Consider the following 72,089-nt stretch of genomic DNA (forward strand, 5'->3'; position numbering starts at 1 on the left):
CCCTTGCCAGACACACACACTGAAGTCCTAGAAAGAGAATCCACCCTCAGGCACGTTGTTCACGGCAGAGTAGTCGTACGCCTGGCCACTGGTGGGGCTGCTCACCTCGGGGCCCTCCTCCTCGCCGGAACACTTCTCGATGATATCCATCCAGGGCCTTCTCGTACACGGCCTCGTTGTCGTGGTGCTGCAGTCCTCAGTCTTGTCCAGTCCGCCGCACTCCTCACTCATCTGGCCCAGGCGGTCCACCTCGTTGATCTCGGCAGTCTGAGAAGATGAACACATTTATAACCCTTTGCTGGGTGAATATTAATGAGCCATGTTAACCTACAATACTTTTGGTGACTGTTTTACACTCCCACTGGTATGAAACACAAATAACTGATGCATGCAGGAAGCGGTCCGGGTGGGGCATCACCTCACTGGGTTTTGTTGTGTCTTCTAAGACAATAATGAATGAATGACTAACGAATTTATGTTAAGATACTTGTCCTCAGACCTGAGAATTGATCTCTAGTCTTTACATTACTTTATTAGTTCCTCGTAATTCAAAGTATCCATCCTTCAAACACCTTCCAGCATCCAACAAGTTATAACCCTGTTCACTATCATTGCCTCCATCACCGTATTGTGTACCAGCACTGGCCTGCCGTCTGTGGCTGTGGCCTTCCACCTGGTGCCGCCTTTTCATGCCTGCTCAATAAAGACCTGTGTATCTACACTCAGCAATACATTCATTATGATGCAGTGATGCTACAGGAATGAAGATGCTGAAGACAGTTTATGTTTTTTTTTTTTCTCTTATAAACATTAGTTTACTGTTGCACTTTGTGCTTGAATTTTGAAGTGAAGAAAGAATACATCACTGAATGGTAAAGCATCCCATTATAAAATGTAAGAAATCATCCTCATGAACTTAACTCTGTGTCTGGTCTAATGAGTTCCAGAAGAGGTTGTACAATGCCAGCCTTAATGACGAAGTCCCTGAGTTTGGGGCCATCGCCAGCAGTGTTTCCCGGCGCCCACACGGCTTGCTCTGCATGTTACGTTGGTGTGTGGCGAGCGGAGCAGCTTGACGAACGACACGACAGCACCCGAGGCTGGTGAGGAGGCAAACACCGTGGATTACATGGAGGAACAAACTTCAAACTAATCATTTGTTCATGCAACATAAAACAAAGCAGGAAGATTCTATCAAGAAGCGACACCCTTTTCTACCTCTTTGTCTTCATCTTAAGACTTCATTTTCCCTTCACGTTTTTCAACGCGAGACCCTCACAGCAGGAACGATACAACTCAGGCTTGGATGCCACAGAATGCTTAACCTTGCTATTATTTATGAATGGGTCAGAAAGAACAGTATAGAACGTGTAGGGCGGGGCTGCGGCAGGGCACTTGGCAGCCATCAGATAACGCGCATCTCCACACGTTCGTCGTGAAGTAATCCTACACGTAACAGTAATGGTCGCCAATTTGTACAAACCATTTTGTAATTCAGTTTAATTATAAACTAAAGGAGGCAGCTAAAGAGCGAAACAAATTAAAAAGTGAACACAACTGCTGCTCCTATGGACATAATACATGTCAAAAGAGTGATGAGTGTCAGTTTGAGAAGCCTTGGAATTCCTCTCTTGAAAGTTTAATTTATAAAGAGGATAAATAGACATCCTGAACCCTGGCCTCTGGTTACAGCACTCAGCCCACACTCACTTGTCTGCCCTCTCCAGGAGGCGTACAAGGGGGTGCACCAGGCCGGCATCCGGGGTGGCATCTAGGGGCGGGCTGAGAGCTTCTTGCGTGCAGCTTGTGTGGCCACCGGCTGGGTGCTGCTGTCGTTACTCGGGATGCCGTTGATAATTTCCTCCACACACAGTGTGGGGCCCTAAAACAGTACACATATACTATAACCTATTCAGGCTTATATATATATATATATATATATATATATATATATATATATATATATATATATATATATATATATATATATATATCTATATATATATATATATATATACGCCTATATATTGAAAGTTATCCAAAAAAATCCATTAATCTTATGTACTTTAATTTTGTTAATCATCCCATCTTCCTGCTTAAACACGCAAAGCAGCTGTTCCTGGAAAGCAAACCATTACGCAGTGAACACCAGATAAGGGGCCAAAGGCAGCACTTTGAAATAAAGTGAAAATGGTCATGACTTCAGAGCAGCACCGGGAAATAGTTTCCTAAAAATCACCTCTGTATTCCTCTTGCATTTGACCAACAGAATTGATGCTGAGAGCGAGCAACAACTTCTCTTCCTTGCATAGTAAGGAAAAAGGGAACAAAGCCTCAACACACACCAGCCAAACACTGTGTGGTATAATCTGTTATGAGGAACACATGCACCAAAGACAACCAAGGCCAGTGTCACACATTCACGATCTTGACTCCCGACGCCTCCCGACGTCAGGTCACACGCCGACACTTTTGGAAATTTCTAAACACTCGGCGCCCTCCCCGACACCTGCCACCGTCGGCAGTAAACCAACACCGTTGGATGTCCATCTCAGTAACGTCTCGACAACGTCGTTTCGACGTCGGCAATGATCGGCATTTTAGGGGATCTATTTACAATGATCTTAACGTACGTCTGGCAGCGTGACATTTTCTAACGTCGAGTCAAGATCGTGAATGTGTGACATTAGCCTAACAAATATGGAGAACACATAATTATAACAAAACGAGTATGTAATGACGCTGGACCTGAAAATATTCCCTCGTTTTCACATCTCCCTAACATTTTTTTTGTGTGTTCATCTTTTATATATTTATTTATATTTCATTATTCCATTTCTTTGTTTAATTATTCATACACTTATTGACTCTTTTCTGATTTCATTCTTATCATTTTTTCCTCTTTTTCCTCTTAGTGTTTCTGACTTTCACTCTTCTAATTAAGTTTCATGTTGAGTTGTTCACATGTCTGTTCTTTTGTTCGACTGACACGTTCCCATTTTTCGTTCCGGCCATTACTTTCTTTTTTCCTAACCTTTCTGACTTTTTAAATCTATTATTCATTTTGAGTTGCTTTCATATTTGTTTTTTTTTTCATTTATTTGACACCTTTCAATATTTCCTTCTTATTGGTCTTTCTCCTTCCTCTTATTTCCTTAATCATTTTCCCTTCACTCCTTCACCTTTTCCTTCAAGTTGCGTGAATATTCTTTATTTGCCTCGCTTCAGTGTTCGTCACCACTCTTCCTTTTCTCCTTGGCATGTTCCTTCTCTCCTTTACTCTTCCGCTTTCTTTTCTTCCCCTTGAGTGCTTTTAAGAGAGAGAGAGAGAGAGAGAGAGAGAGAGAAATAGTTTAACAAATCGTGTGCGAAAAAAGAACGAAATCGTTCGAAAAATCATGTTCACGAGCGTAACATTTCCATTTGTTTCAATTCACTTAGTTTTGCAGATTCGATTCTTTTTAATATTTCAAACCCGTCTCTCTCTCTCTCTCTCTCTCTCTCTCTCACACACACACAATAAGCACTGTTCACCAATCAGGGAAGTGAGACGCGACACACACACACACACACACACACACACACACACACACACACACACACACACACACACACACATATTTACATACTGACACATTCCTCTCCTCATGTGATATTAAATTTTTTCTCTTTAATCTTCTTCATCCTCCTCCTCCACCTCCTCCTCTCCCTTCTCCTCTTTATCTTCCTCTTCTTCTTTGCCTCTTCTTTTTCCAGTATCTCCATATCGTTTTTTTTTTACGCGTCTCTTTCACTCTTCTTCCACCTCCTTTCCGATTCCTCTCCTTGAATTCCTCTCCTTTCTCTTCTTTCCCCTCCTCCGCTTCCACACCATTGATCTTTTCCTCAGGGATTCGCAGGTATTTCAGGATTTCTTTTACACGCTCTTTTCTCTTTCTCTGTATCCGTTCTTTTTTCCTTTATTTTCTGAATTCCTTTGTGCGTGTTACTCCTTTACCATATATCTTTTTCTTTTCATAACTTTCTTTATATTCTATTGGTTAGCTTTTTCTTAATATCTCGCTCCTTTTGTGTTCCTCTACCTTCCTTAATCCATCTCCTTACTGCCTTTTATATCCTCATCTTCCTCCTCTTCTTCTTCCTCATTTTTTCTTCACATTCTGCCTTGTCTGTCTTTTTATCGCCGTTGCTCTTCTTTTCTCTGTGTATATCTGTTAACGGTTTTGGCTTTTATTTCTATCATCGTTATTCCATTCTCTTCTTCTCACTCTTCTGTGTTTTGTATTTGTTCAGTTTTTCTTTTTTCCTAATACCTTCTCACTAACTTAATTGTTTTGTTTTCACACTCCAGTTCTTTTCCTAATTAGTTTGTTTTTCTTTCGAGTTTAATCTAAATTTTTTTCAGTCTGTATTCTTGTCCTCTTGTTCATTTCTTCCTGTTTTTTCCTTCTTTTCACTTTGGTTATTCCTTCTTTTTCACTCCTCCATCTTACCTTCAATTTTATTTTCATGTTCTTCTCTTCCCTCTCATTTTTTTTTTTGTTTCGCCTTTTTCATGTTAGCTGCTTCGTCCTTCCTTCATTTTCTCTTCATTCTTCATCTCCCGTTACTACTTTTCCTCCCATCCGCTCCTCCCTGCCAGCTTCATTATATCTCATTTCTTTCTCGTACTTTTCCTCCACTTATTTATCATTCTCTCTTCCCTTTCTTTCCTTCTTTCCTCCTTACATAGTTTTCTTTAATTTAATATTTCAAAAAGAAAATAAAGGCATCTCTCTCTCTCTCTCTCTCTCTCTCTCTCTCTCTCTCTCTCTCTCTCTCTCTCTCTCTCTCTCTCTCTCTCTCTCTCTCTCTCTCTCTCTCTCTCTCTCTCTCTCTCTCTCTCTCTCTCTCTCTCGCGCTCTCTCTCTCTCTCTCTCTCCCTTGCGCGCTGTCTCTCTCTCTCTCTCTCTCTCTCTCTCTCTCTCTCTCTCTCTCTCTCTCTCTCTCTCTCTCTCTCTCTCTCTCTCTCTTCATTCCTCCTTATCTTTCTCTTTTTACTCTCTCTCCTCAGTTTTGTTTCTTCACCCTCTCCTCACTTCCTCCAACTTTTCTCCAGTTTCTCCTCCCTTCTACTCCTCTACATCTACCTCTCTTCTCTCTCTCCATTTCTCCAGCTTTCTCTTCACTGCCTTTTTCCTTCGCCCCATTCCCTTTACCACCCTCTCTCCTCCTCCTCCTCTTCTGTCTGCCTCTTTGGTTTTCTTCTTTCTTCCAACGGTTCCTCTTTCCATGGCAGTGAGAGTCCTTGAACACCACAGTTTCAAAGAGGAACAAGAAGGGGAAGAAGAGGAGGAGGAAAGACAAAAAGATAATAAGTAGGGACAGAGTAACGGAGAAAAGGAGAGTAAGACAGAGACGTAGAGAAAAGGAAGAAGGAGAAAGAAGAGTCAGTATGTAGAAAAGTAGAAAGAGGAGAGGGAAGAAAAGAATGGTAGTTTCGGGGAGCGGGTGGAGGAGGAGGAGGAGGAAGAGGTAGAGGAGGAGGAGGAGGAGCACGAGGAGAAGGAGGAGCACGAGGAGGAGGAGGAGATAAGGAGGAAGGATGCATATTTTAAAACGATATTGTGTGTAGCCTATGTGTGGTCACGAGAAAGAGAGAGAGAGAGAGAGAGAGAGCAACCAGCTAATTTTTTTTTCACATTTTCCTTTCGACAGGAATCACTTAATTAATAGAAAATTAATAATTGCTAACGGTAACTCATCCATTTGGTAGTTTTCTTTTATTATTATCTCGCCGTTTTGGTTTTACTCTCTAATGGATCACAGCGTCGACGATTAATGTACAAAACACTTGATTAAACTTTTTCCTCCTGTTTTATTTCATTGTTTATCATAAATCACGAAGCATCCGAGAACAAGGAATTCGTCAGCATACTCCGACTAACAACTTCATTCTTTTTTTTATCTTTATCGCATCTCCACCAACAGAGAGTGAGTCACTGATCGTCGTAACAGTTTAACTTTATCTTCTTTTTTTCTGTGTGTGTTAGTCCTCTTGTTTTCATCTCTCGCACTTCCACAAAGCCGAGAAACTTTTTACACATTATTAAGCCCAATTCAATTTCTGCACATTTTTCCCCCGGAGAATTTTATCTATTTCTTCTTTTAATTTCTTTAAAATGTCTTCATATGCTTTTCACTTTCCTTTTGCGTAAGTTTCCCGTTTTTTTATATATATTTTCATCTGTTGAAGTTTAGAAGTCGAGTCAGTCCTAACATTACCAATTTCTTTAGAGATTCTCATTTCATAACTTTCAATCGTTCATTACATTGTTCATCTTTATCTCATTACCACAAAGTTAAGAATCATTGGTCACAATAACAGTTGAATTACATATGAGCACATTTTTCTTCAAGGATTTTTTTTTCTCATTGAATTTTACACGTTGTCCTGACAGTTATTGCTCACACCTTTTCTGAAGCTCCCTTTTTGAAAATTTTCAGTCATTCAATACAATTTCAATATTTTTTCTCAGTCTTTTCAGCTTTTTCCATCTTGTTCCTTTCTTCAGTTTTATTTCAACCTTACGGGAGTCATTTTCGGTAATTTCTTCCTTTTTTCTCATTCGATGTTTACGATCTTCTGATACTCACATCCTCCATTTTTATGAGTTTCAGTATTCTTTTTTTTTCATCCTTTCCATCTTTATCGCATTTCCACAAAACCAAGAATAATTGATCACATTCGCACTTAAATTTCATCCCCGCACATTCTTCCCTTTTAGAGTTTACACTTTTACTCCCTTTTTTCTTTTTAACTTTATTGGTATTCTCGTTTATATTTGTGAATCTTTCTATTCCCTTCCAATTTTTCTCTGCCGTTTTTCAGATTTTTTTTTCTCGTTCACCTTTTCCCTCATATGCCTCTTTCTCTATCAGTCTTTTCTATCACTGTCACCTGTTTCACTGTCCATCTTTTTCTCATCAACCTTTTCATCAATCGCTAAGTTTTCTTCTTTATTCCTTGTTTTGTATGTTTTACCTTTCACAGTATTTTTTCCCTAAAGCATCTTTTCCGTCATCTACCTGTTTCCACACATTTCTTTTCTCTTATTCTTAACTTATCATTAACCTTTTATTTGTCAAACACTTTTTTTCTTGTGCTCACTTTTTCTCGTTCTCACTTTTTTTCTCTTTCATAACCTTTTCCTCGTCCACTCTTTTAATTTTGACATTCACCGTTTTATCATTTAAATTTAAAATCTCTTGTTTACGTCCACTTTTTACCCCCCTTTAAAAAAAAACAAGTGAAAAAACACGTGTGATATGCGTCTCATTATCAAGTGTATATTAAAAAAAAAAAACATACTAACCGATTACGTGATTTTCTGTTCATTCTTTCCATTTATTTCGCTCTGCCTGGCTAGGGACTTTATGTATGTATGTACCTATGTAATGTATGTATGTATGTATGTATGTATGCACCTATGTAATGTATGTATGTATGTATGTACGTATGAACATTTATGTATTCACGTGACTGGGTGATGAAGTGGAAAGTTGCACACTGATGAATTTACTGAACACACGACCTTAAAATTTGTACATAATTAGTTAGTTAGTGTGTGTGTGTGTGTGTGTGTGTGTGTGTGTGTGTAGCGTGATCAAGAGAGCAGGAGAGAGCAAAACATTTTTACTCATGCATGAGGGAGGAGGGACAACACACACGATAGATGCAAAGTTTTCCTCTTCACGCCCCTCAACACCCTCACCAACACACCGCCGCAACACACCCGCCCCAACACACCGCCGCAACACACCCGCACCAACACACCGCCGCAACACACCCGCCCCAACACACCGCCGCAACACACCCGCCCCAACACACCGCCGCAACACACACCCGCACCAACACACCGCCGCAACACACCCGCACCAACACACCGCCGCAACACACCCGCACCAACACACCGTCGCAACACACCCGCACCAACACACCGCCGCAACACACCACAACAACACACCGCCGCAACACACACCCGCACCAGCACACCGCCGCAACACACACCCGCAACAACAAACCGCCGCTACACACCCGCACCAGCATATCGCCGCAACACACCGCCGAAACACACCACACCAGCACACCGCCGCAACACACACCCGCAACAGCACACCACCGCAACACACACCCGCACCAACACACCGCCGCAACACACCCGCACCAACACACCGCCGCAACACACCCGCACCAACACACCGCCGCAACACACCCGCACCAACACACCGCCGCAACACACCCGCACCAACACACCGCCGCAACACACCCGCACCAACACACCTGCACCAATACACCGCCTCAACACACACCCACACCAATACACTGCCGCAACACACCGCCCCAACACACCGCCGCAACACACACCCGCACCAGCACACCGCCGCAACACACCTGTACCAACACACCGCCGCAACACACACTCGCACCAACACACCGCCGCAACACACCCACACCAACACACCGACGAAACACACCCGCACCAACAAGCCGCCGCAACACACCGCACCAATACACCGCCGCAACACACCCACACCAATACACTGCCGCAACACACCCGCATCAACACACCGCCGCAACACACCCGCACCAACACACCGCCGCAACACACCCGCACCAGCACACCGCCGCAACACACCCGCACCAACACACCGCCGCAACACACCCGCACCAACACACCGCCGCAACACACCCGCACCAACACACCGCCGCAACACAGACCCGCACCAACACACCGCCGCAACACACCCGCACCAACACACCGCCGTAACACACCCACCACAACACAACACCACAGACAACGCAGACAACCACACAACCAACGCCCCGTTACGTCCCCCGCGCCTCGCTTCCCACATGCCCCGCCCTGGACTAGAGCTGAGGGCGGAAGGCGTGAGAGGGGGAAGTGCAGGAAGCGTGGGTGAGGAAAGGGAAGGAGGAGGAGGAGGAGGTGGTGGAGGGGGTTAGATCAAAGCACGTGGGCGTCGGAACTGAGTGGTTTGTCATGGTGCCTTCGAGAGGAGGAGGAGGAGGAGGAGGAGGAGGAAGAGGAAGAAAAGGAAGAGGTTGTGTAGGATTCCAACGATGAGGAGAAGGGTGGAGTATATCAGACGAAGGATGAGGAAGGCGAGAATGAAGTGTAGGATACAAAGAGAGAAAAGGAGGAAGTGTAGAAGCAAAGGATATCCGCAAACCACCTTCCTCCCTCGCGGCGACTTTCAACAATGCCTTGGCTTCCTTACTAGTCTGAGAGATGTCCTGAAGGCCACTCGTACCCCTGACGGTGCTGGAGAACCCTAGACAGGCTGCCAGGAGAACCCAGAGGCACCACGTTCTCGTCCTGTCGCGTCCCAGCAGACGGTGAAGCCCCAGCAGGAGCAGCGGGAGGCCTGGCGTTCCTTGGGTGGACGTCTGGGCCCGGCTCGGCTGGGGGTCGTTTTGGAGCTCGGCTGGAGCCTCTTCTGGGGGAAAGGAACGGGGATCAAGGGCACGCAGCGGTGGGGAAAGGAAGGATTGTTTTAAACACCACAAGGAGATTCCATTACAACATAAGGAGTCTGCAAGTGGCCGGTAAGGAGTCTGACTGATGAGAAAGGAAGAATTAGTGTTTTAAAGACCAAAAAGGAGATAACATAAAAACAAGAAAGTAAGGAGTCTGCAAGTGGCCAGTAGTACACACGAATAGTGAGAGAAAGAGAACAAATAGTGATCATGAGAGAGAACGAATATTGAAAAGAAAACGAAAACTAATAGTGAACGAAATAAATAGAACTAAGATAATTGAAACAGAACAACGAAGAATGATATGGAATACATAACGTTCGGGAAGGAAGGATTTTATGATATTTTCTTCCCATAGCAAGACCTCGTACAGCCACACGAAGAACAGAAACAAGATAGAAGAGTGGGGAAAAATAGTAATAGTAGGTGAGAGTAAGGCAGCAGTAGTAGGTCACACAGGGAACAAATAGTAATAGTAGGTGAGAGTAAGGCAGCAGTAGTAGGTCACACAGGGAACAAATAGTAATAGTAGGTGAGAGTAAGGCAGCAGTAGTAGGTCACACAGGGAACAATAGTAATAGTGGGTGAGAGTAAGGCAGCAGTAGTAGGTCACACAGGGAACAAATAGTAATAGTAGGTGAGAGTAAGGCAGCAGTAGTAGGTCACACAGGGAACAAATAGTAATAGTAGGTGAGAGTAAGGCAGCAGTAGTAGGTCACACAGGGAACAATAGTAATAGTAGGTGAGAGTAAGGCAGCAGTAGTAGGTCACACAGGGCAGACGAAACCTGGCCTTGGAAAAAAGATAGCGGGAAGAAATGCTGAGGGGAGAAATATACAACGTTAAACAAAGGTAGAAAAGTAACACTAAATCAGATAGAAAGCAAAAATATGACCCCCCCCCCCCCTCATACACACCTTCCTCACCTTCCAACTTACTACACCCCCTCTCCTTAGGCCCCGTTCACACTGTGCCGACTCTGGGCCACGACAACCCAGCGACTTTTCCACTTGACAAGTTGGTTCCCACGCTCCAAGAAGGGGGGGAGGTTTCATTGGGGTTTTGGTATCTTGCCGACTGTCTGGGACATTCGGCCAACTAGTTGCCAGCATGTCATGCTGACCCTCACGACTCCAGACTCCCGTTACGACGTCGGCGCAGCATTCGGCAACAGTCTCAAGACCTCTTTCAAGACATGCCCGACCTTTTCACATCAACACCCAAGACCTCGTGTACCCTAGAGTCGTGGGTAGTCGTGGCCCAGAGTCGGCACAGTGTGAACGGGGCTTTACACACACATGCACCTTCTCCCCCTCTTCCCTCCACGCCCACGCCCACCCACCGTCAAGCACGTGGACGGACACCGAGGCGGGCGTGGCGTGCACGGGCGCGCACGTGTAGTTTCCGGCGTCCCTCCAGGTGGCGTGGGTGACCAGGAGCCAGCTGGTGCCTGAGTTCTTGTCCGTCACCAGCTGCACGCCGCCCCGACCCCCGGCGTTGATCTCCACCAGCTCCTCCTTGGCTGCGGGGAGGAGAGAGGACATGGAGTTGTGGTAGACATTATACTTGTCTTCTTGTTTGTAGGGCGAGGGAGAAAAGACAGGCGTGATTGCCAGGGAGGACGCTGAGAGGCTACTAAGAGGAGCAGTAAATGGGATTGGTCTCCAGTCTCCACTGTCTTGTTTGTAGGGCGAGGGAGGAGGGAAAGGCGTGATGGCTATATATATAAAAAAAAAAGATTAGTGATAGGAAGTGATTGGTGAGGCTCCGATCCGTTGAGAAGAAGGAAGAGGACGAGCAGAAGGAGGAGGAGAACTTTGAGAAAGATGAGGAATAAAAGGAACGAGTTGAGATGGATGGGTTTTGATGTTTTAAAAAAGGAGATGAAAAGAGGAGTTAATGAGGGTAATAACAGTGGGTGAAAAGAGGCTGAGAAAATGAGAAAAGCAGAAAACAATAATTTAGAATTGAAATTAGAAGTACTGATTAATGTGAAGCCAGGATGATAAGGGAATAAAGGGCGGATAAAAAATGTACATCAATATTTTTTATTACGTTCTATATAGGAAAGAAATGTATAACTCATTGTTTTAGAAGCAGAAGAAAAAGAAGACGAAGAAAAGGAGAAAGAGGATGAGGAATACACAGTTGACCTCTCTCTCTCTCTCTCTCTCTCTCTCTCTCTCTCTCTCTCTCTCTCTCTCTCTCTCTCTCTCTCTCTCTCTCTCTCTCTCTCTCTCTCTCTCTCTCTCTCTCTCTCTCTCTCTCTCTCTCTCTCTCTCTCTCTCTCTCTCTCTCTCTCTCTCTCTCTCTCTCTCTCTCTCTCTCTCTCTCTCTCTCTCTCTCTCTCTCTTATCTGCCGAACTGGGAGAATTGAAGAAACATTAGGATCAGCAGAACAGGATTCAACGCTACATGAAGAAGGATCAGGAGGAGAAGAAGGAAGAAGAGTGAGACAGGAAGACGAAGAGGAAGAGTGGAATGAATAACAGTTTCGATCCTGGCTATTGACTTCCACTACCTCCTCTTTGTCCGTCGTTTAAGGGATTGGAGGAATATGTTGAAATATTTGAAAAAATTGCAAAAGTTCTGATGTAGTGAGGAGGAAAAGGAGGAGGAGGAGGAGGAAGACTAGGAAAAAGGATCGTAAGGGATTGATCTATTTTTCTGTCTTCCTTATCTGGTAGTCAATGAGATTACGAAGGAAGTAAAGGAATTTGGAACGCGGAAAAGAGATGTGGAGATAACGAAGAGGATGCTTATGGAGTAAGCGGGAAAAAAGGAAGAGGAAGACGAAAAAAATAACTGAAAAATAATTGTGATAAAAGTGTAGAAAGTAAAGGAGCCAGGTACAAGGAACAAGGATGCGAAGATAATGAAGAAAGAGAAGATTAAGTAGGTAGCAAAAAAGGAAGAGGACAAAGAAGAAAAAAAAAGAAAGGTGCAAGCAAAAAAAGGATAACACTAAGATTAAATTAGCTGAAGGTAAAATAAATGAACTAAAACATGAGAATAATGAACAGGAAAATAAAAAAAAGGTTAAAAAAGAAATATAAGATGATCGAAAGAAAAACGTAGCTGAAGGTAAAATCAATAAAAAAAACGGAAGGATAATGAAAAACAGGAAAATATAAATTGTTAGAGTAGAGAAAATAAAGATGGAAAGAATAAAGTAGCCAATAAGGACAGTTTAAAAGAAGGACCTGGAGGAAGAGGCGAAAATTATTCAAGTCTGGTGAAGAGAATGTAATGAGAATGTGAGGGAAACACATCAACATTTACAAAGGTGAACGCTGTTGCCATGATACGAGAAGTGTGGCGATTATTACTAGTGAACGCAACGTGCCCGGCTGCCCGCGGCCCCGCGGCTGCGCGGCGGCGTCAGTGTCTTTAGAGCAAGTGAACGGTGAGGGTGCGCACGGCCATAGCTGAAGGACGTGACCATCTGGGTATTGTTGCCTCTCAAACCCACAGTTAATACCAAAACATATTATTACTTCTCCCGTTAATATATATATATATATATATATATATATATATATATATATATATATATATATATATATATATATATATATATATATATATATATATATATATATATATATATATATATATATATATATATATATATATATATATATATATATATATATATATATACTGTTAGTCAACTTTCTTCTTAACCCCTTTCCCCTTCAGCAGTCATCTAAAGTTCTGAACCACCGTCACGGTACCCATGATCGTTATGTATTCATTATCACTGCGAACCGTGTAGAATTAATGGAAAGAGCAAAACAGACGTTATATTGGCCCTTCCTCTCCTACCACTGCAGACGGGGGAGTAAGGCTAAATGCAACAAAATAAAGAGTATCTCTGCTTGAATTTTCCTCCTTACACCTCTTTCTCTTTCCACACCCGCCAACACTAAGGCAACCCAAGTCATCCTTGAACACACTATTGAAAGTCACATCGCGCAGCAAAAGAGAAAGAGGATGAATACATTAAACAATACATTACAATATATAAACAAGTACCAAGGTTCAAATTTTCTCGTAATACTTTTTTCTTTAATGTTCCCCTCAGGCAACTCTTGACCAGCACCAAAGCATCCTCTTGTCGGTATTCTCAGAAGCTTCCTCGACTATTCCTGAAGGCCTCAAAGGAGGTTAATTGGGTTCTCATAATTTTTTTTTTTCACGTTCATGGTGCAGAAGGCTTGCTAGTTTATCACCAGGGTCATAAAGCTACCCAGTACCCTTCAGGGAAGTGACCCACTACTCGTACAAAATCTTGTCAAATGTATGTGCTAGGGCGCCAAAAATGTGTAAAAGCATAACATTATTTAGACGTTAAACTTTGATCAGTATTCGAGGGAGCAACACTGGATCGCCTAACATAATAGCAACTAAAACACACACACACACACACACACACACACGTACTCACCCACCCACCCACCCACTCTGCTACCCACACTTCCTCCTTCCTCACACCCTCACAAGTCGTTACATAAGAGAAAAGAAGACCCATAACGAGGAGTTCTCGGCAGTTAGGCGCGCTTTTTATGCCTCGGCGCCGCCCCTGTGAGCCACGCGCCCGCAGAGGCCGTTCCGGGGCGCGGGTTGGCCCTCCCCCTGTGCCCTCGAGGCACATCCCAACAATGTACCGCCGACACACTTTCCGCGACGCCCCGATAATGGAAATGAAGTGTTCACGGCTGACTTGCTGCTGGTTTGGGGGCGACTGTTGCGAAAGGAGGGTGTTGAGAGGGAGACTAGAACCTGTTTATGGTATTTTGAGATATTTGGGTATTTGGGTATTTCGACGACTGAGCGTAGTAATAAAGGAATAAATATGTTCACGGCCGACTTAGTGTTGGTTTGGGGGTCCTCGGTGTGAAAAGAGGGTGTCGGGAGGGAAATTGGAACCTGTTTGTTGTATTTTGTGGTATTTCGGTTATTTTTTCTGCATCGGAGCGTAATAATGGAGGGAAGAATGTGTTCAAGGATGAGCCGGAGTTGGTTGTGAGAGGTTAAGGGTGAAGAGAGGGTGTTGTTTGCTGCACGATCCTTGTTATTTTGCTTTTTCTGGTATTTTTATAACGGAATGTAGTAATAAAACGAGTAAAGTGTCAAGGGCGGCCTGGTGTGAAAAGAGGGTGTTGGGAGGGATATACGAACATATGTCTATTTGGTGATTTTTTTTTTTTTTTTCTCACAACGAATCATAATGATGAAGGGAATAAAGTGTTCACGGGGAGGGACCGGGATATGCTGAAAAAGGGAATTCGAACAGTTTCTCTTACTGTACTCTTTGTCTTGTGTTTAGCTGACTCCCTTAGAAACCCAATGATAATAGAAAGCCAGGAGGAGATCGGAGGCAGTTTGCTCTAAATGGAGGCTGACGAAAGGTGAAGCTAAGACTGCGGAGGATGTGCTAGGAGGGGAATCCACACCAAGGCACTGTTATCGTATTCGTGGTTTTATTGCATCAAGCGGAGTTTGTGTGTGTAGCGAAGTAGAAATGTAGTGTTCAAGGGTGGGTTGTGCCGATTTAGAAGTGCTTAGGGGTGCCAAGAGAGGAGATTCGAACCAATGTAACTATTAATTGCGTTGTTTTATAGCATCCTGTAGATTACTTGTATTAACATTGTAGTGATAAAAGAAATAGTGTTCGGTTACAGGTGCTTGATGTGAAAAAAGTGCTACAAAGGGAATACAAACCGAGGTTTTTGTATTGTATTTATCGTTTTATCGCATTCGCAGCTTTAATGAACGTAGCGATGGAAGAAATAATGGGATATATTCTGTTATTTATTGATAATCTGTACCATGGCTCATATTGTTATCATTAGTATTGTTGTTGGTATTGTTATCCTCCCGTCACCTTTAGCCTTGTAGCAATGTGTACGTCCATGGGGGAAAGGGAATGGGCGGCGGGGGGTGATAGCGGTGCAGCCTCTTGGTGGGAGAAGGGTACAGTGATGAGAGAGGCTGACGGACGGGAAGGTTTGCTGCTGCGGACAACTCGATTGCCATAACGGTGTCCGCAGAGAAATAGGCTCCTCCTCCTCCTCCTCCTCCTCCTCCATCCTCCTCCGTCTGCTGCATCATTCTCTCCTCGTCCTCGTCCAGTTCGTCTCCCGCCTCCTGTTCATCTCCAACTCTTTTAGTCACTTCATCTTCCTCTTCCATCTTTTCTCCTCTTCTTTCTTCTCTCCCTCCTCGTCTTCGTCTTGATTTCCTTTTCATCTCCATCTTCATTTTTCGTTTTCTCCGCCTCCTCCTTCCTTCTCCTCTTCCTCTTCTTCTTCCTTTTCCTTCACCTCCATCAGCTCTATCACCGCGTCTTCGTCTCGGTGTGGCTATTCTATTATTCCTCCTCCTCCTCCTCCTCCTCCTGAACCATTAAGCAATATAACAATTCCTCCCACATGGATCAACAGAAATTACAACTGATATACATTAATCTGGTCCTTGTGTGTGTGTGTGTGTGTGTGTGTGTGTGTGTGTGTGTGTGTGTGTGTGTGTGTACAGATTAGGTTATTATATTATTTTTTTTCTATTTGTATGTGATTTTCATTAGTTAACTTTGTCTATTCACAAAGTTTCGAAATGTATTGACTGAGGGTGAATTTTTCTTCAATTTTTTGTTCTTTTTTATCTTCTCGTTTTGTCATTTTGTAATTATTGAGACTTTTCGTGTAACTATTTTCTAGGTAATTTTGCTGTAATTTTTTATTATTATTTTTTGTTATTGCGTTTTGGTGTTATTGCGTTTGCAGTAATCGTTTCGTTTGCTTCTTGTGAGACCCGTGTTAATATTTTTTTTAAAGGAAATACCACACACACACACACACACACACACACACACACACACACACACACACACACACACACAGAGAGAGAGAGAGAGAGAGAGAGAGAGAGAGAGAGAGAGAGAGAGAGAGAGAGAGAGAGAGAGAGAGAGAGAGAGAGAGAGAGAGAGAGAGAGAGAGTTCGATAGAGAGATCGAGAGAGAGAGAGAGGGAGAGAGAGGAGAGAGAGAGAGAGGAGAGAGAGAGAGAGAGAGAGAGAGAGAGAGAGAGAGAGAGAGAGAGAGAGAGAGAGAGAGAGAGAGAGAGAGAGAGAGAGAGAGAGAGAGAGATGGGAAGAAAAACAGAAAAATAACATCGACAGGTGGGATGGGAATTGAAGGAGGCAGAGGAGGCTCGGTACAACTATTAGCTTCATAAGTTTAAAGGTTTGGCAGGAGGCAATAACCTTCTATAGGCCTTTGCCTCAAAAAGTTAGGCCTATACTTCCATGTACAAAAGTTATGGGGCGGGTTCATGAGCTTAGTGTGTCGGGGAGCAGCCACTTATTAAAGAAGAAAATTTATGTGTGTGGCTGAATCGCTAAAAAATAGGAAGCGAGGAAGAGAAATGGAGAAGGAAAGGGAAAAGAACTGTAAAAGGAAGGGAATAGAGAATGCGGCACACTGGTGGTGTACAGAACGTGTGCTTGACCTGCACACACACACACACAAAAAAAAAAAAAAAATAAATAAATAAATAAATAAATAAATAAACAAATAAAGTAAGTAAATGAATAAATAAATAAAAATAAAATAATAAAAAATAAAAAAAGGAAAACTAAAAAATATAGAAGGAAACAATTGAATAGGATGAAAACAAAACAACAACAATAAAATAAGCAGCTCAACGAAAACTGTGATTAAAGTGGATTGAAAAAAGGGAAAAAAATGGAAAATAGAAGAAAATGTAAATAGGAAAGAAAATATTTCTGGAAAATTGAAGAAAATGGGAATAAAAAGGAAAATATTTTGGTGTACGGAAGTGGGATTTACTGTATTAGGGAAAAGGATAATAAATGAAGAAAAGAAGAAAATGGGAATAAATATTTTTTTTTGTGGTTAAACTGCATTTAGAGAAAAAAAACCGAGACAGAAAAGGAAAATTATGAAAATTAAACATTTGTTTTAAGTAAGGTTAGAATGGAAGTAGGAAGGAAAGGTGAGAATAGTGAAAGGAGAGAGGGAGGGAGGGAGGATGGAAGGAAAAGGGAGATGAGGAGAAATATGGCTGTAGCGTAGGTTGAAAAGGAAATTAGAAAAGCAGGGAAGAAGGGAATAATGGAATAGAGAGGGAAAGGAAGAGTAGGAGAGACTATTGTTACACATCGGGTTAAAAGGAAAGAAGGATAAAATAGAGGAAGGAAAGGACAAAAAAGGAGGGAGGGGAGATAAAAGGAAAAAAAGTGTAAGAGAGTGAGAAACTATTTAAAACTAATTTGATCCCTTATGAAATGTGTCCAGGAAAGTTAGGGTCAAGGAAGGAGTTTGCTGGTTTTATGTAATTACTCTCTCTCTCTCTCTCTCTCTCTCTCTCCACCGTATTCTCAGCCTGTGGAGAGGTGACGTGGATGAGAGGGAGAGGAAAGAAAGGAGAATGGTATTAGGGAATGTTTTGTGGACGGAGGAAGAGAGGCCGCGGAGGAAATGGAGGGAAAAATGGAGGAGAGAAAAACGCGAGAGAGATAAGAGAGAAAAAAATGCTTGCCTGTGGAGATTCCGATGAAGTGAAGAACGGAATAAATAGAAGAAAAAGAGAGGAATAAAAGGAAAAGGAAAAAAAGAAGAACGGGTAATAATATTAGAAAAGAGAGACGGATTACAAGTATGGTAACAATTTGTAAAAATAGACATTAATTAAAAGAGAGAGAGAGAGAGAGAGAGAGAGAGAGAGAGAGAGAGAGAGAGAGAGAGAGAGAGAGAGAGAGATCACATTCGCATTCGCCCTAAAAAGTCTGAATGTATTGTAATAGAACTCCAGTATTTTCCCCTCCTGGCTGTAATTTTTTCTCTCTTTTTTATTCGTTTTCCTCACACCCAAGATCATATTTTTACTGCTTTTTTTATATTTAGCTGCTTTCCTTTCCCTCCCCCTGACCCACTCGTCTTCCTCACCTCTCCTCCCACACCTCTTGCTTCCTTATCTCTCTCTCCTCCACTTCCTTCTCATCTTGTCCCTTCAAACATATGCTTACCTCCATCTTCCTCTTCCCTCTCCCTATCGCATCCCATTCTTCTTCCCTTCTTTTTCCATCCCCTTTCCTTTCCTCCTACTATTTCCCTTTCCATGTCCTGCCACTACTACCTCCTTTCCCAACTCCTGCTCCTCCTTTTCCCCTCAGTCATATACTTTACTCCATTTTCCTCCTTCCCTTCCCCATTGCTTCCTGTCCTTTTCCTTCCTTCTTTCAAACCCCTTCCACATCCTACCCTTACCACCTTTCCCCTTTCCTCGTCCTCCTCTTTCTCCTTCATTTCCCTTCACCTCTTCCTTCGCACCTGTCCTTCTCTCCCTTACCTGTCTTTTCCCTCGACCCTGCAGGGAAAAGCGAGGCCGAAAAACTCACGAGAGGAAACACAGAGGACAAGAAGGAAAAAACAAGTGTATGGAGTGTGCAACAAGTGGAAACAATGGTGGTGGTGGTGGTGGTGGTTCTGGTGAGTGGTGTGGTGGTATGTGGTGTGGATGGGTGTTGTTGTTTTGGTGGTGATGGAAGAAGAGGATGCAGGGTAGTTGGCAGTGGTGGTGGTGGTGATTATTGTGCTATTGGTGCTGGTGGAGGTACTGCTGGTGATGGTGTTGTTCTGGTGGTTGCGGCGGTAATGGAGGATGTGCTATTGGTGTGGTGGTTGTGTAGTGGTGATGGTGGAGGTACTGGTGGTGATGGGTGTTGTTCTGGTGGTTGCGGTGGTAATGGAGGATGTGCTATTGGTGGTGGTGGTTGTGTAGTGGTGATGGTGGAGGTACTGGTGGTGATGGTGTTGTTCTGGTGGTTGTGGTGGTAATGGAGGATGTGCTATTGGTGGTGGTGGTTGTGTAGTGGTGATGGTGGAGGTACTGGTGGTGATGGGTGTTGTTCTGGTGGTTGTGGTGGTAATGGAGGATGTGCGTGTGTGTGGGTTGATGTTGGTAGTGGTGGTGGTGGAGGTGGTAAATGAAAAAAATAAAGGAAGAGGGGTCTCAAAGATTGATTTATAGGGGGAAGGAGGAGGCTTGGCGGAGGCACGTAAAGGAACCGCATAAAGGAAAATGATATGCATGAGGCGAGAGTGAATTAGTGGCGAGGGGAAGAGGCCGCGAGGAGAGGAGGAGGTGGAAAAAATGATGTGAAATATTTGAGTTTGAAACAGACTGGAATATTGAAAACAACTGACTGTGGGATATAAAAAAAATGACGAATATTAAAAAAAAAAATGAAATATGGTTAAAAACAGACTGTGTAATATGGAAAAAACTTATCGTGGAATATGGAGAAAAGCAGCCTTTGGAATATTGACTGAAAAACAGAGTGTTCAATATGGAAAAAAAAATACTGATATATGGAAAACAACAATGTGAAATATGGAAAACGAAACGGACTGATATGTGAAAAAAAAAATACTGAAATATGGATTAAACGGCCGTAGAATATGCAAAAAACAGACTGAAATAAGGAAAATATGGCTATAATTACTGAAAAAAGAATGACTCTGGAAAATGAAAAAAAATAAATAAAAGAAAAACTAAGTGTGGATTATCGAAAACAAACAAACAAACAAACAATGGTTACGAAAAAGAGGAGAGAGATTTCTCCGGTGGTGACAGAAATGAATGGCAAAAAAAGAAGAAAAATAAAGACTTAATATATTAAAAAAAGTGAAACTAAAGAAAACAAATAAAACAAATGGGAAAGGTAAAAAAAAAATTAAGAATGGAACAAAGTGACAGAGAAGGAAATACGTAGAAAGGAGAGAAAACACACAGACAGGCAGACAGTCACGACGGATAAATGAATCAACACGCGTGGAAAGAGAGAGAGAGAGAGAGAGAGAGAGAGATAGGGGGGGGGATGGAGAGGAAGAGAGAAACAATCCGCAAAATCAAAAGCTTCGTTCGACAAAGAAAAAACAAACAAAAAAACAAAAACAAAGCAAGAGCAAAGCATTCAGTCTTGTAGTGAACAGCAACAACAACAACAGCAACAACAAACTGACAAAAAGGGAACACACTCTAAAACAAAATACAACCCTTTTTTCTCTTCCTTCCCTCCTTTCCTTCCTTCCTTCCTCCCTTCCTTCCTTCCTTCCTGCCTTCCTTCCTCTCCACTTTCATCCAGTTCCACACACTCCCGTCCTCCACAAACCCTCTTCATCCCTCCTTTCTCTCCCCTTCCACATATCCCGTTATTTACCTGCAATCTGTACTCCTGCTTTTTCTGTTAGAATTATCTCCTCTTTCGTTATGTGGCTTTGTTCTGTTCGGTTTCTCTTTCATTAGTTTTTCCTCATCTTTCTTCTGTATAATCTTTCTTCTCACCTTTCTTTCCTGCCCTGCATCCATTCTCCCCTTTTAGCTTTACCAACATCATTTTTCCCTTCGTCCCCTTCACATCCTCTTTTTCCTCATCTCTTTTCCTTCCCTTTCACCCTCTTCCCCATCCCTTTCGTAACTTACACATCACTTTCCTTTCCTCTCATACCCATCATCATTTCCGTCCCTTTCCCCCTTTCCCCTCCCCCCACCCACCCCTCACCCCTCCCCCTGTGTGTACTCACGTGGGTCGCGGGGCAGCACGTGGTACCAGGTGACGGGCGCTCCCCTGATGGCGCCCTTCACCACGCACGTGATGTTGATGTCGCTGCCCGCCTTCATGAAGATCTCCCTCGAGCCGGTGATGCGCGCGCTGGGGACTGGGAGGGAGGGGAGGTGGAGTTAGAGGAGAATGAGTGGCACTGGGTACTGGGAGAGAGGAGTTAAATAAGGGTGACAGGTTTGATGTGTAAGGGGTGTAAGGGGGTATGGTGGAGAGGAGGGAAGGGGATATTGAGTATATATCGAGAACCTGAAAAACGATAACATCACAAGTCCTTTGCTATAGCCTACAGTTCACACTTGTAGAATAATCAATTAGGTAAAGAGAGTTTTTATCTTTAATATTATCGGTCATTCCTATGGCATTCAGTGTCACATCCTCTTTGCAAATTGGCGTTGAAAAACAGCGAAGTCACCCCTCTGCCCAAGGAAGAAGAATTCTGGTGGTAATAGACATCAAAACTCCGGCCACGAACAGGCCAACCGGAGGTTAAAATGGAGGAAAAAAGAGTGGAGGAGAAGGAGGAGAAGATGGAGGAGTGAGGGACAAATATTAGTAGTAGGGAAAGAAGGTTTGGTGAATCTGCAGGAGGCTTATGGGCAGGAAAATGTCGAGGAAAACGAAAATAAAATGGGAAATAAAATGAATGGGGTGAAAGACAAGTGGATGAGAAACAAAGAGTTCGTATGGATGATGGAGATGAAGAGAAAGAAAAAAAATATAAAAAACTATGAAAATGATGTGTAGTATAAAGAGAAAACAGTAAACATGAAGGAAAAGGAGAAAGAAAGAATGTAAATGGGAAACAAATTAAGGAAACAATGAGAAAATGGAAGCAAGGAAGGAGCAAAAAGGTTCAGACGACATTGAAAAAGGGAGAAAAATAAAGAGCAAGAGATGTGAGAGCTAGAACCTCAGGAAGAAGATTAAAAAAAAGAAGAGGGACAAGAGAAAACAGGGAGGAATTATGGAAGAAAATAAGAAAAAAACATAACCAGCAGGGGAAGAAGAACAGAAGGACAGGCAGAGAAAGACAAGCGAGGTGAAGGTGTGAGACAAAAAGTGGAGTGTAAGGGAAAAGGCGAAGATGGAAGAGGGAAGTGGAGGAAAGGTCAGTAAAGGAGGGGAGAGGAAGAAGAATCATGTTGGTGAGGGTGACGAGCATAGGGAGAGAAAGAAGAAGGAACTAGGAAGAAAAGAGGAAAGGAAAAAAGGCGTTGATGGATGATGGAAAGGGGGAAGGAGAAGAAAGATTAATAGGAGAGATCAGAGAAAGTAGATTTTGAAGGTCAAAAGAAGAAAGGAGGAGGAAGGATAGAGATGTAAGGAAGAGAAAGGAATAAAACAAGAAAAAGAGAAAAAGACGGGAAACTTAGAGGAAGAGGAGAATGGGAAAAGACAGAAAATCCAAGTGCTTAAAAGACTATGAGAATGAAAGAAAAAAAATATACAAAAAAGATAAATGAAAGTAGAGCTTACAAAAAGGAGCGACCAATAGAGAAGAATGATACAAAGAGGAGGTGTTTTAGAAGGGAAATAAGCAAGAAAGAATCAAATGAAAAAGGCTAAGGGAAATAACACAATAAATGAGAGGATATGAGGATACAAAACGAAAGTAGATAGTGAACAAAGCAAAGAAATATGAACACAGGAGGAACAGAAGAAGCACAAAGAGAGAAAGAAGAAAGACGAATGCACGTTTAGTAAATAAGGAAAGGAAACGAAGATAAGGCAAGGATTAAATGAGAGAGGAAGGGGAAGAAGGTAACAACCAAACTAGGGAACTGGAGATAGCGAGAGAGAGAGAGAGAGACGCCCTTCCCTCCGCCTCCTTGTTCTTGGCCTCTGTTTCTCCTGCAATTTCCTTTACTCTTACCCATTTCTTTTCATGTTCTCTCTCTCTCTCTCTCTCTCTCTCTCTCTCTCTCTCTCTCTCTCTCTCTCTCTGTCACTTTTTCTCAGCTCTTTTTTTTTCAGTTCTTTGCCTTCTTGATTGATTTTATGATTTCTTCTTCGTATCACTGTTTCATTAGTTTAGTTCCTTTTTTGTACAAGTGTTCCTTTTTTATCTTTCCTTCCCTGCTACTACTACTACTACAGCTGGGTTTTTTTTATATCCCTTCCAAGACTTGTGTTTCCTGTTCTTTCTCTTTTTCTCTAATTTTTCTTTCTCTTTCTTCCTGATCCCTAATTTTTGCTTCACCTTTCCTTCCTTCTTTTATTTTTTATCTTTTCATATTCATTCCTTTTAATTATTTTTCTTTCCCATTCCTCTTTTGCCTCTTTTCTGTCTTTCCCATCTCTTCGTTTAACAACATTCCTTTCATCACCTCTCACTACCTTCACACGTCTCTTTACTTCCCACTTTCTCACGTTATAATTTTTTCTTCCTCATTTATCTTTCTCTTCCCCCACTGTTCTTAATCATGTTCCTTATGCCTTGTTTATCTCTAAGTCTTCCATGAGGTTTTATGCCCATCCTTTCATTTTACCTTCTCTTCTTTCTCTCCCTCACACACACACACACACACACACACACACACACACACACACACACACCAAGTAAGTTCACTCCTCTTCCCTTCCCCACTCACACTAATATCACACCAAACACCCACACACACTCCAACAAACCTCCTCACACTTCACCGCCAGCAATTAACAACCCTAACCTACGTACGCGGACAGAGGCTCACGTTGTTGCCTTCCCCTCACACATTTACCTAACGCCGCTCCCTGCCTACCTGTAAGACAGAAGCCATCATCTATCCCTCCCACCTTAACGCACGCCTCCTCCCTGCTCCGTCCTGCTCCCTCATTTCCCACCCTCACGCCACGCCATCACCACGCCATACACCAGACACACGCACTGCCATCTTATTAAGTAACATGTCCATCTGCACCACACGCCACTGTTACTTAGTCAGTTTGTTAGTTAGTGTTTGATGGGTTAGTCAGTTAATCAGTCAGTTGGTTGATTAATTAGTTAGTTAATTGGTAATTTAGTTAGCTCGTAAGTTAGTTAGTTGGTTATTTATTTATATGGTTAGTAGTTAGTTAGTTAGTTGGTTGGTTGGTTAGTTAGTTAGGCTTGCTTGCTTATAAATGAAACTGAATAAAATTGGTATAAAGCAAAAGGAAAGCTAATTTTACAGACTGTCAACAAAAATGTACAATACATAGCCTACTGCAGACGAGTAATATTTCATAATCATTCATCTGGGTAATACTCTCCCCTCACACACACACACACACACACACACACACACACACACCCTTCCTCCACCTCCAACACACCCTCACACCCTGTACCCACCCTTTCTCTATTCCAACACACCCTGTGCCCATCCCTCCCTCACCAAACACACCCACTCACCCTTTACCCATGGCCTAATAGCCCAGCCAGGGATGATGGCAAAAAAAAAAAGAAAAAAAAATGTACCCACCTTCATCACCTTATACCCACCCTGCCTCCACCCGAAACACACCCACACACCCTATACCCCCCTTCATCACCTTATGCCCACCCTGCCTCCACCCGAAACACACCCACACACCCTATACCCCCCTTCATCACCTTATACCCACCCTTCCTCCACCCGAAACACACCCACACACCCTATACCCCACTTCATCACCTTATACCCACCCTTCCTCCACCCGAAACACACCCACACACCCTGTACCCCCATCCCCCCCTCCACTCACCCACAACGCTGAGCCTGAAGCGGCGGAATATCTTGGGCTGCGTGGACACCTGGCACTCGTAGAGGCCGGAGTCGGTGATGGCGGGCCGGTCCACCTCCAGGCTCCAGAAGGGCGAGCCGGGCAGGTGCAGCGCGCGGAACCTCGTGTCCGTCGTGTACGTGAAGTTACCTGTGGTCAGCACGTGCAGGTCCTGGCGCCTGATCCACGACACCTGGGGGGGAGAACACCTGTTGTAGTGCGGGAGAAATATGTGTTTTGTTTTCTTGATGTAATGGTTGATGAGGAGCCGGGTTTTAATTAAGGGATGAAATTATTACAGGAATACCAGGTGCTTTTGTCTGATTCGTGACACCTGGGAAGGAAGAATACCTGGTTGTGTGTACGGGGGGAGTAATTTTGTTTGACATGGTTGTAAGGTTATAAGTGCCACATTATTATTAGAGTCCCTTTATAGAGAGAGTCCCGACATAGGCGGCCCTGTGTATAAGGCTGCTGGGCGCCATTTTTGGCCCTTCGAGCACCGCGCCGACTTTGAACTGAGGTATTAAAAACATAATTTTACCTACTTTGGAAGCGGATTCGGCTGATTTTCAATGTAACAATACCTCGCTGACTAGCCTTCGGCTGTAGCAACATGCCACAGAGGGGATACACAGTGTATTAATTAACTGCAAAGCCGCTGAGAAGACAGACAGAGGTGTGCTAACAGTCAGTCGTCTTGGGAGGAAACCATCGGTTATGACAGCAAGACACACACACTGCCATTGTGTGTGTCTTGCTGTCATAACCGCCCTCCCTTTGTACTGTCTATGGAAATCATTGTGATATAGACACAGCTACAAGGACGAAACTATCGTTCGCATCAGGTCCAGCAGACACCGAAGCTGATGAGGGAGGCTGTGGCCCTTATGGCCAAAATTATTCGGTCTGATCTCTCCCACAGGGCTCTAGCTGTTATTACAGATTTACAATGGATATTTCACAGACTCATCAAGGCCACAGTCTAGATGAACAGAAACTAGCTTTTGGTGAGCCATACCTGTCTTGGTAAAACTCTAGAATCACACCCAACTCACTCTAAAAGTTAACACATTATTTGTTTAGATTGTATTTGCTAATCATCACTCTGGTAACCGTTTCCATTATTATTACTCGTTTATGAAATTTTAAAATGCGGTGAAATATTACTATTTCAGCGGTGATAGGTTAGGTTACTATTTGCTCATGTGAAGGCTCTTCAGCTAAAAACTCCTCTAGGTTGGGTTATAAGTCCATCTTTATTTAATGGCTTAATTTATAAAGTTGCACAGTCTTCATTTTCATGGGTACCAATGTCATTATAATATGTTGAAGACATTTTCCTACAATATTCTCTAAACCTATTTTGACCCTCAAGCAAAATGAAACACGTATACATGGCCTTAGTATTTTACTGTATTATTTTTCAATCAACAATAAGTGTTTCAATTAAATTAAATTAAATTAAATGTTATTGAACTCATTGATAACTTATCTTCACAATACCTTGGAATCGCACAAAATTTATTGCAGCAACTACATCCTTCTGTGTGTGTGTGTGTGTGTGTGTGTGTGTGTGTGTGTGTGTGTGTGTGTGTGTGTGTGTGTGTTGAAAGATAGCAGCCCGGCGAGTAATGGAATCAGTGACTCCTCACCCCCAGATAATTAGTTTACACTAATTTTCTCTCCATATGCTAAAGTTTTCTGCAAGCAGGTAACGGAAAGGAAGCAAAGTGCCTTTGCATTGATGGAGCTTGGGTAGTGTGTCAGCCACGTGGCCCATGACAAGTATATCAAGGCTCATGACGTCCAGGAGGCAGCGTCCCTCCCTGAAGGCAAGGGTCAGGCGATGGAGGGATATGTAGGTATTAGAAAGACTTCCCAAACTGCTGCCGATAATGTTTTACAGCGATAAGTATTGTTAAATCCATCCATCACAGCAGCAACACTCAAAGAGAAGCACCAGACTTGTTTGAAGTCTCTCAATATCCTTTGAGCGCTGCCGCGGCCGCCTCTCAAGGTCGTCAGGAGCCCGCCGTGACACGCCTATAGTTATGATAGGCTACGTGAGTTACTGAGAGCCTATACTGAGACAGTGGCTGATCGTAAGGCTAATAATAATCTCCTGTCACCTTACGACACGTTCCAACGGCTGGTGACCAAATTGTGGTAAAGTATAAGGGCGTAATGGTGGGATGGCGATACCTGTTGATCTTCTTTCCATAACAAACTGTCCTGTCCACTCATACGCCGACGACTCCACTCTGCATTATTCAACTTCTTTCAATAGAAGACCCTCTCAACAGGAAGTACACGACTCCAGACTGGAGGCTGCAGAACGCTTAGCCTCAGACCTTGCTATCATTTACGATTGGGGCAGAAGGAACCTTGTGTCCTTCAATGCCTCAAAAACTCAATTTCTCCACCTATCAACTCGACACAATCTTCCAAACACCTATCCCCTATTCTTCGATAACACTCAGCTGTCACAGTCTTCAACACTAAACATCCTCGGTCTATCCTTAACTCAAAATCTCAGCTGGAAACTTCATATCTCCTCTCTCGCTAAATCAGCTTCCTCGAGGTTGGGCGTTCTGTATCGTCTCCGCCAGTTCTTCTCCCCCGCGCAGTTGCTATCCATATACAGGGGCCTTGTTTGCCCTCGTATGGAGTATGCATCTCACGTGTGGGGAGGCTCCACTCACACAGCTCTTCTGGACAGAGTGGAGTCTAAGGCTCTTCGTCTCATCAGCTCTCCTCCTCCTACTGATAGTCTTCTACCTCTTAAATTCCGCCGCGATGTTGCCTCTCTTTCTACCTTCTATCGATATTTCCACGCTGACTGCTCTTCTGAACTTGCTAACTGGGCCTCCCCCCCTCCCGCGGCTCCGCTGCACACGACTTTCTACTCATGCTCATCCCTATACTGTCCAAACCCCTTATACAAGAGTTAACCAGCATCTTCACTCTTTCATCCCTCACGCTGGTAAACTCTGGAACAATCTTCCTTCATCTGTGTTTCCTCCTGCCTACGACTTGAGCTCTTTCAAGGGGAGGGTGTCGGGACGCCTCTCCTCCCGAAGTTGACCTTTCTTTCGGCCACCTCTTTTGATTCTTTTTTGGGAGCAGCGAGTGACGGGCTTTTTTTTATTGTTGTTTTCTTTTTTTGTGCCTTTGAGCTGTCTCCTTTGTTGTGAAAGAAAAAAAAGACATACCGTCTCTTATTTATTTTCCCAGAGCTCGCTGGCTGCTGGCGCCCTGCTGGCTGTTAGGGGAAGGTGTGCAGGTATGGCACAAGTGTGCTCAGTTTCATTGGACGACCCGTATGGCTGTGAAACAAATACAAAAGAGAGCGTGTGCTAACGTTTGAAAAGCGCGGCGAAAACATGGCCAATAATGGCGTCCAAATCTTAGGTTGTCGGGACTCTCTCTATCAAGGGACTCTAATTATTATGTGTGTCAGTAGTGTTGGCAAGCCCGTGAATGATGTGCCTCCCTGGTGGCAGTGATCATGCAGGCGTGGGGCGTACAAGTCATCATGATGGCGTACACTGGCAGAGGTTCCCAACCTTTTTTTCAGGCGACCCCAATCATGCACCTCTAGACATGACTGCGACCCCACTAGTTTAGTTGTATATGTGTTATGATTGATATTTTGAGGTCTTGGCGACCCCAGGAGAAACGCTTGGCGACCCCACTTGGGGTCGCGACCCCAGGGTTGGGAAAAGGGGTGTACAGTGATCCCTGCGCCGCCTCACGCAGAGGAATGGTTTACAGCGTGGAGTCTGGAGAGGAATCCTTCCTTTATAGTGAAATATTTAGGCAGTAACATGAGAGTGGCGAGGCACTGACGTAGAGGTGAGGCGCCTTGTGTTGCCAACTCTCAGAGAGGTAACGTAGGGAATGCCATGGTATTTTATTATTATTATTAAACTAACCAAGGATATAAACTATTTATTTAGTCGCAAACTTCACTAGCAATGCTTATTATTCGATGGAAAACGATCAGAGTGCCCCAGGCGTCAATGTAACCATGTCGACAAAACCATCTGGGCATTGTGGGTAAAACAAAGGCGCATCGGTGACATCACGCCGAGCCCAGTGTGCTGCGGAAAGTGCCAGAGTAAGGGTGTGTCCGTGTACCGTGCGTGTTGGGGTCCCCGGCGGGTGTGTCGCGCGTGTGCAAGGCGGGCGGCGGCGTGCTGAGGCGAGGCGAGGCGAGGATCAGGTGAGGAACGGTGTGGTTGTTCTTGCAGGAAGGGACGCGGCGTATAGACAATGGTTGAGGCAGGGGAGGCCGGTGGGGAGGATGGAGTGAGCGCCCTGCCGCCTGAAGCCTTGTCCTGCCAGTTTGCTCCTTCCCGTGCGACTGTTCTTGATTATTACAGTGATTATGAAGCTTGTCCATGTTGAGAATCGCCTGGGGAGTGAATTGAAGGTATCTAAAGACGTATAATTAGTAATATTTGAAGGAGGTCGTTCCGTACTGCGATTGACTGCCGGCCGTGACGTCATCGGTGCCTGGCCGGTGATGTTGACGCCGCGGCGGTGATCGGAGTGTGAGTCGCGCTCTGCCCCGCCCCGACGAGAGGGACGGGGCGGCGTGCGTGTGTGTGTAGCATGAACGGGGCCTCATTCTGACACAGTGCTGAGGAATGAGTGTGAAGGAACCGGGGAGCGTGAGTGTGAGGGAGTGATGAGGAGGGAATCGTCGTACCTCAGGCTGCTGGGAGGGAAGGAGGGAGGGGGAAGGGAGGAGAGGAGGGTCTTAGGGTCAGCAAGACAAGCCGCAGCAAGGCCCGATAGTGTTAAATTTACGTAATGCATCTTTTATTATACTAAGGTTGTGTATGTAGCTTATACTTGGTGTTCTTCATGCTTAGCTCGTCCGTAAGGCTTCCGGTAATGATGTAGCGAGCGAAATATCCTGAGCTCGTCAAGGTCCCGTATTGGTGTTTCGAGCCGAGTGTCGCTCCGTGCGGGTCCAAATGAAGCTGCCCGGCGCGTAGTGTCATCACCACACAGTGAGCCTAACCGAAGCTCTGAAACTCTTATATTCTTCACCTAACGCAGTCTTTGAAATACACCTTTATTTGTGTCAGTATTTTAGTCCAACATGTATTACAGTAGTCTCTCTCTCTCTCTCTCTCTCTCTCTCTCTCTCTCTCTCTCTCTCTCTCTCTCTCTCTCTCTCTCTCTCTCTCTCTCTCTCTCTCTCTCTCTTTTTAGTGGTTTTTGTTTCTTTTACTTTCTGACACCTGTATTCGACTCTCTCTCTCTCTCTCTCTCTCTCTCTCTCTCTCTCTCTCTCTCTCTCTCTCTCTCTCTCTCTTTAGTGGTTTTTGTTTCTTTTACTTTCTGACACCTGAGTTCCCGTCTTATTCTTGAGGGTATTCAAGGATTCCACCAAAATATGACTAACCAGTCACCAGGTATTGTAGGTACTTTAAATTACGCCATCAAACAAGGGACTATAAGAGGTTGTTACACTCGCAGCTTGCCCGATTACTTAGGACATGACGATCGGGAACGAAACACTTGAGGGATAAACACATCCATGACAAACCATCAACACTAACCCAGCCTAGGGTAAAGAGATTAGAAAATAAATAAAGGGAGGACTGCCTTGAGCTTTAACAAGGTAATAATACGACTAGCGATCGCCCACGCCCTTTATTAATTAACTAGCTTGTCTTTCCCCTCCTTATCCTCCCACCCCCACCCTCAATCCGTCTTTATTAACCTCCCCCCCACCATCATTAGTATATCATCTCCTAACCCACTTCTAACTTCCCCCCAGCCAATCCCTCTCCAGTACCCCTTTACTCATCGATCCCCCCAAACTCCCGCTTAACCCTACATACTCCCCACCAGTTCGTCCCATTCCTCTCTCTCTCCTTCGCCTCCCCCTCTCGTCTGCCGACTTCCGCTCCTCACCCCCCCTCTCTCTCTCTCTCTCTCTCTCTCTCTCTCTCTCTCTCTCTCTCTCTCTCTCTCTCTCTCTCTCTCTCTCTCTCTCTCTCTCTCTCTCTCTCTCTCTCTCTCTCTCTCTCTCTCTCTCTCTCTCTCTCTCCGGTGCTGCTCCTGCTTCCATCTTCCTTCCTCTGTGATGAATGGCCGAGGGAGGGACGGCTCTTAATTAATACGGGGATGATAATAATCTGCTGAGGATGAGTATTTTGTTTTGTGTTTTACGGAGGCGTGTTTCTAATTTACCAACACGAGATACGTAAGGTTTAACTCGCTTGTTAATAGAGCAGTTTGTTGTTTCTTTTTAATGGCATAGTTTTCGTATGAATTACTCACTATTTTGGGGATTGTCTTGCCACAGTAGTTGATATTTATGGTCTTGCTCGTTTTACTATTTTTTCCCAGGTTTCATAGTCATTAAAGCGGACAGAATGGGTTTAGTGTGTGTGTGTGTGTGTGTGTGTGTGTGTGCCGTCAGGTAGATCTGCTTGAATCAGAAAGAGTATTTGCATATATCATAGAACACACGTGGAATAGGTTATTAATGTCAATTTTAGTAATAGTAATGGTAATAGTAATTATAATAATAATAATAATTATTATCAGAGTGCTACAATATGGTGGTACAGCTGCTGTTTCTAGTGGGTGGAAAGTCAATGGAATGATAAAGAGTGGTTGTGGTACTGGTGGTTTAGGTGGTGGGTTGGGTGGTAGTGACACTGATGGCTGGGAGGAGGGGGAGGATGGTGGTACTGGTGATGATGGAGGAGGTGATGGTACTGGTGTTGATGGTGTGTGTGTGTGTGGGGGGGGGGGGGGTAGTTACGTGTACTGCTGGCGGTGGTGATGTTATCCTAAAAGAACATGCGTGGAGCGAAATAAAGAAAACGTGATAAGTGTAACGCCTGAAAAACATATGCATGAATTGAGACAGACAAAAGTGAAGGAAATAGCCTCACTGGCGTCACATAATGGAATAACGAAAAAAAAAAAAAATGCTGGGAGACAAAAGAACGAATGACCAGACCTGACAGAAATCATGAGCCGGAAAAAGAGGGAATAAATGTGAGATTCGAGTAACAAAAGCATATAATAAAACTGAATTAAAAAAAGGATGTAATAAAGTTAAGAATTTATTAAAACGACGTTGAGTGTAAAATGTACTGGCAGGAGGACTGGCGAGAGGACAGGAGTCGTGGCGGGAAGGGAGGGAAGGAATGGCGGGAGTGTGATGCCGTGGTGAATGATTAAGTATTGGATTGATTTCACAGTAATTTGTATATCTGATAATTATTGATATTCATGTTAGTATTTGTATATCATCAGTACTTCCTTACCACTACTTTCTTACCTTTCTTACCACTACCTGCTACAATAATTACTGCTGCGGTTACGACTTCAACAACTGCCACTAGTATTGCAACTACTACTACTACTACTACTACTACTACTACTACTGCTACTACTACTACTGCTACTACTACTACTGCTACTATTCCTAGATTCTACCAAACTCTTGCAGACCCATTGTTTATGTTCTCATAATACCTGTTCTGCGATGTGAAGTATGATGATGATAATAATAATAATAAAAATAATAATAATAATAATAATAATAATAATAATAATAATAAGAAGAAGAAGAAGAAGAAGAAGAAGAAGAAAAATAACAATAATGATAATAATAATGATAATGTTAATAGTACTACTACTACTTCTTCTATTACTACTACTAATTAAAATAGTGGTAACTGAAATACTGTACGCTGCAACACAGTCATACATGGGACAAACGAGCGACGCGGCGCCAGATGTTCAAACAAATTTTCACAATTGTAAAACAAATGATTTTTTCGGTGGTGCATAAAATTAATACAAAAAAAGTGAATGTCAAAGGGGACGACCAGCCAGCCAGACACCACCACCGCCACCTCCATCATCAACATCATTACCACTTGCAGCATCACCACCACCACCACCTTCATCATCAACATCATTACCACTTGCAGCATCACCACCACCACCACCTTCATCATCAACATCATTACCACTTGCAGCATCACCACCACCACCACCTTCATCATCAACATCATTACCACTTGCAGCATCACCACCACCAGACCCACCATCACCTTTATCATCATCATCACTACCTCAACTACGTTTCGATTAACATTTTCTTTTACTCTTTCACTCACTCTTTCGATCACCGGCATTTTTTTTCTGTCACATTCACATTTTTCAACTTCCTTATGTCATTATTTCCCCTTTCCTTCACCTCCTCCTCTTTTCACCGTCCGTTCACCTTTTTCTTCTCTTTGATTATTTCGCTCTCCTTATCATCGTATGTTTTCTTTCCCACACTTTCAACCTCCTGATTCATGCCTTTATGTCTCACTTCCTCACCTCCTCCTTTTGACCTTTTCATTCACCTTTTACTATTTTTCTTTTATTTTCCCTTTGGGCATAAGTATTTTTTCTAGCACACTTTTCACCTCTTCAGTCATGGCATCAATCCTCTTTACTTCCTCCTACAACATTTTTCTTACTTCCCATTTCCTTTACCTCCTTCCTACCTTTCGATTCATCTTTTTCTCTTTTACTCCTCCTTCCTCCCTTTCCTTAGTATTTGTCATTATTTCCCATTCCATCTACCTCCTCCTCCTCCTCCTCCTTCTCCTCCTCTTCTTGCCTTCCGATTCATCTTTTTTTAATGCACGGATTCCCGCTCACTTTGACGAGTTGGAGCCCCGAGCTTAGCGCTTCATGTTGGACAATTTGGCACGGCGCGGCAAGTTACGGGCGAAGGAGTGTGTGTGTGTGTGTGTGTGTGTGTGTGTGTGTGTGTGTGTGTTGCGGGTCACCACCACCTTTTGCTATTTCTGCTTCTGCTACTTCTCCTCGTCCTCTTTTTTTTCTCCTCCTGGTTATGTTTTGGTTCTTTTCTTACATCTGATTCTTTTTCTTCTTTCGTTTCTTTCCGTTTTTTTTCTTTTCCTGTTTGTCCATCTCCATCTTCTCTTCATGCTGCTGTCTTTCTTTTCTTTTCCAATGCCTCCTTCTTCTGCTTGTTTTGCTGCTGCTTCTCCTCCTGCTTTTTTTTTTTTATCTCCCCATTCTTGTTCATGTTCTTTCAGTTGCTCCTCCTCCTCCTCCTCCTCCTCCTCCTCCTGGTCTTGTCAGGGGCTTCGTGGTGCAGTGGTTACCACACTCGGCTCACAACCGAGAGAGCCCGGGATCGATTTCCGGGCGGAGTGGAAAAAATTTGGGTGACTTTTCCGATACCCTATGCCTCTGTCCACCCAGCAGTGAATGGGTACCAGGTAGTAATCGGGGGTTGTGTCCCGTCTCCTGCGATCTGTTCCCTTCTCCTATAATTCCTTCCCCTTCGGTCTCTCTCCGGCATATGACCACAGATGCTGCGCCGACTAAACGAAACTTTCCAAACTATTCCTGGTCTTGTTCTTGTTCCCTCTCCACTTCGTCCTCTTTTTACTCCTATTGTTTCTCCTCTTCCTCTCTGCTGTCTTTTTCCTCTTTCTTTTACTTTTTTCCTGTGCCCACCTTTTCATTTTATTTTTGGTCATCCGCCGCCTCCTCAAATCCTCGTGTGACTCATCTCTCTGTCTCCAAGTGATCTTTTGCTCTCTCTCTCTCTCTCTCTCTCTCTCTCTCTCTCTCTCTCTCTCTCTCTCTCTCTCTCTCTCTCTCTCTCTCTCTCTCTCTCTCTCTCTCTCTCTCTCTCTCTCTCTCTCTCTCTCTCTCTCTCTCTCTCTCTCTCTCTCTCTCTCTCTCTCTCTCTCTCTCAAAACATATTGGACTGTATTAGGAAGCAGCTTACGAGAATATTATAATCCTTGGAATGAATGGAACATTAGGGAGAGAAAGAAGCGAGGGAGGACTGAAGAGAAGGAAGGGAGCGGAAGTAAAGGGGGAAAGGGTAGATAAAGGATGGGAAGAGAAGAGAGGTAAGGGAATTATAAAGAAAAGGGAAAGGTAAGGAAGGGAAAGGGTAAGGGGAGAACAATAAGAAGAGAAGGGAAGAGAGTTAGGGAAATAAAAACTGGAAACGGAGAAGAAAGGAAAATGAGAGTGAAGGAAAGGGAAGGGAACAGAAGGAAAGGAGGAAGGGGAAGAGAAGGGAGTTAGGGAAATGAAAAAGGGAGGGGAAAGGAAAGTAGAGAATGAAGGGAAGGGAAGGGAACGAAAGGAAAGGAAGAAAGAAAAGATAAAGGATGAGAAGAGCAGGGAGATATAGAAATGAAAAAGGAAAGCGAAATGAAAGGAAAAGGAAAGAAGGGAACGAAAGGAAAGCGAGAAAGGGAAGATAACGGATGGAGTGAGAAGCAAAGTAGGAAAACACGAATGACGAGAGAGAAAGGAAGGATAGGAAGAGATAAGGAAGAGAATAACGAGAATAGGGGAGAAAGTAAGTAAAGAGGATAGAAGAACGGGAAGAACAAGAGAGGAAGAGAGAGAAGAGGGGGGGGCGGGGAAGATTTTGGAATATACGTAGTTGGTATAGTTCATTGTGTTCCCTTGCGGCGCTGACGTTCCGCTGCTGTTCCGTCATTCCTGTAACGTTCCTTCCCAGTGTTGCTGTTGTTGTTGCTGCTGTTGTTGTTGTTGTTGTTGTTGTTGTTGCTGGTGTTGCTGGTGGTCGTGTTAAAGGACGTTCCGGAGCGTTATTGTTTATTGGCTATTTGGTTTGTTCCACTTTTTTTGTTTTGTTTCTGGATTGTTTCTCGTTTGTTTTTCGTTTGTTTCTGGTTTATTTCTCGTATGTTTCTCGTTGCTTTTGTGTTTGTTCCTCGCTTGTTTCTTGTTTGTTTCTTTTTTTTTGTTCGTTTTAGTTTTTGTTGTTTGTTTCTGGTTTGCTTATAATTCTTTATTTTTATTTGTTTGTTATGTGTTCCTTTCAGGTTTCATTGCTGTTTCGTTCCTGCTTTGATACGTTTTTGTTTAGGTATTTTTTAGTCTGTTTTTTTTCTAAATCTTTAGAAATGTTGATGTTTAGTTTTGTGGAGTTTGTTATTTGTTTTTTCTTTCAGTATTTCAGTTTTGTCTAGTAACCGGTACACGTTTTATATTGAACAAAAAAAATAGTGATTCCTGCTTTTCCCTGTTGAGTTTTATTTAATTCATGTTGATATTGTGCTTTTTTTTAAGAGTATTCCAAATTTTTGTTTGAGTTTTCAGATTAAGTGTTTTAATTTTTTACGCTTTTTTTCCATTTCACGACATTCTTTAGTGATTGCTATATTTTCAATATCCTCAATTTTTTGGGGGGTTTCAGTATTTTATTATTGTTCCAATATTTCTCTGTCTTTCTCTCATTTTCCCTTTCTTTTTCCTTTTTCTAGCTTTCTTTTTCTTTCTGCCTCTTTTATTTTCTCCATGTCTTTATCTCGGTCACGTTTTAGTGGTTCTTTCACTGTAATTTTTTTTTATATATATTCCCTGACGCCTGAATTCTCGTCCTGTTCCCGTATCTCTAATATTCCTGCGGGTATTCCAGGATTCCACTTTTGCTGCAACATTCCTGTTGGGTTCTGAAATTCCTGCAGGATATCTCGACTGTTTTTATTACCTCGTTCTCCTTCTTTCCTATTCTCTCTCCGGGCTCTTCCTCTCTTCATCATTTTCTCATTCTCTTCCTAGTCGTTTTTTTCGTTTTCTTTTCATCTCATTTTTCTTTCCCCGGTTTTAATTTTTCTCTTATTCTCACTCGTTTTCCTTCTTTCCTCGTCGCTCCGGCCTCTGCATTTTTTTCTCTTCGTTTTCGTTTTTTCTTTTTTCTCTTCATTTTTTAGTTTTCTACTATTGTCTTTCATCTCTTACTTTTATCACCTAGTTTTCCGACTTTCCTTCTCATCCCTCCAGTTTCCTCCTCAGCATTTTCTCTTTCTCTTCGTCATTCGTCATTGTATCGTTTTCTCATTGTTTCGTTTTCTTCTCCGACTTTCTTCCCTTTATTTTTATCACATATTTTTCCTTATTTCCTTTTTTTTCTCTCTGGTCATCTTTTCTCCACCATTTTCTCCTCGTCATCGTTTTTTTCTAGATTTCTCTTCATTTCGTGTTTTTTCCTCAATATTTCACCTCTTATTTATTTTACTCGTTTTCTTTTTTTCCTTTTCTCCAGTCTCCTCCACTTCACCGTTTTCTCGTTTCTCTTCGTCGTGTTGTTTTTCTTCTCTTCATGTTGCTGTTCCCCGGTTTTCATTAGTTTCTTATTTTTTTACTGTTTTCTTTGTTTTCTCCTGTTGCCTTTTTCTATTTTCCGTTATATTTGTTTTCTCTTAGTTTTCCTTCTCTTATTTCGTTATTTTCAGATTTCTTTCCATCATCTTCTCTTGTTTGTTTTCTGTTAGTCTGTTTATTGTTTTCTTCTCTTCTTCCCCACTTAGTTTTATCAATTCATCCTTTCATATTCTTTGTAATTTGTTTTATCTCCTTTCCAACCTTTCATTCATCTTTTTTCTCGTTTTTTTACTCCATTACACCCCTTTTCCTCCAAATTTTTATTTTCTCTTGTTTTTTTTCTTTATTTCATTTTCATTCAGTTTCCTTCCCCATTTTTTTTCCTTTCAAATCATTCTTTTCCTTCTCCACGTCTCCTCAGCGATCTTCTATCCATTTTCTCTCGCACTTTCCCTTTCGCTCTTTGCATGTTTCACTCTCTTCCTTCTTTCTCTCTCTTCCAATGTTTAACTTTACCCTCACCTACCTCTCACTCACCCTTTCTTCCTCTCCTTCCTTCCTTCCTTCCTTCTTTCCTCCCCTAGATTTTTTGTCTCCTTGCTGCCTATCCCAATTTTTTTTAAATTCATTTGTTTCTTTTATAACCATACAGTCTCTCTCTCTCTCTCTCTCTCTCTCTCTCTCTCTCTCTCTCTCTCTCTCTCTCTCTCTCTCTCTCTCTCTCTCTCTCTCTCTCTCTCTCTCTCTCTCTCTCTCTCTCTCTCTCTCTCTCTCTCTCTCTCATTATAGATTTTTATTTTTTTTCTTATCACAGTTTACCTCCAGTAATTTTTCCTCCCTTCTCTCTTTCCTCCACATTCATGTTCCTGTCATCCCTCGCAGCTTTCCTCCATCCCTATCCAATATAGCTTTTTTTTCTCTCCATTTTTCGTGGCCAGGCCCCGGCAATATCTCTCCCTCCCTCATCATCATCCTCTTTTCCTCCTCCTCCCTTCTCTCCATTCCCACACCCCTTTTTCACTTTTGATATTTCCCCTTTTTCGCTTCCTCTCATCCTTCAGTTTCCTCCAACCCTCCATTTATTTAATTTCCTTCCCGCTCGTTCCCTTCCCTTTCTTCTACTACCTTTCCCTTCTTTATATATTCCCTTATTTAGATATTATCTTTAGATATTTTCCCCACTTTAGGTATTCTCCCTTTCTCTTTCCTCTTTTCCCTCGTTTTCCTCCATCTCTTACTTCAACATGACCTTCTTTTGTATCCTTTCCTTTTCCCTCCTCCCCTGCTCCTCCATCACCCTCATTCTCCCTCCTTTCCCTTTCCCCTGTTCTCCACTTTGGATATCCTCCCTCTCTCCCTTCCAGTCCTCCTTCGTCCTCTTCCAACTCTCCCGTTATCATGGCACTCTCTCCATACCCTTGCCATCTTCCTCCTTTCCTCTTCTTTCTCCATCTTTCTCTCCCTCCTCCTCCTCCCCCAAACCAAAGACAAACACACCCTCTCGTCATGTCTCAACCCCCCCCCCCTACCCCCTCTCTCACCTCCCCCTTAGATAATTCTCCCTTTCATTCGTTACGCAGGTAATCTCCCGTTTCTTAAGACTAATGTTGCTACTAATTACGCCAGGTGAGCTTCCCTTCCCTTCACCCCCCCTCCTCCTTCCTTCCTTTCCCTTCCCTTCCCTTCATTTTCCTTCCCAACCCTACCTGTCTTCCTCCTTCTCTCCTCTTCCCTCTTTTCCCTTCCATTTCCTTCTTTTCCCTTCCATTCCCTTCCTTTCCCTTCATTCCCTCCCTTTCCCTTCCCGTCCCTTCCTTTTCATGCCCGTCCCTTCCTTTTCATTCCCTTCTCATACTTTCCCTTTTCCTTCCATTTTCCTTCCCTTCCCATTTATTCCCTCCCTTTCCCTTCCCTTCTTTTCCCTTCCTTTCCCTTTAATTCCCTTCCTTTATCTTCCCTTCCCTTCCTTTCTTTTCCCTCCTTTACCCTTCTCTTCCCTTCCCTCCATTTCTCTTCCCGTCCCTTCCCCTCCTTCCCTTTCCTTCCCTTCCTCTCCACCTTTCTATCCTTACCTGCCCCTACTCCCCCCTTCCCCATACTGACCTGTTTGTGCCACCCTTCCTCCCATCCCCCCTCTCCCTTCAAACCCCTTCTCCCTCATTGTATATATACGTTTTTCTCCTTGGAAGTCCGACTTACCGTACCTTTTTACATTACACGCCTTTTATTCACATTTTTTACCTGCACGGCCACGGTTTCCTGGGTAGTACAATACAGGCAGACTTTACGCTCAAATTACCTTTTCCTCACGCCCAAGCTCAACATCATTATCTAACCTTCGTACCATTTTTTTTTTGTCCGTAACTCGCTCATTTCCGTGTTATTTCCCCCCTCCATGCAGCGCGGCGGGCCGGTGTTTTCCTCGTGTGTGACTCGTCCTTGCTCTGTTTGGTCCGCCTTAATTTGTTCCGTTAATAAGTCTGCGGGAGTGTGTTTTATTTTTAGACTTTACCGGAACATGTTGTGGCCGGGACGAGTTCATGCTTTCTCTAGTTTTTTTTTTTTTTTTTTTTTGTGTGTGTGTGTGTGTGTGTGTGTTTAGTTCACCGACGTCCTGATCACTACTGGGCTCGTCGTCGCCAGCAGGTACCCTTCCGATTAGAGCAAGGCTCATTATATTATAGTCGATCTCTGGGTACTGCTGAGACCTTCACACACCACACACACCATACCCCTTGCTCAAGGGGGGACAGTAACCGCTCTTTACCGGCGGAAAATCCTGGCCTGAATGGGGCTCGAACCGCCCCCAGCTAATCCGCGAAGCCTGGCCGCGCAGAGCTTTAACCACTGACCTATCGGAGCGGTGTGTGTGTGTGTATGTGTGTGTGTGTGTGTGTGTGTGTGTGTTTATCTATCGGTATCACGTGTTTTCTGTTTGCATCTTTGCTGTGTATTCGTGGGTCTGTGCTGCCACTAGAATCTTAGTGTATGTATAACTTGTCATTTTGTGTGTATTTGTGCTTCTTTATGATTTTTTTGTCTCTGTCTCCCTTTGTTTTGTTTTTTTCTTAACCAAGAACAAAAAACTCCACAAATATGTCATATTATTACAAAAGCACAACATTAAAGTAGGCGTGTGTTGGCGAGACAATATTAGATATTCAGAAAGTTCTACACCAAAGATTTTTAGTTACATTCTTCTTTTCTTTTACAGGAGAAAGGTGGGTTGTGTGTGTCGCCAAGTCGTCGCGTCATGTACGTAAGTGTTGAAGTGTGTGTGTGTGTGTGTGTGTGTGTGTGTGTGTGTGTGTGTGTGTGTGTGTGTGTGTGTGTGTGTGTGTGTGTGTGTGTGTGTGTTTAAAGGTTGATGGCATGACAAAATCAGCAACCACGTCAAAAGGAATATCTGGGAAACTAAACTAAACAATCGGTAAAGAAAACGAAACGTTAGCAACATTTCCCCGCTGTTTGACGCACCGTCACAATGCATCCATCAGCTCCACCTCTTCCTCCACTGCCACCCAAACAACACACGCGTCTCTTTCTCCACCTACTCCATCACTTCTTTCTTTTCCTCCACTTCCACCGCCACTCAACCACCACCTCCATCTCTTCCACCACCTCCCCTACTACATCCCTTCCACCTAGCCACCATATTCATTTCTCCCTCCACCTCCTTCACTACCTCCATTTATTTATTCATTTTATCCACCACCCAATTACCTCCAATTTTCATTCTTCCACTTCCTCCACCATCACCACCCCACCACCACCCCCATCTCTTAAAATTCCCTCTCGTCCACCCTTTCGCCATGCGGTCACCGAGCGGAGAGACGGGTGACAGTGTATCAGATGGGTGGGAAGGTGGATGACTTGGGTGTGTTTGAAGCGGGTGACGGGAGAATGTAAGTGAGTCGGATGTGGATGACTAGTTAGTGGGTGAGGGAGTTAGGTTTGTGAGAATGTGTGGATGGGTGAGGTGAATGAGAAAATGAATTAATGGGTGAGAAAGTAGGGAGACATGGAAGGTTGGGAGGAAGGGGGTGAAGGGACAGGGGAAGGGGAGCAGTATTCGTGGGAGGTGTTCGTTATCATTGTTGTTCATAATTGACGCGTGGATATCTTTTCTTTGGGCCCGTGCTGAGAGAGAGAGAGAGAGAGATTATGTATCACTCCACCACAAAAGACAAAAAGAGTATCCAAGACACCATTTTCTTTCTTCTGTTTACTCACCCTGAGAAATAAAACGGAAAAAAGGGGATAAGGAGGAAGGAGATGTGTTTCGAAGGGGTGGCTCAAGTGGTCTCCGGGACACACTTTACGTCGTCTGCTTCGCGGCTACACAATCTATATCCATTATCATATTCCCGTCCTCTTAACTTACATGAAGCGTGTGATTCACGCATGTTAATTCCCCCCCCGAAAAGACTCGCCCATATTTTTGATGATGTTGGTGTTCAGGCATAAAGGTGAATGATGCACTTTTCTTAGATTATTTAATTTTATATAATTGTTATTTATTTATTTATTTAACTTAATTTACTTTAATCAAATTTTTCCTTTGCTTGATGTTTTCTTTTTCTTTTCATTATTTTCTGCTTTTATCTAATTTTCTTTGTGTTCTTTTAATATCATCCTTTTTTTATGTTCCTTGGTCTGGATGAGCCTCTTTCACCCCAGAAAAGACTCACCCATGATTCTGGATGTTAGTCAGGGCCGAAAGGTGGATGATTTGTCTATATATTTCTCTTTATCGATGTGATTCCATATTATCATTTTGTTGGTGTTCTTTATCTATATTTTCCTTCTTTTATTCTTTTTCTAAATTTCACCTTTACTCTGGTGGTGTTTTTGTTCTGTCCTCTTTCCTTGGTGTTCTCTCGTATCGCCTTTTCTTGGTGCTGTGTGCGGGTACTCCTGAGTCTCCTTCACCCCAGGAAAGACCCACTCATACCAACACAACACCACACGCCTTGATGCTAGAGTTGTTTGCCTTTTGGCCTGTGATTTTTCTTGTTTATTTTTGTAGTTGATGAGATGACACGACATTTTCCTTTTATCGATGTTGTGGTTCTATATTATCATTTTTTTGGTGGTGTTTTTCTGTATCTTCTTTCTTCTTTTATTTTCTTTCTTTATGATTACTTTTCTGGTATTGTTTATATTTTATCCTCTTTTTCTTGGTGTTCTCTTCAATCGCGTTTTCTTGGTGCTGTGTGCTGGTACTCCTGAGTCTCCTTCACCCCAGAAAAGACCCACTCGTCCCAGCATACGACACCAAACGCCTTCTCTTTTTATTCTGTTTCTATATCATTCTTATTCCTGGTGTTATTTCTGTTCTATCCTCATTTCTTGTTGTTCACTTCTATCGCCTTTTCTTGGTGCTGTGTGCTGGTAGGGCAAGTCTCCTTCACCCCAGAAAAGACCCACTCGTCCCAGCATACAACACCAAACTCCTTCTCTTATTATGTTTCTATATCATTCTTATTCCTGGTGTTGTTTCTGTTCTATCCTCATTTCTTGTTGTTCTCTTGTATCGCCTTTTCTTGGTGCTGTGTGCTGGTACGGGTAAGTCTCCTTCACCCCAGAAAAGACCCACCCATACCAACACACAACACCACACACCTTAATGCTAGATTTTTTTTAACTTTTTGTCGTTTTGTGATTTTTTTGTTCATTTTTGTCGTTGATGAGATACGGTAGTTTCCTTTTATCGATGTTGTGGTTCTGTAATATCGTTTTGGTGGTCTTTTTCTACATCTTCCTTCTTCTTTTATTCTCTTTCAGTATGCTTACTTTTCCGGTATTGTTTCTATTTTATCCTCTTTCTTTGTGTTCTCTTCTATCGCCTTTTCTTGGTGCTGTGTGCTGGTACGGGTAAGTCTCCTTCACCCCAGAAAAGACCCACCCATACCAACACACAACACCACACGCCTTCATGCTACATTTTTGTCTTCTCTGATTTTTTCTGTTGTTTTTGTAGAGATGTCATGATTGCCTTCAGTTCTTTCCTTCTACAACGTGTAACGAACGTGTCATTACCTGGGTAGTCTGGTTATTGAGATGGTCAGTGCTGTCTTGCTGGCCCCGCCCCCCGCCCCTGGACCCTCGGGATCTCCAGCACCGCCATGAACGCCCCGGGGGACCCGAGGCGCTCTGCCGGGACTCCTGGGCCCTGCGACGCTCGCCAGGAAGACCTTGGGCCCCCTGACACTCCCCAGCCCCGCCGAGGCGAGGAGGGTTGGAGCAAGACTTGCCTCCTAAAACCACCAGACGGGAATATTAAGTTAATCGAAAATACCGTGAAGGCGCCGATCACGGAGTTTGTCGGATCCGGGATGGCAGAACGAAGGGCCGAAGGAACGTGACAGATCATCCTGAGAAGTGACCTTGGAATGGTTTCCGGGGCAGAATCCGTTTGTCTCTTTCCTTCTTGCTTCCCTTTTTGCTTGTTTTGCATTCTCTCTCTCTCTCTCTCTCTCTCTCTCTCTCTCTCTCTCTCTCTCTCTCTCTCTCTCTCTCTCTCTCTCTCTCTCTCTCTCTCTCTCTCTCTCTCTCTCTCTCTCTCTCTGTCATTCCGTTATTCCTTTTATTTTTTCCATCAGTTCTGTTCTTGCCATCGCTCTTTTTATTTATTATTCCATACTCTTTACCATTCACTCTTTCGGTCATCTTTTTTTATCCGTCCCAGATTTTTCTTCCTTCCTTCATTCACTTCCTCCTTTCGTCCTTCATTATAATCCTTTCCAACTTTGTTCCTTCCTTCACTCATCCTTCTTTCATTTTTCTTCTTTCATTAGTCTCTTCTTCCATTCACTTTACTCATGTTCCACTTTTCTCGATATTGACCACTTACACCATTCTTTTTTCCTTCCTTCCTCCCTTCCTTCCTTCCTTCCTTCCTTCCTTCCTTCCTTTTCCCTTTCTATCTCTCTGCCCTTCCTCGGCTCATTTCCCGACGTGTAGGTGAAAGGAAGTAAAAGAAAAGAAATAAGACGGAGAGCATGGATGAATTGAATGAGTAGTAGAGTAAGAAAAAGATAAGAGGACAAGAAGCTCAAGAGAGATAATTGGTGGAAATGAAGGAGGAAAGAAGAAGGAAGTTGAGGTCGTGTGTGTGGGCGTGACAAGGGCGTGGGGAGCCAGGCTGTTGTGCTGCTCCCCCTCGGCGCTGGTCAGGGGCGTGGCGGGGCCTGACAGACAGACGTGAAGCTCTTGAGGGAAAGATTTTGACCACTGCTTCTTCGTCTCAAATCGTGACCTCGACTTGTCTTACTCCTGGTCTTCGTGTTCTGTTTTTTTTCTTCTTTTTTTGTCTTTTCCTTTGGTTATTTCGTGTTCTGGTTCTTGGTTTTCTTTGTCTCATTTTCAACTTCGTTTTTCGTTTTCCTTATCTTTTTTATTTTATTTTTCCTGCTTCGTTTTTCTCCACTTTTTTCTTTATTCTTCTTCGTCACTTCATTTTTTTTTTCTGAATTTTCTGCCACCCTTTCTCCTCCTCCTCCTCCTCCTCCTCCTCCTCTTTATCTCCTTATTCCTGTTTTCTTTTCTGATTTTTTCACCTTATCTTTTATGTTCCTCTGCCTCTTCAACCTCCTCGTCCTCTTCTCTTTTCCATCCTCTCTTCCTTCTATTCATCCATAGCAATTCCTTCCTCCTCCTCCTCCTCCTCCTCCTCCTCCTCCTCACCCCCCTGTGTTATAACGTGCTCGTGGGTCGTGTCTAATACCCTGATAGGCGATCAAACCCCTTATCTCAACCCCATTAGATGGCAACGCTGCCCCATAAGTCACCCTGAGTAGCTCCCATTTCCCCCCCTTTCCCTTCCCCTTCCCCCCTTCCCCTTCCCCTTCCCCTTCCCCTCCCCCTTCCCCTCCCCCTTCCCCTCCCCCCTTCTCCCCATTCGCCTGACAGCCTCCCTGGAAGGTCCATCAGGTAAAGCCGCCTCCCCACGCTGCCTTGATCTCCACATTTGTTCTCCTCACTATTAGCGGATTTAATCTCCTTCCTGGTCTCCACTTATCTCCCGTGCCCTGAATACCTCCACTCCACTTGTAAGCTGCGGCCTTGTATGTCTACCTCACAACCTCCACTAACTATCCATCTCTTACCTTGCCTTACCTTACCTTATCTTAACAGTGTCTTTGTACTCTCCACCCCACGACCTCCACTAACTATCCATCTCTTACCTTGCCTTACCTTACTTATTCTTAACAGTGTCTTTGTACTCTCCACCCCACGACCTCCACTAACTATCCATCTCTTACCTTGCCTTATCTTACTTATTCTTAACAGTGTCTTTGTACTCTCCACCCCACGACCTCCACTAACTATCCATCTCTTACCTTGCCTAAAATTACCTTACCTTACCTTACGTATCTTTCTTACCTGTCTCCACTGGCCTCCATTTGACATCCTTATCTTAAGGCGGCTTTACACGTGGCAATTCGTGGCTAGCAACACAGGCGCGACGTGCTGCCGGCAGCATTTTGGGTCTGGGTCTGGGTCTGGGAGCTCTTCTCGCGGCAAGTTCTCTGCAGCTGAGCGTGTCCGTCTTGTATTGCCGACTGGCGGCTGGGTAAACAACATGTCGATGTCGGCGCCAATAAAACAAGAAATGACAGTTGCAGATACAAGATTAGGCTAATGGACCAAACTCATTGTGGTTTTAAGATAAGGTAGTAGCCTTTTGGGGTGTCTGGGATGAATTCATGCCCTTGCATTTACTAGTTAATTGAAGGTGAAATACAATGAATCTCAATCTCAATCACCAGAAGCCTATAACAGACAATGTCTCACGGCACAAATGGACCGTATTGGCTATCCGGCGGCGACTCGGAGACAAGTACTGTATTGACTTAACTCGGTTCCTCTTTTTCATTTCGGGAAAAAGTAATACTGGCTGTCGTTTGGAGCCAAATGTCGAAACGTGGTACCTGCTGGTGGAAAAAAAAATTATCTTCCCTTTGCTGGTAAGGTTTTAAGGTTTGCGTCTGTGTGTGGTGTGTGTGACCACTGAGGGGCGAATGTGCCGCGGGCCGCAGTCTCCTGAGCGGCCCAAACAGGCAAAATACAGCTTGGGAGGTTTCGTATTTTTTCGCCCAGGGCTTTATTTTGCTCTCCAGCAGCTTAAGAATGATTAACTTGCTGTTAAATAATTGTTAGTAGCTATTTTGACTTCTGGTCTTAAGATATGTGTTTACAGACGCCCTCTCGCTGGAGAGGGCGTCTGTAAATCACTTATCGTAAGAACAGAAGTCAAAATAGCTACTAACAATTATTTAACAGCAAGTTAAATCATTCTTAAGCTGCTGGAGAGCAAAATAAAGCTAAGGGCGAAAAAATACGAAACCTCCCAGCTGTGTTTTGGCCGTTTGGGCCGCTCAGGAGACTGCGGCCCGCGGCACATTCGCCCCTCAGTGGTCACACACACCACACACATACGCAAACCTTAAACTTAAAGCCTTACCAGCAAAGGGTAAATACATTTTTTTTCTACTACTAGGCCCCAAACGACAGCCAGTATTATTTTTTTTCCGAAGTAGAAAAGAGGAACCGAGTTAAGTCAAAACAGTACTTGTCTCCGAGTCGCCGCCGGATAGCCAATTGGGGACCTGGCACCCTAATGCCCACACCATAATCAATCGCCAACCTAATCGTATGAGGCATTCTAGATTACTTGATGATTGGAGTGAATTATCATTGTTGGGGCAAAGTTAAATGATTTTTCTCTTTGAAATGGTTATTTTTGAATCTAAAATAGGTCTTGATGCTCCCGGCGGCTCCTCTCACGTGTGAAGGTACTTGCTCACGAGAGCACCCAGCCGGTCTAGCCGCTAGATAGTCGCGGCTGTATTGCCGGCCAGGAATTGCCACGTGTAAAGCCGCCTTTACCTTACCTTATCTCTCTGACTTATCTCCATTCTCCAATGGCGTCCACTTGGTACCTCTCATATATCTTTTTTTTTCCTCCTTCCCCTCCTCCTCCTACTTCTCCTACACTTGCTAGCCCACAACTGCTTCCACCACCTATTTATTTTCTCCAGGACCTCCACTAGCCATATTTCTATTACTTCCCTCGTCTTCACTACTTCCACTTCTTTTTCTTCATCAGTTTCCTTCAACTAATATCATTTTTCCACACTACCTTCCTCCATCTGCTACCACTACAACCAGTCAGTCTCCTCCTCCTCCTCCTCCTCCTCCCCCTCCGCCAGTACCGTCAAATCACACCTTCATCCCTCCTCAGTTTACCTCAATATGCCACCAACCTCTTACCTCCTAATCTCTATGAACTTCAACCCTGCCAATTTCCCTGTGCTAATCTCTATTACCACCTCCTCCTCCTCCTCCTCCTCCTCCTCCTAACCCGCCGCCCACAGGTCAGGATACACACACTGTTACTGCGAAATAATCAACAAGACCCAAATTATGATCGGACTCAGCCATTTAACATGTGTGTGTGTGTGTGTGTGTGTGTGTGTGTGTGTGTGTGTGTGTGTGTGTGTGTGTGTGTGTGTATTGCTTCCACGACCCACAATGAAAATGTATGTTGCGTGAGAGAGAGAGAGAGAGAGAGAGAGAGAGAGAGAGAGAGAGAGAGAGAGAGAGAGAGAGAGAGAGAGAACTGTGTTGTTGCAGTCAATACAACGCTGATTTTTATAGAAACGTAGACACACACACACACACACACACACACACACACACACACACACACACACACACACACACACACTATTGCCTAGTTAACGCCACTCCATCCGTCTCTCGAGGTGCAGGTGTGTGTTTGACTAGACAGACAGGTGTTGAGGCAGGAAGACGGGCAGGTAAGATGGACAAAAAATAGACGAGCAATTAGACAGACAGGTGTTGAGGCAGGAAGACGGGCAGGTAAGATGGACAATAAATAGACGAGCAATTAGACGGACAGGTGTAGAGGCAGGAAGACGGGCAGGTAAGATGGACAATAAATAGACGAGCAATTAGACGGACAGGTGTAGAGGCAGGAAGACGGGCAGGTAAGATGGACAATAAATAGACGAGCAATTAGACGGACAGGTACACACGCACGAACACGAACAAGATCGACGAGAAGGGGCAAAGGAAGAAAAAGAAGAAAGAGGAAGAGGTTATACGGTAAATAGATGAGTAATTTTGATAATAGAGGTTGGTGAGAAGGGAAGATATGGCACACAAACAATGTATGACTAACGTAAAACATGTTGAGATGGAATATGAGAAAATCAGAAACTCGTGCTAGAAGAAATATCAAGTTAATAGATAGGGTTAAACACTCGCATAGGTATATAATTATCTAAATAGAGCTTCGGCGAAATAGGCAGAATTGAATAACGTGTATTCCAAAGAAACGTATGGCCCGCTATATTTGGCGTTATTTATTTATTCTAGTTTTTAAAGGATTATATCAAGAATAGGCCGAGGGAGCAGGACACCTCTTGTAGCACCCACCCGCTGCTGAGGGCGCCGAGGCGCGGGTGGAAGTAATGGTGGGAAACACGATGTGCAGGTGCATTTGTAGAAAGTTAGATAGGATGAGGAAATAATGAGGGGAGGGAAAAAGGAAGAAGGAAAAGGTCATAAATCAAGACTAATAAAGATGCGTATATACACAGCTTGAAAGATAAACTCTGAAGAATATAACGTTAGGTCACTTGAATCATTTATGGCTGTAAAAAAGAAGGAAAAGTAAGGAAAGGACTTTTTACTAGAAATGAAAAAAGTAAGAGTAAATGTTGAAAATAAAAAAAGCAATCTTATAGTAAAAACTAAGGAAGTTAAATTGTAAAAGTAAAAAAGAAATGTAAGACTTTATTACTGTGCATATTGCAGAAAAAGTTAAAAAAAAGAGAAGAAAAGAAGAAAGACTATAAATAGAAAAGTAAAAAAAAAAAAATGAGAAAGGCAAGAAAACTGTCACTAAAAATAAAAGAAAAAGTAAATAAAGATAGGTAGAAAATGTCACTAACACGAAAACAAAAGAAAACGGCGAACCAGCCCGAGGTGGCCTTTGTCCCTCGATCCTGCAGCGAAGAAAGGAATTTGTGTTGCTTCCTCCCCCCCTCTTCCTCTTTCTCTTCCCCCCGCGTGCCCTTTCCCCCAATAACACCCACGATTATTCTCTCTCCCCATCCTCTCCCTTCTACCCACGCAACTTTTTTCTTTCTCTTCCTTCCCACTTTCCTCTGGAAATTATGTCTCCAAAATTTGATCATCTTTGTTGACTTTCTTCAACCACAGATTGCTCCAATCTTGTTCCCAATTGCGTATCTTCCTTCTCCTCCTCCTCCTCCTCCTCCTCAGTGTCAGAAAAAGTAATATTGACACTGTACAGTTCGTTAGTTCGCCCACATCTTGAGTATTGCGTTCAGTTTTAATCTCCGTATTACAGAAAATATATAGATACACTCTAGAGGGTGCAGCGTCGAGCTACTAAAATAATACCTAGACTGCGAAATAAACCGTAGGAAGACAGACTTAAAGAAATTATTCAGCTTATGAAAGCGCAGGCTAATGCCCCGTTCACACTGTGCCGACTCTGGGCCACGACAACCAGTGACTTCTGCATTTGACAAGTCGGCTCCCACGCTCCAATAATTTTTTGGCGTCTTGGTGTCGGATACCATGATTGCCGACTTTCTGGGACATTCAGCCAACTAGTTGGCATCACGTCTGCGACATGCTGCCAACTAGTCTCAAGACGAGTCTCTACGGTCATTTTTTTAAATATCCCCATGTCTACGACAACCACGAATCTGCCGACCGAATGACCGACAGTCGCCGACGGTCTTGACCGACAGTCTTCTAGATTGTCTGTCAACTGGTTGGCCGACTTGCTGGCCGACAGTTGCCAAGGAGTTGGCCGACGGTCTTCCTGACGATCTTCGCGACTGTCTTGGCGACTGTCTTGGCGGCAGCCTTGCCGTTCCTTAAAATACGGAATCGCTCTGTATTTGAGAATGAGATGTATCATTCCGTTTTGAACCAATGCGGAACGGCATTTGTTCCGTACGGCATTTTGTTATCTGAATGGTCAAGCAGATAAAATTCAGTATCTTAAAATTGTAGTGAGCACTTTTTTCGGTTAATCAAAAAAACAACCCGTAAAATTTGTCAAGGGTTCGTCCTAAAATACGTATAAAATACGCGACGTAACGTCCCTCCCCCCTCCCTCTTGCCTCCACCAGCAGCGTGCTGCGGCTGTCACTCATTGCATGCTCGAGAAATTTTAGGGTTGCCACCCGTTCCTTTAAATATGGATCCATTCCGTATTGGAGAGTGAGATGTTGCATTCCACATTTTTCTGACCTCAGGGTGGCAACCCTAGTTGTGTCATTCAACACAAGAGAGATCGAGGCAAAAGGAGTGCGTGTGTACTGTGCGGCTCCTAAGTTTGTGCCGCCGAAACGTAACTGCCTAGAAGTTGTTATTGTGCTTGTGATTGCAAAATAAAGATATAAATTTCTTGATGGCGGCAGTGTTTGCCAATATTTCTGAGCCGACAGTCGTCATGAACGTCCTTCATTAGGCGAAGACTGTCGTCACGACAGTCCCTCATCATTCTTAAGTAGTCGGCACAGACGACTGTGCCGACAGGAAACGGTAAAAATTTGAAAAATGGCCCCGACAGTCGTCACGACTGCCTGAAGACAAGCCAAGACTGTTGACGACTGTCTTGACGATAGCCCCCGACCTCCCTCAGACCTTAACCGGAAGTGACGGTTGGTCCAAACTCTTGCCGACTCTTGTCGTGAAAGTTTAGCATGGAATACTTTTTTGCGCTAACCCTCACGACTCCAGACTCCTGTCACGACGTCGGCGCAGCGTTCGGCAACAGTCAAGACCTCTTTCAAGACATGCCCGACCCTTTCACATCAATACCCAGGACCTCGTGTACCCTAGAGTCGTATGTAGTCGTGGCTCAGAGTCGGCACAGTGTGAACGGGGCTTAAGAGGTGACCTTATCGAAGTGTTTAAAATGTTCAAGTGATTCGATAACGTTAATGTTCGTGATTGTTTTAGTCTCTCAATCAAGAGTAACAAGAAACAATGGATACAAAATAACGAGGAAGCGTTTCAACTCAAATGAATCAAAACACTTCTTCTTCAACCGTGTCATCAATGTGTGGAATGGTTTGCATCAAAACGTCGTCGAAAGCGAAACTATTTGCACGTTCAAAAACCGACTAGACAAATATTTAGAAGCTAACCCGAACATCCGCTATTTTGCTCCGGTCTAAGAGAAAGTAGTGTTAGCTTAGTATCGTGTATGATCTTCATTCTTTCTATATAAAATTCCATTGTAGTTTTTTCTATACTACATGGTATTCTTCCTTTTCGTGCCAGCTTCGGCTGGAGGGACTGTCCTGTGTCTCTGACTCGTAGATTAGAGTAGATGTTAGCAACAACAAACAGCCTAGTTCGGACCAAGAGGTCTGTTGCTGTTTGCTTTTCCTTTGTACTACTTTATACTTCTTTTCCTCCTCCTCCTCCTCCTGCTCTTTTTTTCTCCTCTTCTCCCCTCGCCACCACACTCCATATCCCTCTTGTTCTTGCTTTCCCGTCTTTTCCCACCCTCACTCCACCGTACTTCCCCTTTCCCCACGTCTCTGTCACACTCCTCCTCCCTTTCTCCCCTCGTCACCCATCCCCACTTACCTCCATCTCTTGTCTTTCCTTATCCCACCTTACAAAACAAGCAACAAGGAAGGGCTAGGATAAATCTGAGCTCCTTTTTTCTCTTCTCTTCTCACCTTTTCCTCCTCTTTTTTTTCACCTTTCCTCTCCTCTCTTCTCGCTTTGTCTCCTTCATCCAACCAACACACAGGAAAAGTAGGAATAAGAAAGGAATGGGTGAACTCAGAGCTCCTTTTCTCTCCTCTCTTTTCACCTTCCTGTCGCCTCTTCATCCCCTCACCTCCTCACCTTCTTCCCCTTCCTCACCCAAGAACAGGAATCATTAGGTGAACTCCAACTCTTACACACGAAAACCCAAACACGAACAAATAGGTGAACTCAGCGCCCCCTTCCCCTCCTCCTTCTCACCTTCTTGTCCCCGAGCTGCCTGACGCCGCAGGTGAGGTTGGCCGGGATGCCCACAGGTGTGGTGACCTCGACGGACGTGGGCAGGAAGTAAGGACAGGTGGGACACAGCTGATCCGCCTCCAGGGTTCTGTGGGCGGCACCTGCGGAGGGAGAGGGGGGAAGGGGGTTGGTTTGGTGGAGGAGTCAAGGTGGGGGGAGGAGAAAGGGGTAGAGAGGGAAAGGGCAGAGGGTTTGTTTGGTGGTGGAGGCAGCGGTGTGGGGGGGGTGAGAAGGAGGAAGGGGTAGAGGGGAATTTGGGAAGGGGGATAGTTTGATGCAGAAGGCAGAGGTAGTGTGGGGAAGGAGGAGGGCAAGGAGGGAAGGATAGGGATTGGGGTAGAAAAAGGGGTTGGGTGCCTTTGTGAGGGGGCAAGACAGTTTGGAGGCGAAAGTTTGTTTGGGGAAGAGTGGAGGGAGGGCTGGGAGAGAGTGTAAGGGAAGCAAAGGAATAGAGGAATATAGTAGAAAAGCTGGAGAAAGAAATAGATAGATAAATAGAGAAAGAAAAATATATTTATAAAATTCATGCGCATGCCCCCCCCCCCCCCCCCCACACACACACACGAAAAAAAAAAAAAAACTAACGGACAATGTTATTTGAGAGGGAGGATTACGAGTGGAACGGAAAAGGAAAGAAAAGGAAATAAAGGAAAGGAACGAGAGAAAAAAATGAAAAAAAGAAGAAAGATTAAAATTAGAAAAAAACTAGACGAATGTAAGGAAAGAGAGGATATATAAAGAGATAAAAACCTACGATCAGACACAGACTCAGACAGACAGACAGCAACGAAAAGACAGGAAGACCGTCAAAAAAGATAAACAAACACAGGCAGTGACAGATAGACAAACATACACTAAAAGACAAACAGACGGGAAAACAATCAGACAGACAGAGAGACAGACCAGCAATCATGACCCGCCGCCTCTCCTCCACCTGTCCGGCGCTCATCTGCAGCCACTAATTAACAAGCTGGCGACCAGGTAAAGGGACTCACCTGTGCTTCATGTTTATTACTGCCGCAACAAACCGCGTCTCTTTCAATCATAACATACGTCTGGCAATGGCCCGTGATGGTGGACTGGTTGTAATGGTGGATTGGTTGTACTGGTGGATTGCTTGTAATGGTGGATTGGTTGTACGGGTGGATGGTTGGTGAGGTTGGATTGCGTCACTGATAGACAGGTGAGGATGGTTGACTGGATGGACACGTGTTCGAGGCTGAGTGGATGCGTGGATCGGAACAATGTATTGGATGCTTTAAAGTTGGACGTTCAAGAGATAGATTTTTTGTTCATAAAGTTTGATAACATGACCACGACGTGAATAGCTATGTGTGTATGTGTGTCTGTGTGTGTGTGTGTGTGTGTGTGTGTGTGTGTGTGTGTGTGTGTGTGTGTGTGTGTGTGTGTGTGTGTGTGTGTGTGTGTGTGTGTGTGTGTGTGTGTGTGTGTGTGTGTGTGTGTGTGTGTAATCGGTCATAACTGAGAAATATAAAAGTTTATGTGTATGTGTGTGTGTGTGTGTGTGTGTGTGTGTAATCGGTTATTGCTCAGAAATATAAAAGTTTATGTGTGTGTGTGTGTGTGTGTGTGTGTGTGTGTGTGTGTGTGTGTGTGTGTGTGTGTGTGTGTAATCGGTCATAACTCAGATATATAAAAGTTTGTGTGTGTGTGTGTGTGTGTGTGTGTGTGTGTGTGTGTGTGTGTGTGTGTGTGTGTGTGTGTGTGTGTGTGTGTGTGTGTGTGTGTGTGTGTGTGTGTGTGTTTGTGTGTGTGTGTGTGTGTGTAATCGGTCATAACTCAGAAATATAAAAGTTATGTGTGTGTGTGTGTGTGTGTGTGTGTGTGTGTGTGTGTGTGTGTGTGTGTGTGTGTGTGTGTGTGTGTGTGTGTGTGTGTGTGTTTGTGTGTGTGTGTGTGTCTGTGTCATAACGATAAAAGTTTGTGTGTGTGTGTGTGTGTGTGTGTGTGTGTGTGTACATCAAACACACACAGTTGCCATCGTAATAATGAGGTAGTAATCGTTTCTATAATAACTTCCGGTTTTCCCTCAAAAATATGGACAAAAATCATAACTTGTAACAAAACGTGAAGTATTCCGTAATGTTCTTTTCTTCGTATTTACACAAGAATACTAATCGTCTTTCGCCGCCAGATGTTTCCTCGGCAGGAAATCAGCGAATTTAAAGTCAAACGAAAATGAAGTGAAAGAGGAGAATCAATTGATAAAAAAGACAAAAAATACTTTTCCATATTCCTCCTTTCTTTTCTTCTTTCCTGTTCTGCCCTTTTTCACATGTTTTTTCTCTCTCCCTATTCATCTTCTTTTTCTCATTCATCTGCATCCTTTTTTTTCCTTTCTTCCCTCCCTTCCTCCTCAAGCCTCAGTCGTATCCAAACACAATTCTTCCCTAATTTTCCTTTGTCCTTTCCTTCTTGTCTTCCTCTGTGCACTTCCCTTTGCACCTTTCTTTCCCCTCTTTACCCATCTCACCCTTTGTCTCCTCAGCAGCGTCTACTTCTTTCATAATTCCCTTTTTTCCCATCCGCCACATAACTCTCTCCCCACTATTCTCTTTCTTTTCTCTTTATTCACTCCTTCCCATTCTTCTGTTTCTCCTTACTCTTCTTTTTACACTATTTCCTCCTTTTTGGGGGGGGCTTTGTGGTGCAGTGGTTAGCACACTCGGCTCACAACCGAGAGAGCCCGGGTTCGATTCCCGGTAGGAGTGGAAAAATTTGGGCGGCTTTTCCGATACCCTACCCCCCTGTCCACCAGGGTTGGAGTAATTACAATTCAAAATATTAATTACAATTACATTATTAAAGCTTTAAATTGCAATTACAATTACAATTACTCATGTGAAGTTCAATTACAATTACACTTACTACAAGAGACAGTCAATTATAATTACAATTATAATTACTCAGCGTCCAACAGTAAGCTTTGGTTGAAAAGAAAAACACTAGCATCGTGCTGTTGTCATTTATTGAAAAGAGAGAGAGAGAGAGAGAGAGAGAGAGAGAGAGAGAGAGAGAGAGAGAGAGAGAGAGAGAGAGAGAGAGAGAGAGAGAGAGAGAGAGAGAGAGAGAGGTGGATGTAGGCTAAACGGGTAGGCAGAGAGGGAGGGAGAAGGGGTGGTACAGTAGGTGGTGGGGACTGGGGGAGTGGTGCTATACATACAGACAGATAAACAAGAAGGGCGGGAAGGGAAATGGAGAGAGGGAATAGGGTGAGGGCAAAGGATGAAGAGAGGGTGTGAGTCGAAAGAAGGAAGAAAGGAGAAGAGAGGGAGAGACATAATGACACACACAGAGACAGACAGACAGGCAGAGAGAACGTCGAAGAAATGAGGGGGTAGGTAGGAGACAGACAGACAGACAGACATGCAAAGAGAGGGGCAGATAGACAAAGAAAGATAGTAGTATGGTAGTATCATAAGTATTACTCACCACTATCAATAAAATATGCCTTCTACTATCACAGTCATAATATTTGTCACCATTATAATTAATATTACTATCACCAGCATCACCAGATCAGCAATTCAGCATCATCAAATTTTTTTCATAATTATTTCCCTGTCACCGCTATATGATCGTCATCATTATTTTTTTTAACATTACCATCTTGCTATTACTTCCACCATCATTACTACCACTTTACTGTACTACTAGACTACTACTTTCCTATCAGCACAAGCCTACACCTACAGCGATTAACTTTCCAACAAATTAGCCTATTACTATGACATTGGTCACCATCACCACTAACTATTACATAATTTCATCATGACATCATCCCATGAGCTATCATCACCATCTCAGCTACTACAGTCATCATCATTCATCAGGGAACAGATTACTATACAATGTCTTTCTTACCTTTACAATAGAAAGTCAAGAGGAGGACTTCGCCGTATGACGGTCTAGGAAGCAATGAAATATGCCCCAGTCCACCAAACAGGGAAAAGTGGACGCGTCTGATTCTCGTATAATACGTAGGTTGTCCAGTAAGGGTTGCCATACTTTATCATATACAGTATTTACATATTTGCCACCATAGCAGTAAAAACAAGGATTATCAGAATTTTAGTATGACTTACTTTTTTTCGCAATTACAATTAAATTACAATTACTTCATTAAGTTATACATCCACTTACAATTACAATTGCAATTACATACTTTAATGTAATTAATTACATTTCAATTAAATTACAATTACAATTACTCCAGCCCTGCTGTCCACCCAACAGTAAATCGGTACCAGGTATTAATCGGGGGTTGTGTCCCGTCTCCTGGGATCTGTTCCCTTCTCCTATAATTCTTTCCCCTTCTGTCTCTCTGCGGCATATGACCACAGATGTTGCGCCGACTAAACGAAACTCTCCAACGTTTCCTCCTTTTTTTTCTCTGTTTCTCCCCACTTCTTGTTCTTTCCTCTATATTTCCTTCTTCCTATTCTGGTGTATTTCTCTCCACTCTTGTTTAATCCTTTATATTCCTCCACCCAGTACTCTCCTCCCTTTCTCCTCTCTCCTTTCCCTCTCTTTCACTCCCTTTTCATCAAGCCAGCCTCGTATTGATCCTTTGAGACCTTAATGAAGCATCCCTCACGCCATTATTATTATTATTATTATTATTATTATTATTATTATTATTATTATTATTGTTATTATTATTACAATGCTTTGTTCCTTGTAGCTTTGTGTTTCCGTATCCACGTCTCCATTCCACGTTCTCTTTGCTCATCATCTTCCGGGCTCCGCACACTAAGAGGGCACTGCCTTGGAGTGGATGCCCGGCCGCTGTTCAATCTCCTTCTCAAGTTGTTTCCTATTACATGATCGCGTCCGTTTGGTTTAATCTGCATAATGATACACTTGCCAAGGCTTGGTGCGTCCTGTGTGCTGTTCCGGGCGGAGTGGACCATTAATGTTTTATGTTCAATACTACGTTTTGTTGTGTTATATTAGAGAGGATACCTTTTAAGATCATTTTGCATGTCGACTGAAATTTGTGTTCAATAAACTAACGAATCAGCCCTAACTCTACTTCTCTGCCTTCTGTGTTTTATATCTCTGCCTATTTTCAATAATGTCCCTCTGTGTTTACCTATCTTTCTAATTCTCTCTTTCGTCTCTACTTTCTGACGAATATCTCTACCTCTCTTCCACCTCCATCCTTCCTCTTTTCCCTTTTTTTCTTCCTCCCCTTCTCTGCCTTTCTATGCATATCCCTCGCTCTCTCCCTCCACCTCTCCCTATTTCTCTCCCTCGTTCCTTTCACCTACCTATACATCTTCCTCTCCTCCTGCCTGCCCATAAGTCCCTCCTACACTCTCCCTCTCTTCCTCCATCCCTCTCTGTCTTCCTTCTCCCTCCGCGCCTTTCCTCCCACTCTCTCTTTCCAGTCCGCGCCCCCTGTTTTCTACTCGATAACATGACGGGGGGTCTTGGATATCTATGGCGTCCACTAAACCATTTGTTGGATTAGTTGTTTTAGGGCTTTTTTCATGAATGCTCTTTTTTTGTGTGTGTGTTGAAGGCTGCTCTCTGATTTCTCATTGGTGTCAAACTAAACTATTTCAGTTTGTCACTTTTTTTTTTCTATAACATTTTTTCCCGATTGCTTTTTTTTGTTTTCCACTAAACTATTTTCATTAGTTTTCTCGTTTTCTTTTCAATGATAGTTTTTTTTCTGAAATAAAGTCGTTGGATTCTGTTTTATCACTTTTTGTATCACTGTTTTCTTTTCCTTTCCTTTGATAAGTTTTGTTTCTACAATGTTCAGTGTTCGGCTGATGCAGGTTGAGCTATTTATTGTTTTCTTTTTAGCTTCTCTATTTTTTCATTGTTGTTCTCTTCCATCAGGTGTCCGGTGAATGCAATTTGAATTCGATAGTTTTTTCTTCTTCATTTTAACGTTGTCATTGTTTTCCTTCCCGAGCAATTCATTATTTTTTCCTTTTAATTATATGAGGAGGCGAAGGTGCGCACATTTTTTCTTTATTTTTTTTCGTTCTTTTTGTTTTACTTTTTTTTCACATATTGCCATGCTACCGCTGTGACATTGCTTTTTTTCTCTTTCTTTGCAATTAATATTATTATTTTTTTTTTGGGGGGGGTGGGGTAGGTGAGGGTGGAAGGTGAAGATTTGCATGTGTTTAATTTTTTTCTTCTACCTCTTTCATCTATAAGTATTGTGACATTTATTTCTCTGTTTGCTATTCATCATTTTCTCTATTTTTAGAGCAAAGGTGTGCAAGTGTCTCCTTTTGTGTGCTCTTTCATTGCTTTGGCTTTTACATCTCCTAAGTGCTGTATTTTTTTTCTTTCCGTGCTGTTTCTTTTTTTCTTTTCTCTTTCTTTTCTCAGCCCTGAGCCTCGCGAGTCAAGGTTGTAGTTTAGCGAAGCCTGAAACGTTTCCTGCCGTACACGACCCCGCTGGCAGAGAGAGAGAGAGAGAGAGAGAGAGAGAGAGAGAGAGAGAGAGAGAGAGAGAGAGAGAGAGAGAGAGAGAGAGAGAGAGAGAGAGAGAGAGAGAGAGAGAGAGAGAGAGAGAGAGACGGCCATAAAGGCAAATGCAGATATAGAGACAGACAGACAGCCTAACAGACAAAAAGCCAAATGCAGATTGATTCATAGGTAGACAGACAGACAGGCAGACACGCTGACAGATAAGCAGAAAAAATAGGGAGAGACATAAATAAGCTTCATATAGACAGACAGACAAACTGGACGACTGACCGACGGATTGCTTGACTAAGAGACTAACGAAGCAGCGAACAGAGAAACGAGAATGTTTTAAAACGGAGCGGAAGAAATAAAACGAATTGAATAACAACTGAATGGAAAGAGATGAGCGCTGGATGAATACCAAAGTGACACGCACACACACACACACACACACACACACACACACACACACACACACACACACACACACACACACACACACACACACACACACACACACACGGATACAAAAAGAAAGAGCAAGTGATGCAGAAAATTGGATCACAACCGCAGACTGCGAAATTATCCAGAGAGACCTGGACCAGATCACTCGGTGGTCAGAAAAATGGCAGATGTCCTTCAACACTGCCAAATGTAAAGTAATGCATATCGGATCCAGAAACAGCAACCACACATACCACATGGGTGGCGAACCACTACATGTTGTGCAAGAGGAAAGAGACCTCGGGGTCACCATCAACAGTGACTTGAAACAAATAAAACACTGCAAGTCCGCCTGTAAGAAAGCCAATACAATGCTTGGGTTCATATCGAGGAACTTCGAATACAAGACGCCGGGAGTTATGTTATCCTTGTACAATTCGCTGGTAAGGCCCCACCTGGAATACGCCGTGCAATTCTGGTCTCCTAATTACAGGAAAGACATTGAATTACTTGAGAGTACAGCGCCGCGCCACGAAGATGATACCATCACTGAGGACGAAGCCCTATGAAGAGCGACTCGAACGACTCAACCTCTTCACGTTGGAAAAGAGACGCCTGCGGGGAGACATGATACAAGTCTTTAAGTACCTGAACAAGCTCAGCAACGTTGATCACTCCAAACTCTTCACGCTACAAACCAACCTGAGAACAAGAAACAACGGAAAAACAATTCAAGCAAAGCGATGCAATACCGACATCGGCAGGAGTTATTTCTCGAATAGAGTTGTTCGCCACTGGAACAGCCTTCCTGCAGAAGTGGTTAGCGCCGAGACCATCAACTCCTTCAAGAAACGCATTGATCGCCACTTTGCTGCATCGGGAGTGAACTGAACGTTCCCAAGAGTAGATACACAAGTGCTTCAATCCTTCCCTGCAAGCCACTCCTATGGCAAACGGATTGATTGAATCACTGAACGCAGGCAGCCTAGTAATGAGCCAACAGGCTTTCTGCTGCCTGCTAGTCCATGTTTCCATGTTTCCCTCCTTCCTTCCTTCCTTTCTTCACGCGTCAGGATTAAATAAATAACTCGAGGGACAAATCTTTGCCTATTTCTCTCTCTCTCTCTCTCTCTCTCTCTCTCTCTCTCTCTCTCTCTCTCGTCTGTTTCCATATCTTTATTTGGCTTCCTTAATCTCTTTACTTACTTCCCGGTGTTCTTTCCCTTTTTTCTCTTCTCTTCCTCTTCTGTCTGCATTCGTCTTTGTCTCTTCTCCCATCCTTCTCTTATTTATGAATCGTTCCGTCCTTTTGTCTCTTTAACAGTTCGTAATTTACCTTCCAGCAGCATCTTCATCTCTTTGTTTTCTTATCCTCTTTTTTTATTTCTTAGTTCATTTCTCTATTCTTCTGCGTCACCCTTTCCACCTCTCCCCCTCCTTCCTCTCCCTCCCTCCCTCTCTTCCCTCGCTCTTCCTCCTCTCTCCCTCTGTCTTAATAGCCCAGCCAGGGCTGATGGCAAAAAAACAAAAACAAAAAAACTCCCCCATTCTCCCTGCATGCGTGACTAGACAGGAGGATGATATTAATTTTCGCATTCATTGCAGGCCGCGGCCCGAGCCAGACGTCAAGTGCTGGAAGTCGACGTTTGGGTCGCCATTACTGTTGCCTTTCTGCAGATCAAGGCTTTGGGAGGGAAGAATGTATGTTTGTGATCTTTTGTATATGGAGTGCCCGAACCCCCCTCCTTTCCTAGTACCCGAAAGAAGGAGGACTGGAAAGTATACGTGACCGTTTATGTTTTCTTTTCATCCATCTCTTCCACCTTTCATTTCCTTAGATAAAATATATGTATGTGACCATTCGTATATGTAGTACCCCTTTCCCCTCCTACCACAAGAACGAAGAAGGATTGAAAACAATATGCAACCCTTTATAATTTTTTTCTCTTCCTCCATCTCTTTAAAACTTCATATCTTTTTTTCCGTTTCCTTTCATTTGACTATGAATAAAGGGAGACGAGGAAGGGATAGGAAAGGGACAAGAGGATTGGGAGGGGGGAGGGGGAGGGGAAGGGGCTATTGTGATGTCAGGTAGAGGAGAGGGAGGATGGATGGGGCGATGGGGGGTACATGAATATCAGGCGACTAATTTGCATTGATGGGGGGATGAGAAAGCGAGGGGGAGGGGATGTGGGGGAAACATGGAAACATGGGTATGCAGGCAACAGAAAGCCTATTGGCTCATATCGAGGTTGCCCGCTTGGGTGATTTAATCTGCTCGACCACCACTTGGGGCTTGATGAGCAGATAAAAGCACCTCGATATTGAGGAGCAGATGAAAGCCCCTCGTTATTCCGTTTACTCCCGACGCAGCGAAATAACGGTCGATTCTATATTTGAAGGAGTTGATGGTATTCGCATTTACTACTTCTGAGGGAAGATTGTTCCAGTGGCGGATGACTCGGTTTGAAAAGAAACTCCTTCCAATGTCTGTGTTACATCGACTCGACTGAATGGGTAAACCGTTATTTTTAGTTCTTGAGTTGGTTTGCAGTTCAAAGAATTTGGAGTAATCGACGTTATTGAAGTTTTTCAGATACTTGAAGACTTGAATCATATCCCCTCGTAGGCGTCTTTTCTCCAGTGTAAAGAGATTGAGTCGCTTGAGTCGTTCATCGTACGGTTGAGCCCTTAAGGTTGGAATCATCTTTGTGGCGCGTCGTTGAATCCTTTCCAGTAAAGCAATGTCCTTTCTGTAATTAGGAGACCAGAACTGTACTGCATACTCGAGGTGCGGTCTTACCATGGAATTATACAAGGATAGCATCACGTCTGGTGTTTTACACTCGAAGTTCCTCTCTATGAACCCAAGCATAGTGTTGGCTTTGCTGTATGATTTTTTACAGTGATTCGCGTGTTTCAGGTCACTGCTGATAGTGACTCCAAGATCCTTTTCCTCCTGCATCGCCTGCAGAGGTCTCCCATTCATGATGTATGTGTGGTTACTATTTTGGGACCCTATGTGCATGACTTTGCATTTGTCAACATTAAAGACATTTGGCATTTTCCGACCATTCGATAATGTGATTGAGGTCTTTCTGAATGATTTCGCAGTCGGTCTTTGTGAGGGCCTCCACCCACCTTGGTGTCATCTGCAAATTTCGATATTGTGGATTTCAGTCCTGATTCTAGGTCATTGATATATTTGATAAAGAGAGTGGGTCCCAGCACTGACCCTTGAGACACTCCACTAGAGACTGAAAGCCAATCGGAAGGCTGTCCGTTGAGTAGTACTCGTTGTTTTCTGTCGGTGAGCCAATCTCTTATCCACGCGATCAGATTGGCTCCAATGCCCGCCGAGTACAGTTTCTTAAGGAGTCGCTCGTGCGGTACCTTGTCGAAGGCTTTCTGAAAGTCCAGGTATATAACATCACTGGGGATGTGGGCATCCCAGTTCTTGTATATACCTTGGAAGACGGCTAATAAATTCGTTAGGCAGGAGCGCTTGTTTCTGACGCCATGCTGGTGTCGGAGATTATATTATTGTTTTTAGAAACTTAACATGTTTATCTCTAATAATATTTTCGAGTATTTTTCCTGCCACTGATGTCAAACTTATGGGACTGTAGTTTAATGCAACGCTTTTGTCTCCTTTCTTGAAAATCGGTGTTACGTTCGCCATCTTCCAGTCTTCCGGGACCTTGTTCAGTTGAACTGACCGGTTGAATATGTTAGTGAGTGGTTGAAGTATTTGTTGTTTAAGCTCTTATTATAACCGCGGGACAAGCTGTCGGGTCCCGTCGTCTTGTTCGTGTCGAGTTTGTCCAAGTACTTTTTACTTCTTGGTCGCATATTGAGTCAATTTCAGGGGCGTGATCTCACCATAGGGTCAGGGCCCTCGGGAATGGTTTCGATGTCCTCGACTGTGAATACTTATGCGAAGTTACTGTTGAGGATTCTGGCCATTTGTTTACTGTCCTGAGTTACAGATCCAGTCTCGTCTGTCAGGGGACCAATATTGATTTTACTTTCATTTTCGATCTTATGTACGTGAAGAATTTCTTGAGTTAATTTTGATTTCGCGAGCTATTTGCTTTTCATAGATGCGTTTGCTACTCCGAATAAGGCTGCGACAAGCTCTGAGGCGGATGGGGTACTGTGTGCTGGCTTCGGCAGTAGCATTCTCTTTCATCAATGGAGAGGGCTGGGTTGAAAATAATGGACTGAGGTGAAGGTGGGGAGTGAGCAGTGATAGGAGGGAGGTCGACAGCAGAAAGGGAAGGAAGGGGAGTAGGTATTCTGTATGGAAGGGGGTGTTGGGGGCTTGAGGGGAGAAGGGGGCATAGGGGTGAAGGGGGAAGGATTGTGAGGAAGGTTAAGGCAGATAATGGAATGAAGGGAGTAAACATGTAAACATGGAAATGCAAGCAACAAAGTCTATTGGCTTATTATGAGGTTCTCAGCTTTGGTGATTTAATCCGCTCGACAGTCACTTGGTGTCGTAGAGCAGATGAAAGCACTTCGCTATTCAATTTATTCCTGGCGCAACGAAATTATACTAGTCTATTAAATTTTCCAAGGAGTTGAAGGTATTCGTATTTACCACTTCCAAAGGACAATTGTTCCAATGGCGGATGACTCGGTTTGAGAAGAATCTCCTTCCAATGTCTGTGCTACATCGCCTAACTTGAATGGGTACATCGTTGTTTTTAGTTCTTGAGTTGGTTTGCAATTCAAAAAACTGTTCGACTTAGATAGAATTGGGAGGGGAAGGGAAAGGAAGAGGGTAATAGAAAAAGGGAAGGAGAAGAGGAGTTAAGGGCGAGATAAGAGAGAAGGGAAGAGAAAAGTATGAATTATTTTGATGAGAGGAGGGTGATGGGATGCACCGGATGGCTGAGGGAAGAAGGGGAGAGGAGAGAGAGGCAGTGAGAGGGATTGAGATAGAGATAAGAGAGAATGCGGGTAGAGAAAAGGGATCATGAAGGAGAGTAAGAGGGAAAGAGAGAGGATTGGTTGGGGGGGAAGGGGAAAGGAAGAGGGGACAGGGGTTGGGGGAAGTGTGGCAGAAGAGAAAGGGGGAAGAAAGAATGGACAGGGGCAGAGGGGGGGGAAAGGGAAAAAGGAGGAAAAGAGTCGACAGGGAGAGAGGAAGAGATGTGGTAGGGGGAAGGGGAAGGAAAGAGGGGACAGGGGATGTGGGGGGGGAGGGGGTATGAACTCCCTCTGAAGTGTCTCAACAGTGAAAAACGGTCATGGCATTATAAGCGTGACAGTAGAAGCGGCGATAGCGGTGAATCAGTGTGTGTGTGTGTGTGTGTGTGTGTATTATTCGCCTTCACCCTGTTTTCCACACAAACCTCCCTTGCACATCAACACGTTCATTGGCGGTTGTGAAGGAAGGAATTTGTTGATTTTTTCTTCATATTGCTGTTACTTATTAATACTCATTGATGTCCTAAATTATTACTGTTCTTGATCATGTTCTTTCGTCGTCATTTCATATTATTGTTGCTTACGGGTGTCTAAAAGCGGTGTTCTTGTGCATGTGCTTTTTATTGTTTGTTGTTACTGTTTTTTTTATTTTTTATTGATGGCATTAAGCCGTAATTGAGTGTTGGCTTTGTTTATGGTTTCTTTGTCACGTTTCTCACACAGCTGAAAAAAAGTTCCCACACATTCAAATAAGTTCCCACACATTCAAAAAAAAATCCCACGGTAATCGCCACATTTACACAGGTGTTCTGCTTTTTCGGGCAGCATGTAGAAACTTCTTACATGGTGATTATGAATAAAAATTGATGTAGAAATTACATATGATGATAACTGGCAAGTTAGTGTAAAATAACGACTGTAAAGTGGAAGTGAATGAATGTGATGCTAGTGGTGGTGTTACTAATGGTGATGATGGTGACACGTATGATAGGTGATACGGTGCTAATAATGAGGTGAATAATGCGTGGTGGTGTAGGTAGTGGTTAGTGAAGTAATGATTAGTAGGGAAGGTAATGGTGATACCTGCTAAAGCGACCTAGCTAATACGTTAAATGAAACAGACACGTTGACCAAACAGAGAGAGAGAGAGAGAGAGAGAGAGAGAGAGAGAGAGAGAGAGAGAGAGAGAGAGAGAGAGAGAGAGAGAGAGAGAGAGAGAGAGAGAGAGAGAGAGAGAGAGAGAGAGAGAGAGAGAGAGAGAGAGAGAGAGAGAGAGACGAGCACTCGACCTTAACAACAAGAAATAAAAGTTATATATGAAATGTGCAGGTGTGTGTGTGTGTGTGTGTGTGTGTGTGTGTGTGTGTGTGGCGACAGGCGAATGGTGGTATATGCATACGCATCGGTATCAGTGTGTGTGTGTGTGTGTGTGTGTGTGTGTGTGGGCAGCTGAGTGTGCGTCAAACGTCCTCATTAGGCGGGGAATTGTGCCATAACGCTGCGGCCCGTCAGGCAGGGGGAGCCATCTGGGGGAAGAGAGAGAGAGAGAGAGAGAGAGAGAGAGAGAGAGAGAGAGAGAGAGAGAGAGAGAGAGAGAGAGAGAGAGAGAGAGAGAGAGAGAGAGAGAGAGAGAGAGAGAGAGAGAGAGAGAGAGAGAGAGAGAGAGAGAGAGAGAGAGAGAGAGAGAAAAGGGGAAGAGTTTTACTGGGACAATTGGAAGGATGATATGAGGATGTAAATGAAGGTGGGCGTGAGGAAGAAAGGAGGGACGATGAGGTTAAGGGGAGAGGAGAAATAGACCATGACGAGGAAAAGAAGAAGAAAGAGAGGAAGAAAAAGAAAAAGAAGAAGAGGAAGGAGAAGAAGAAGAAGAAGAAGAAGAAGAAGAAGAAGAAGAAGAAGAAGAAGAAGAAGAAGAAGAAGAAGAAGAAGAAGAAGAAGAAGAAGAAGAAGAAGAAGAAGAAGAAGAAGAAGAAGAAGAAGGAGGAGGAGGAGGAGGAGGAGAAGAAAGCGATAATTTGAAAGCTGAAAGAAAAGGAAGACAATAAAAGGAAGACATTAGAGGAAAATGAGGAGCTAGAATATGAGCTAGAACAAGAAAATGAAAAGTAATAGAAAGGAAGAAAATAAAGAAGATAATGATAATGAAACGAAGGAAGATCAAGCAGAAGATTAAGAAGTGAACGGAAGAAGACAAAGTACAAATAAAAAGATGAAGAAGCAGAAATAAGAAAATAGAAAAGAAGAAATATATATGAAAAGCAGGATAGATCGGGGCGGAAATCAATAACAAGTAAAAATAAAAGTAAAGCAAATGAAACCTGAAGAATGGACGGATTTCCCACACTAAAAGACCTTGAGAGAGAGAGAGAGAGAGAGAGAGAGAGAGAGAGAGAGAGAGAGAGAGAGAGAGAGAGAGAGAGAGAGAGAGAGAGAGAGAGAGAGAGAGAGAGAGAGAGAGAGAGAGAGAGAGAGAGAGAGAGAGAGAGAGAGAGAGAGAAATGCGAATCGGGGCGGTCGCTGCCGGAGCCAAGAGCTAATTTGGTGTGTGCGGGGCGGGCGGTGAGGACAGGGGCGAGGCCAGGCACTCCGCGCCTTCCGTGCGGGGTCAGGAGAGGTCTGAGCACCCTGCCGCGCCTCCCGTCCCTGTGTTGCCCCGGCCCTGCCCGACACACCCTTCCCGCCATAATGTTCTGCCTTCGTTTCGGCACAGACTGAGAGGTCAGAGTTTAGGACCCCGTTGGTGTCTGTCATTTTTTTTTTTTCTCATGTGTTTTTTGGTCCGTTTTCTTTTTAGTTTTTTTTTCCGCTTCCTCACGTCCTTCGTCAATAGAAAATGGGATTGGAGGGGATCGGGTGTCTTTTTTTCTGTATTATTTGTAGTTTCTTTTCCAGGCATGTCGTAGTTTTGCAACAGAAAATGGAATGGAAAGGAATTAGATCGTGCTCTTTTAGGGGTGTCTGTGTTTTGTATGATTAGGACCATCAAGAGAAGGCGAGGAGTTGGAGGAGGAGGAGAAGGAGGAGGATAAAATGAAAAGGATGAACGTGGAATATGTGCGTGTTGACAGCGATGGATTGTTTTGCTGGCATGCTGAAGAAAATATAATGTATTGGGGTGTTGATCTATGTGTTATCTAAAATGAAACATACAGGGTGTGTTAAGTGTGGACTGTACAGCTGGACAGTTGGAAGGATGCCCTGAAAATGTGAATGAAGGTGAAAAAGCGACAAAAAATGACGAAATGAATGATGTGATTAAAGAAGAAAAAGTGCATGGCACGATGAGAGAAAAAGTTTTATTGGGTCTTGCGTGGTGCTGATACACTTTTTATCTGTAGTGGCAAAAAAAAAATCGTAGCTCAGTAGAAGTAGAAAATAAAATAAAACGTAAATGTATTACGTGGAATGGGAACCGTGGAAATTTTTATGTACCGTTTCTGGCCGTAAAGTTCTCGTTGGTAATGGACAGGACGAGGCGCACGAGGAAAAATATTAACGCTTGATCTCTTTTTGCCTTGATAACTAATGGACGAAGGTTGGCTGCGGCAGGGCTGGCTGCGGCAGGGCCGGCAGCCGTCCCGGCTGCCGGCAGTCGTTGAGGAAGGCATCGCTGGATATTGTGTTCGCTCCTGTCCATTGTTTCTGGATGTGTGTTATTAACATGTCTTTTCTTCCACATACTCTGCCCTCAACCTACATTTATATTTCTAATGTATAATTAAACACTGCCTTGTTCTCTTTCTACTCACTTATTCACTTTTTATAAAATCAAGGAACCTCACTCTCGTTTTATAACTTGTCAAAACGCATCAATAAAAAACCTTTTTGGTTTATTTGGTTGTGCATATTTTCCTAACACATTATTTTTCGACATATTTAGAAATCACCTTTTACTCATTTTTCTCCACTTATATTTTCTTATTCTAATTGAAATGCGTCTGCGTAAAATATAGTTTTTTCACTGTTGCCATTACGTATAACACCATCTTGCAGTCCACACGCCTTGCGTTAACTAATAATTCGCGTTGTAATTAACTTGTCGCTGCCATTTCTTCTCTTAGTAATGAAAATCCGTCACAGAAAACCTTATTCTTTCTTATTCGTTGTTGATATATTTGACACTTTTCCCTTCCTTTCTCTTTGCAGTCACCTCCTGGACGCCTTTGCAACTCAACACGTATATTTGTTTACTCTAATTTCAATCTTTTAACAAATTTGCCGACACCATGTCCTCTCCTTAGCAATTAAAATCCGTTACTGAAAACATTCGTTCACATAAGTTGTGAATATATTCTCGGCACGTTTCCCTTCCATACCTTTTGCATTCACTTCTATCACTCTTTGAAATTTTATTTCAGCATTTTTTAAATTGTCACGCGTCACGAAAACATTATGCTCACTTTTATCCTTTGCTAATAAACTTTTTTCTGCCTCTTATAAACTTTGCTTCCGTCTCATTACCTTCTGTTATTTAGGTCGCCTCCACCCTTGTCTCCAACACGCTAATTAAAGCATCAGTTAAATATTTTTCTTGTGCCGACTGCGATTATAATTTCTTTGTATTCATTTCATTTTTTTCTTTTCCTTCCTAATATTTTCAACTAAATCACATAATAGACAGACAAACTAAGACTGCTACTGTTGATAATTTAGTTCGTTGTAGTTTTTATTTAATTACATATTTGTTTGTTTATATTTTCCTCCCCACATGCCACCACTTTTCCTGTCCTTCCCTCCCCTGTCCTCCACCTCTTACGTTTTTCACTCTCCTCCACCTCTCCTGTTCCTCCCTCTCCCTCCCCTCCACCTTTAATCTCCACCACTTCCACCGCGGTCCTGCCTTCCACACTCTCCTCCCATCAAGCCTCCCATTCATCTCCCTTTCACCTCCACTCTCGCCTTCCCTCTTCCTCCTCCTCTTCCTTTCTCTTCCCACTTCCACGTCCATCACTTTCTCTTCCTTCATCCTCTTTCTGCACTCAGTCTCTCCTTCTTTCCTTTTCCTCATTCTTTCCTTTGCTATATTCATCATTTTCTCTTTTCCTCTTTAATCAATACTTCTTTATTCTCTTTTGTCTTTCTCTTTCTTATTTTTTCACATTGCTTACTTTCCTCTTCCTCCTTCATTCAGCACTCATCCTTCTTCTTTCTCCTTCCTTTTTTTCATACACTCTTCCACTCTCTTCCTCCATTTTTTATTCACTCTTTCTCATCCATTTTTCTTCCACATTCGCAGCCAACCATCTCTTCTCTCTTTGTCTTTCCTTTTTCTCGCCCACTATCCCGACTTCTTCCTCTTTCTTCTACATTCACACCCACTCTCTTACCCTCGTTGTTTGTTGTTTTTCTATTCTTTCACATTCACATCCACGTTTTTCCTTTTCTCTTTTTTTCTTTCTTCTATATTCACACTGTGCCCCCCCACCTTTTTCCTCTTTCTCCTTTCCTCCACATTCACATCCACTCGGCCTTTCTCTCCCTGTTCCATCTCCCGCATTCTTCTGCTTCTATCGCACCCTCCTGTCAGGCTTCATTTTCAGCATTCCTGTACGTTTTTTCTTCTTAATATTTTTTAACTTTCTTTCTGTCTCTCCGTTGGTCTTGCTGGGCCAACTTTCTTAACTCCTCTTTTCCCCGTCATCTGCACCGCTGCCTAACCTTCTCACCTGCTATTTTCTCTATCTTGAGTTCTTTTTCCTTATTTTTTTTGTCGTATTATTTTTTTTATATATATCTATTTTCTAAAGATTTTGAAGATTAATTATTTCGATTTTCTGTATTTCTCTCTAATCCCTAATTTTTTTTTTTTATTTAGTTCCTCTCGTCTCTTCATGATGTTTTTGCATCTTCCCTCTGCTTAACCGCTTAAAGATCTATTTCATTTACGTTAATCTTCCCTTACCTACCTGCCCTTTTGTTACCTGCTAACGCATTTAGTACTTAGCAATTCTTTATAATCTATTTCATTTTATCTCAAAGCTCTCGTCTTGTTTTACATTTGTTGACCAGTTTTTGAAGATTTATTTTATTTACTTTTTATCCCCATCACCCTGACACCATCCTTATACTTTAATTTTTCCTTTGTGTTGTCTTTGTTGTTTTCCTCTCCATTTTATACATATATTCTTCAAAGACTTATTTCGTTCATACTGTAACTGGCCACTCCCCTGCCCGCCCCTCCTGCCTGCCACCACCCCAGTACTCTCTCATTTCTCCCCAAATCGCCTTCCTTCATCACTCTCCCTCACCCAATCCCCCCTTTCTTCTCCTCCCTTCCTTCTTAGCCCCTATTCCTTCCCCTTACTCACTTATTCCTTCCATTCCTTACCTCACCCATTCCTTCCACACCTTCACCTACCTAACCTCAGCCATCAGTTTACCCCTTCCTCCATTACCTTACCTCCGCCCTCAACTTGCTCCCTTCTTCTTATTCTCTCCCTACTTCCTACCTCCCTTCCCTCCCCTTACTTTCCTGCACCCACCATTAACCTCAGTCCCTTCCCTCTCCTCCTTTTCCCTCTTCATTTCCTCTATTACCTCCTCCGTCCTCTTTCTTCTCCTCCTTCCTTCTAACCCCATTCCATCCCTTCACTAACCTCACCACTAACCCCAGCCATCAGTTAACCCCCTTCCTTCCTTCCTTCTCCTCTTCTTTACTCCTCGTACCTCCACCACCCCCTTTCTTCTCCCCTTCCTTCTTACCCCATTCCTTCCCCTTGCTTTCTCTCACCTACCACTTAACCCAACCATCAATTTCCTCCCCATCCCTTTCTTCTGTCCATTTTTTCTCTTCCCTCTTACCTCCTTCACCATCGTAATCTCCCCTCCCTCCTCCTCCTGTTCTCTCACCACTTTCGTCCCTTACCCTCCCTCCCTTCCTCTAATACTCTAACACAACAAACTCATCAAATGGATTTTCTGAGGTCCAAAGCGATCCTTCACAAGGGTTCAAAAAGTAAAGCCGAAAATACACCAGAATAACTGTAGCCTGAAGTTTAGATGCGTTCCCCCTTCGGCAAACCCCGTGACCCATTTTTTGTGCGTCGAGAGAAAACGGGAGAAACTTTAGCTGGTCAGTCCATCACGAGAATCGGTTGTCGAGAGATTTTCCGCCCCGCACCCCGCCGCCACCACAAACACCACCAATAGGGAAGGGAAAATGTAACAGCCTAGAATAGAGTAGAATAGAAAGGGAAGATAGAATGGCTTTGTAATGCACTATTTTGACGGGCCGGTAAAGGTGTTGGCAGGAAAGATTTGTGTCGGTGGGATACGACAACAGTACGAGTATCCATTTTCTCTCGTTGTCTTTCTTTTTTTTTTTTTTTGCATTCTCTGACTCTAAGATTCAGTATATTGGTAAGGCTTAAGAATGATACACTTGTGTAAAGATGTTTGGTGGTGATAACTGTCTTATAAACATGTGTTCTATATTGTTTTTTTTTCTTTTTTCTTTTTATCTCTTTGTTTCTTACCTTCAGTTTATTGGTAAAGATAAAGAATGACACTTGATAGATGTATGTTTTTTCTCGGTCGATTATTTCTTCCGTTGGCTCTTAACTTCAGCGTATTGGTAAAGTTTAAGGGGGTACGGGGCACCTGAGGTCATCTAACTAAACTATCTGGGGTACACACACACACACACACACACACACACACACACACCGGCACGACCAAATCAAGCTTAAGTTCTTACTTTCAGTCAGTGTGGATAGACTCGCATTCAATCGGTCATCAGTTCCAGAATCATTATTGGTTAACGCGTGCAGACCAAGAGTTGCGGGAGTGATTAAGTACGTCGGTGTATCACAAATATTCTAATTGGGACGTAAGCTTTGAAAATTCAACCCAAATAAAAAATGAATTCCACGGTGCCTCTTTTCCTTCTTACCGTACAAATGAGTGTGGACTGTGTTAGAAAAAGTAGTTAAGTAAATGGAGAGAACATAAATACAGTAATAAGTAAATAAATAAGTAAATATATAGCTGAACAGGTCCATTAAGAAATTCATACGTAGCGAACGAAAGAAAACATCTGAATGAATAAATACGAGTA

The 72,089-nt window shown here is 43.4% G+C and overlaps 1 protein-coding gene across 1 annotated transcript; it reads right to left on the reverse strand.

Annotated features, from left to right (window-relative positions):
• Positions 1-8,869: 8,869 nt before the first annotated feature.
• LOC126990551 (uncharacterized) lies at positions 8,870-52,296 on the reverse strand. Its single transcript, XM_050849158.1, has 6 exons — positions 52,154-52,296; positions 24,899-25,109; positions 21,153-21,287; positions 10,884-11,063; positions 9,018-9,498; positions 8,870-8,906 (listed from the first exon to the last, which is right to left on the reverse strand). The coding sequence occupies exons 3-6, from the start codon at positions 21,247-21,249 to the stop codon at positions 8,870-8,872; spliced, it is 795 nt and encodes a 264-aa protein (XP_050705115.1). The 5' UTR covers positions 21,250-21,287; positions 24,899-25,109; positions 52,154-52,296.
• Positions 52,297-72,089: the final 19,793 nt, after the last annotated feature.

This window comes from Eriocheir sinensis, unplaced genomic scaffold (assembly GCF_024679095.1).
Source record: "Eriocheir sinensis breed Jianghai 21 unplaced genomic scaffold, ASM2467909v1 Scaffold174, whole genome shotgun sequence".
Classification (NCBI taxonomy): domain Eukaryota; kingdom Metazoa; phylum Arthropoda; class Malacostraca; order Decapoda; family Varunidae; genus Eriocheir; species Eriocheir sinensis.

Coding starts and splice junctions, on each gene's coding strand:
- LOC126990551 (XM_050849158.1), bottom strand. CDS start 21,249: ATGAAGGCGGGCAGCGACATCAACATCACGTGCGTGGTGAAGGGCGCC. Junction 11,064..21,152: donor CGTGCTGCCCCGCGACCCAC/GTGAGTACACAC, acceptor TCCTCCCCGCAG/CCAAGGAGGAGCTGGTGGAG. Junction 8,907..9,017: donor CACTCAGTTCCGACGCCCAC/GTGCTTTGATCT, acceptor GCTCTAGTCCAG/GGCGGGGCATGTGGGAAGCG.